Genomic DNA, 72089 nt, shown 5'->3' with positions numbered 1-72089 from the left:
GTTTAGGAACGTTTACATTTAGGGACCTTCATTGTGTATGTTCTTTGTGCCGCTGGAGGAGAGATTAGCTGGCCATGGCTTTTACATTTAGAGAGCATGCTTCCAGTTTTTATTTTTTCCTTGCTGATTGCGTAAGATGAGTTGGCTTTGAATTTTTTGTTGCTTTAAGCTTATTATAAATCTTAGAATATGTATGTGACGGTAGGTTAGTTTTTATTTTAACTTTTGTGCTTAATTGTGATGCTTATGTTTCGATAAAAAAAATTCATTTTTTTTTATATATTGCATACGGTTAATACCCTAACATGTTTTGAACGTTCTTTAAAAAAAAAAACTATTGGAAGTTTTGAAAATGTGTTTTTGCATGGATTTCTTAAACACAACAAAAATTATTTTCTTGCATTTCTGGAATTTACAATATGTTTGTAAAACTCCAAAAGGTATTGTCCAATATTTCAAAAAATACGAAAAAATTATTTTGGGGGTAATTCATCTATTATTCACCTTTAATGTTTGGATAAAGAAATCCCAAAGGGATGAATATCCAAAATATTGTTGGGAATAACTTGTTATTATTCACTGTTAATATTTGGATAAAGAAACCCTAAGTGGTAAATATTCAAAATAATTGTCTAAGAATAATAAGTCATCACACATCCTTGAAAGAAGCCTTGATTATAATTGAGGACATTTTAATTTTTTAACTCCAAGGCTTATGAGCCGTGAGAGTATAAAACACTAAGGCAAAAATAGGTTTTTAAAGCATCCTAAATTTCTAAATTTTTGTGAGTCGCAAACTCTTGAAATACTAAGAAAAAAAAAAGAGGCTTTTAAAACACATGAAATCTCCTTGGATTTCTATCTTAATGAATTTAGTTTTAATCAAACCTAGAAAAAACTGATGGGATTAAAAAACACCAACACCATAGCAGTTATAAAACAAACCAAATACCAAGTAGCTTACTTTAGCTAGGGCGTGCTAAGGGTGCTAATACTTCCCTTTACGCAACTAGTCCCTTGCTTTAAAATCTCTGAAAGACCAGTTATGTTTTCTAGTAACCATAATACTAGTTGGCGACTCTTCTATTCACAAAAACAAAAAAAACTCGAAATCAATCGAGAATCATTGCGCTCCGCTACGAGGGTGCGATAACATGTAAATTCTTCTGGTTCTTGTTATGTTCTTGGAAACCCTTTAGGGTCTATCACGGCAGTCTCTAACTCCAACTGCGATCGTTTAGGCAACATAAAGACTCTAGTTGTATCTTCGATGGCAAACCCGGATGCAAACAACCAGGATGAAGCTAAAAAGTTTCCAATTGCAGGTTTGGTTCTATTGCCTTCATTTGGGATCCTTTTGATTATCGTTATTGCTTTAGGATTCATTTATTGGAAAAGGAATAGACTATCTGGAACTGCTAGCCATGGTGATTCTTCTTTGTCCGACCTTGAGATAATTTCTATCCCTGGTTTGCCAGTGAGGTTTAACTATGAAGACCTTGTGGCTGCAACAGAAAATTTTAGCGCTCAAATCGGAAGTGGAGGCTTCGGAACTGTATATAAAGGTACTCTGCCTGACAAAACCATTGTGGCAGTCAAGAAGATTACCAATGTAGGTGTGCAATGAAAGAAGGAATTCCGCACCGAAATTGCGATTATTGGAAGTACTCATATGTCAATCTTGTTAAATTGAAAGGCTTTTGTACTACACAAGGGAGACGGAGGTTTCTGATATACGAGTACATGAACGAAGGCTCATTGGACAGAACACTATTTGGTAATGTACCTATTTTGGAGTGGCAAGAAAGGTTTGAAATCGCTCTCGGAACAGATAGGGGACTTGCTTGCTTGCGTAGTTCTCGTGAGCACAAGATTATACATTGTGATGTGAAGCCAGAGAAAATTCTCTTGCATGAAAATTTACAGTTTAAAATCTCAGATTTCAGACTTTCAAAGCTGCTAAACCCCGAACAGTTCAGTCTCTTCACAACAATGAGAGGGACACGAGGCTACCTTGCACCAGAATGGCTAACTGGCATAACGATCTCAGATAAAGCTGATGTGTATAGTTATGGAATGGTATCGCTAGAAACTGTAATGGGAAGGAAAAACATCGCAGTACTGTCGCAGTACTGCAGGAAATGACATGTCTTCAGCTTCTTCAGGCTGGGAACCTAGGCCTGCATATTCCCCCCTACTTCATGCATCAGAAAGGAAGGTACTTGGAGCTTGCAAACTCCAGGCTAGAAAGGCGTGTGACCAACGAGGAGGTTGAGCGAGTGAGTAAAGGTGCCCTTGGGCTTTATCCATTTAGGATCGGGTTTATGACCAAGTCAAGGCGAGTCATTATCTTAATTTATTTTTCTTCAACTTAGATTGATCTAGATCTCGGATCAATTGAATTTCAAGTTAACCCACCATGTCATTTTGGATTTTATAATTGGCTTAAAAGCCCCTTTTCACTTACTTATATTTTTATATTTATTTATATCTTTATTTCTCTATTAATAAAGTGTTGGGATGCGACTAGTTTAGTTGTTTTTTTCTTCAAAAATATATTTTGGCTATATATTAATGATAAGAAACTTATTAATTGAAGTGAAACATGAAATTTAATGATATTTTTAAAAAAGAACATTCTAACTATTTTCTAAAAATTAATGGAGTTTTAAGTATATTGGCAATTATAAATAGTTTAGAAACTAAGTATGTATTTAGTAATGTGATTTATAATGTTTTTAATTGAAAATGTATTAAAATAACTTCTTTTTTTTATAATCAAAGGACTACATGTATTGATTAGCATGTGTTGGATCTTTGACTAAAGAAGCTTAATTTTTAAAATACTTTCAAAACTAATATCTCTCTAATTTCATTGCAATAATTAGACTTGAATGAACATAATTCTTGAAATTTACGAGTTGATTTCAGAACAAGAAAGATTTTCAAACAAAAAATAACATCAACCAAGTTTGCAAATCCTTGACGGAAATGACATTAAAACTTTTTATAAGTCATCCTTGAAAAGTTGAAAAGCTTAGGAGCAATGCAGTGGACCTTGAGAGGGAAAACAAACAACATTCAGATAAGCTGAGGGCAAAGATACACATAATCAAATGATGTTTCAGTGAAACCCATCAAAGCTATGATTAACATATGTCAAATGCCTCTTGATGATATGAAGAAGAGCAAACACAACTATTTCAATTGAGGATAATGTTGCCTAAAAAGTCTATAATAGTTAAGAGTAACACTGCACTTGAGGGGTATCTTTATATCTAAAAGCTTGGCTTATCATTTGAAATATGGTTATAACTCTTGAAAGATGTTATCACGTTGGTGCATTTAGATAAATGTTAAAAGGATGCACACTACCTAGACTGTTCAGGGGAAAATATGCATTTCACCATATAGATGTAGGGTAATAAAAGATATGTCATTTATGATGATAATGTATTTCTTTCCATGTTCAAGTCTAGATGATTAACAAGCCTTGAAATAAAGGATAATCTTTAAAGATAGATTTGGATGAACCTAGCTATATCAACTAAAGAGATGTTGAAGATCATTAGCAAAGGATGACTGTAATGGTTTTCTTCAAGAATATAGGAAATGTTGTCATATTGGAGAAGCATGGCCCAATTAAGGGACAAATTTATGGCTATATAAGTACCTATAATGACTGCTAGAAATATGTAAGAGTTGTTTGATAAGATTAGATGAGTTGAAGGCCATTTATTGTGAAAAACATTCAGCATATAAACACAAGCCTTTACTACAAGTAATGAGATGCATGGCTAGATGATTTGACAATTTCATAAAGATTGATGATAACATATGCTTGAAGAATATGGTTCAACTAGGGGCAATGTCATGGTTGATTTATAATCTAAGATGAGATCGACACCAAAAAAAACATTTTGAGAATTATTAGCAGAATGCACACAGCTAATCAAGGGGTAGTTTTTAAAATAATCCAAAAAGTTAAATGATTTTTTAAACTCCTTTATAACAAAGCAAGCAACACCACACTTGGGAGGCTTATTTAGGCTTGATAAGCAATGAGAGTAGTAATCATGGCAAACAATCCAAGAGGAGCACTTATATTCAAGCAGAGGATTGGCATATGGTAAACTCAAATGAGTTGGTGAATCAAATGATCAAGAAGGCTTTAGATGGCAAGCCAAGGCACTCTATGACAACTGAGCATCAAATAGGGGGGGTGTATTTCAAACTAGGTAAAGATATATGTAAGTCATTTAACCATAATCATTGCATAAATGTTTTTGAAATTTTACAAGAAAATCCACAATAAAATCAATTGAAAAATAATCAATGATAGCAAAGGATCTCAATTTTAACCCTACAATCAAGAAGAGGATGAGAGAAATATTTCCATTAGGAACTTCTCAATTCTTTAGCATCAAACAATGTTGAAATGTTCAAACCTTGCAATCAAAAGTATCAGATGTCAACCCAGTAATAAAAAGTGCTTTGGATTCAATCAAGATGCCTTTAGACAGTTCTAGGGAATCATAAGATTGAGATTTCAGGTTAACTAAACTGAAAACATATGTCACTGAGATAACAAGACTCTGCCTAAAAAGAGTTGCATAGGAGAATAATTATAAGAATATGGTTCTTCTAAAAGACAACTTTTGATTTTGGTTAAAGGGGATCGCCAAATTGGGATCTTAAGTTAGCCGAGCTAAAGACAAAGATTTTAGTTTTGATTAAAGGGGACAACTAGATTGGGGTCTCAAGTTGACTAAGCTAAAAATAAAGATTTTGGTTATGGTTAAAGGGGATTATTATATTGGAATCTCAGGTTAACTAAGATAAAGATAAAGATTGTGGTTCTAATTAAAGGGTATTTAGTTTTGATTAAAGGGGACAACTAGATTGGGGTCTCAGGTTAACCGATCTAAAGATAAAAATTTTGGTTCTGGTTAAAAGGGATTGTTAGATTGGGATCTCAGGTTAACCAAGCTGAAGACAAAGATTGTGGTTCTAATTAAAAGGTATTGTCAAACTGGGATCTTAGGTTAACCGAGATGAAGACAAAGATTTTTGTTAAAAGGGATTGTTAAATTGAGATCTCAAGTTGACCGAGCTAAAGACAAAGAGTTTAGGTTCTAGTTAAAGGATCATCAGATTGGGATCTCAGGTTAACCGAGCTAAAGATAATTAGTTTGGGTTCTAGTTAAAGGGAATCACCATATTAAGATTTTAGATTAACCAAACTATAAAACCAAAGTTTTAGCTGAAGGGAATCGCTAAGATATAGGAGTTTAGGTGAATTGAATTGAAAATAAAAATCACCAAGATAACAAAATTCATTCCTGATTTGGGTAGCATTCTTCGTGGCTTAAATACTCATAAAAGGAGAAGGCTACAAAAGGTAGCTCAACACTCAAGATTTGAAAGTAATTTACACAAACTTGCTCTAGTAAACTGGGACGATGAACCGACAAGAGTGACCACGTCAGAAATTACAACCTTCAGCATTCAAAAAGATATTGTGAAGAAATGAGGGGTTTATATTTTGAAAGGCATGCATTGTATATGGTTTAATCTCAACTTTAAAATGATGTTGGTGCAAGATTCATCAATCAAGAGGAAATATGGTGAAATTTGTATGGGTAAACATAATTTGAGAAATGGCAAAGAAATCTCATCCATATGGTGTGGATAACTAAGTCTATAAGACAAGGCACTCATTTTAAGATTACCTTGAAAGGTATTTTTATTTTAGGAAGTTTGAAGGATGGTGATGAAGATCCTAGTTTGAATTTCAAAATGGGCAGGTCGCCTTTGAAAATAGACCAATTCAGGAAAGCATGGGCATTTGCTAAAGTTTTTTTCAGCATTTGAAAAGGAAAGGTCACCCATGAAAATAAACTAGTTGTTTTGAATTTCAAAATGGGCAGGTCGCTTGTGAAAAAGACTAATTTTAGGGAAGCATGGATGCTTACTGATGTTCTTTTTGTAATTTTAAAAGGGCAAGTTGTCCGTGAAAATAGACCAATTTTTGAATTTTAAAATGAACAGATCGCCTGTGGAAATAGACCAATTTCAGGGAAGCATGGACACTTGTGTCGCAGGGGTGCGAGTGCCGCAATATCGTTTGGCAACGACAAAGGCTTTTGTCGTGCCTCCTATGTAAGGTGTTACGTGTTAGGAAGGGTCTTTGAATTTAATCATAAAATTATGATTAATGTTTAGGAGTCGCCACCTAGTATTATGGTAACTAGAAACCTATGGTTTGCGAGAGTCTAAATAAAGGATTGATTGTGTAAGGAAAAGACGTGTCACCCCTAGTACACCCTATCTAAGGTAAGCTGCATTGTTGTTTGATTGGTTTTTCCAAGTCGGGTTTCTATTCATTGGTCTTTTCTAAGGTTCAAGGCAGATTTCTCTTCATGAGAGAGTCTCTACCTTATCGGGTTAAATCCTAACCGTTCTAAAGTCTGAATTTTAGCATCGTATTTTTACACCATGTATCTTTAATACTTGAAGGTGTACTTTATTGTATAATTTTACACCCCACAAATATTAAAGTCTACATTTGGATCTTAAAAAAAAAAAGATTGGAAAAAGGTTTTTGATATTTGGCCAAATTCTAATGGATAATCATAAACTGGTTATTGATATCTATTTTGCGGTTTAAAACGTGAAAAAGATGCAATTTTGTTTTATGAAGATATGCTTTGGAAATTTTTTTGAATTTGGCTGTATGTATGAAAACTTTTTTTTTTTTTTGCTTGTTTTAGAAAAGAGAAATTAATTTAAAATATTTTGAGATTTGTTTTGGAAATATTTCGAATTTGTTTTGAAATATTTAAGAGAAAATTGGGTATTTTAATACCAAATTTATATTTTACAGTGTAAATATACAACTTGATATTATACAAAATGGCTAAAAAAATATTTGAGAAAATCATAATTTTTTTAAAATGTTTTTTTAAAATTTTTTGGATTTTTTTTAAATGGGGGCCGGGCCGAGCCGGATCCAGCCCAAAGTAGGAAGCTATTTATTTTTTTCACTACATGAATAATGAATTCTGCATGCATTGACTGCAATAGTGAGCAATGGGGACGGTTGATGCAAGGTAAGAATGGAGAACCACCTGAGGTGGTGAGGGTCTGTGGTCGTGCTGGTGGAGAGGACGATGTCATCGCTGGCGATTGCAGGGGTAAAGGCCGGCATTAGTCACAACGGGAAGAAGAAACGTCTTGTAGAGGAGAGAAAGACGTTGACGGTGTCTATTATGCCGCTGATGAGGATTTGGGTTCTTAGGGAGGCTAGAACGCCGACTATTGGTGGAGCTGTTTATGGGAAGACCGGTGATGAGGGTGGTGGTGGCTGAAAGCCATGATGGAGAGAGAAATAAGAGAGAGGACTTGTTGTAGAAAAAAAAAACTAGGGAGGAGGCTAGTTTTTTCTAATTTTTGGACCCGATTTTCTCCTCCCTTAGGCAATGAAATCCACATTTATTTATAGGCGGTGGAAGAGAGCAATCTTGTCTACACTGGGAAAAAATTACAGCCCTTGATTCTGTTGGGAAGGATCCCAACGGACCCCAACCGTTGGCTCAAAGTAAGCATCTTAAGTTGTCAAATCTATAAGAAAAGGCTGACTTAGTGAGCCTATTTAGGCCGGCGCCGATGGGTTGTCATTCAGCCTAAATGGGCCATATTTTAGTAACACCATACTTTTAAATATTGTTAGGAATTCATGATGCTAACTTATGTTAAGAACAAATCAAGTTCCTTTCATAGCACAGGTGTAGGTTATACCATATGGTTGGCTATAAAAGTGCCAAGCATTTAGTGTACCAAGTGTTATACAACACAAATCTAGATTAACCATTTAACAAGCAAGGTATTAAGAATTAGTAAGATAAAAAGATAAGACATGTTAATAACAAACTTTCTTAAATATAAAGATTGAAGTCCATATTGAGTTTATATTATACTTATCCTAACACCATTAGTGAAACCTTTTCACCTTGATATAATGAACTTAGTTAAACATAATGAAGAAGATAAACATAAATAAACAACATAACTATAGTAAAGAAACTGAAAAGCATAAACATGAGATTAAGAAAAATATAACATGAAATAAAACTCAAACATTACAAAAATATAAAGAAAGAAATAAAAAGCATGATCTTGATCTGAATAACCAAGATGCCTAAATGCATGGCAAATGCCTTCTTTTATAGGCCAAAATTTATAACTATTGATTTGATGACTAATTGTTGAGTGGGTGGCCACATCTTGACTTGGTGACAATCTTTATCTTTTTGTCTAAATAAAATGTCATTGATAACATCCGAATTTGAACCACCTGCACTCATGAAAGTAATTGTCTCATCTTTCCAGAAAAAAAAAAATTAAGGTCACTTGGACTTCTAAAACTCAAGATATGGATTAAACGCTGACAATATTTAGGATGCAAGACAAATTCAGACTTCTCTGTTGTTGCTATAATTTGAACTTGAAAATGACTTTTTTAAATCTTGGACTCCACATGAAAGTTTTAGGCCTATGTCTTATCTTTCCATCCATATAAAGTAGACCTAAATCCGAGATCTACAGTTCCAAATATAACCCAAATACCGAACAGTGTTCTAGTTTGGACTGAACCAGCATCTCTTTTCTAAGTTTTGCCCTCTCTTTATCCTTTCAATTTTAGTATTTAAACTCATCAATCAATCCTTTCATTTATGTGATACGCCTTCATTTAAGATGAACATTTACCATAAATTAAAGGTATCTTATATTATTAGATATGTTATTATAAAACATGCTTTAGTTAAGGAGTTATTGATACTTCAAGAGCAAAATGATGATATAAATCCCTGATAAAAATACACTTTTAAGTACTAATCAATGGACTCGTCATATTGAGAAATGGTGAATCCTTTTGAAGGCTAGAAAGTGCACTCAAAGTCAAAACTAGAAGATTTTTCTTTTGAAAATTCAAAGATTTGAAGTGGTCGAATTGTCATGGGTGACTTACCTAGAGAAAATTGAAAATAATTTTTTGAGGTAGTCTCATTATAATAGGTGACCTACCCAGGTGAAAAACATAAAGAGTTTTCAAAGAGGTGAAAAATGCAGAAATTTTTCAAAGTAGTGAAAAATACAGAGATTTTTTAAAGTGGTCTTATTGTAATGGATGACAAGCCCAGATGAAAAACACGAAGATTTTTCAAAGAGGTGAAAAATACGATGATTTTTCAAAATGGTGAAAAATACAAAGATTTTTCAAAGTGGTCTTGCTATAATGGGCGACCTGCCTAGATGGAAGATTTTGGAGGTGGTGAGAAATACGAAAATTTCTAAAAAATAGTGTCATTGTAATGGATAACCAGCCCAAATGAAAGATTTTGAAGGTGGTGAGAAATGCAAAGATTTCTCAAAAATGGTTTCATTGTAATGGTCAACTAGCCCAACTGGAAGAAGAAAAGAGTTTTTAAAGAGGTCTGATTGTGATAGGTGACCTACCCAGGTGAAAATAATAAAATTTCTTGAAGGGACAACATGATAGGACTCGAAGGTGCATTATTCAAGAGATGATAGCTCAAATGAGCATTCGAAAAGAGATAGGACCCTAGGGGGAATGAAGGCTGAAAGGCATACTTAAAAGGAGATAAGGTTAAAAAACATACTACACGAGAGATGAGGGTTCAAAGGCGCACTCGAAAGGAGGTAAGGTTGGAAACCATACTACCTAAGAGGTGAGAGCTCAAAGGCACACTCGAAATGAGATAGGGTTGGAAAACACACTACCTAAGGGATGAGGGCTCAAAAGCGCACTCGAAAGGAGGTAGGGTTGGAAAATGCACTACCCAAGGGGTAAAGGCTTAGAGGTGCACATGAAAGGAGGGGTGAGGGCTTAAAGGCGCACTCAAAAGGGAGCAGGGTTGGAAAACATACTACTTGAGAGGTAAGGGCTCAAAGGCGCACTCGAAATGACAAAAAGGTAGGGTTGTAAAGTGCACTAGCTGAGATGGTGGTTGGCTCTAACGCGTACTAAAAGGTAGGCTGGACAACATAAAACCTAAGATGCTGAAGGGCTTGAAGGCGCACTTAAAGGAAAAAAAAAGTAGGGCTATAAAACGCATTAGCTGAGATGGTTGAGGGCTCAACAGCCCGCTGAAAAAGAGGTGATGGTAAGACACTGATATGTCAAGGATGAAAGTAATGCATCATAATCAATATGCATGTATACTTATTTGAGAAATATAAGTCCTTTTTTCTTTATGGAGTTTTCTTTTCTCAAAAGTTTGAGTCTTTAATAGTAAGCTTTGATGGATTTTTTCGCTCTTGCTTACTCAAGTCATATCTTATGATCTTGACCTCTAAGAAGGATCATCATACTTGTTTTCCCACAAACCTTTATCAGAAGGATTGCCAGCTCTACACTATATCTCATGTTTTCTTAAAAAAGGAATCCATATTTCAAATACCTTACAAGGTATGCAAAATCTAAGGAAACTAATGGGAAGTGAGTAAAACATTTATTCAAAAAACAAGATGTGTTCACAAATGAAGGCTATATGAATGTGTTATTTAACTTTAAGTAATGGTTTTGTTTTAGAGTTGGAAAGGACTTTTTATCTTCCAAGTTTTTTCAGAAATTTTAGTTTCAAGATTTATTTTTTGGATATTCCATTAAGTTTTCAGAAATTTTTAGATTATTTTATAAATTTGATTATGTTGGAAATGGTATTTCTTATGATAGTCTTTATTGCATTAATTTACAAAACAATGCCACTTATAATTCAATGCATGTTCACACTAGTATTACAAAATGTGTTATTAATGAGCATCCCTCTATGTTATGGCACTAGAGATTAGGGCATATATTCATAAAAAGAATTAGTAAATTAGTAAATGATAAGATACTTAGTACTCTTGATTTTACTGACTTTAGACTTATATGGATTGCATTAAAGGAAAACAAACCAACAAGTAAAAAAAAGAAGTCAATAAGAGTTCAAACATATTAGAAATCATTCATACTGATATATGTAGTCTATAAACATAGACTCACATAGTAATAAATACATTATCTTTTTTATATATAATTACTCAGGATACATATATATTTACTTGTTTAATAACAAAAAATGAAGCATGACATTCCTTTAAGATTGTTAAGACTAAAGTAGAAAAATAATATAAGAAACAAATTAAGATTGTAAGATCAAATAAAGGTATAGAATATTATGAAAGATACATACAGGATAGACAAACACCTAGTCTGTTTACAAAAGTTTTTCAAGAGAATGAGATAGTTGCCTAATACACCATGTCTGGCTTACTAGATTAGAATGGTGTAGAAAAAAAAATAAAACCAAATATTATTGAACATGGTACAAAGTATGCTTAACAACTTTAATCTACTTGAGTCCTTATAGACTAAAGCATTAAAGACAATAATGTACATATTAAATTGAGTTCCAACCAAGGCTGTTCTAGAAATGTCATTTAAGTCATTGAAAGGTTGGAAATATGGTTTGCGACATGTGTGTGTTTAGGGATGCCCATCTAAATATATATATATATATATATATATATATATATATATATATATATATATATTAATTTAGTATTTTTAAAAAAAAAAAAACTACTTGTAAAGAAGTTTGAAAACGAAAAGTTCATACATAGCCACGTGAACTCTGTTTCAATGATTATCTTTCATGGTCTGAATTCTGAAACAAAGGTTGCCGACAGTGCATTAATGTACAATTCAGACATTTTCAGAATAAAAAGAAGAAGATGTGGAACGTCCACGTTAGCTTAGAGTTTTTGTTTCTAGGAATGTGAGGCTAGAAATTTGCTTGTACTAAATCTGGAGATTTGTACCCTTTCTTCCTGGCTAAATTGACGTTGGATCTACCAACCTTAAAACGATACAATCGATGCCGATCAAAATAAAATAAAAAATGGAAAGATTTATTCATTGATCATTTGTGTGCGGTGGTGGTTCTGATTAGTGGCTGATTTAGTTCTTTCCTCCAATTTCATAACTCTTAATCTTTGCTAAAGACAAATGTGTGAATTCGATTTGGATTTCTCAACCAATCAGCATCCCACATGTGTTTTCTTGAGTTGATCATAATAATAAAGACTGATTTTGATATTAGCAAGGAATCCAATTGTCGTTTTCAGAACCATGATGCAGCATTTAATCAGAATCAGAATATAGAAAAAATAAAAGCATTTTTAGTAACACAAATAAATATGAAAATATAAAATAAATGTGATCGTACTGCCCTGTCTATAATAAATTACAGACACTTCATTTACATGCATGCTCGTAACTCAAGTCTCTCTCTATTTATTGAGGGCAGTTTATTTTGCTTTGAAGAGAAATTAAGAAACAAGAAGACAGCCTTCAGAATGGAGTTTGATAGAGTTCAAACCATCGCTTCTTTGTCATTTGACAAGGAGGCGATTCCTGAGGAGTTCATCATGCCAGAGAAAGAGCAGCCAGCAACAACCACATTTCGTGGTGTAGCCCCTGAGATTCCAGCCATTGATCTCAGTGAGCCTGATCAAGAGAAATTAGTGGGTTTGATTGCGGATGCTAGCAAGGAATGGGGCATATTCCAGGTTATAAACCATGGCATTCCAAGTGATCTTATTGCCGAACTACAGGGTGTTGGTAAGAGATTCTTCGAACTCCCTCAGGAAGAGAAAGAGGTGTGTGCTAGGCCTCGTGATTCAGAAAGCATTGAAGGCTATGGTTCCAAATTGCTGAATGATCCCCAAGAAAAAAAAACTTGGGTTGATCATCTCTTTCATAGGATATGGCCTCCTCCTTCCATCAATTACCAGTTCTGGCCCGAAAACCCTCCTTACAGGTCTGTTTTCTACCATTTAAATTGGGTAAAAAAATATAAAAAATGTGCTGCATAAGACACAATTACTCCCACATAAGGACTAAATCCAAGTTCTTGCGAGGGGGGACAGATAATTTTCAGTAGACAGCGCCCATGAAAACAACCACAAACTTTTGTAGAACCTAATTAGTTAGAAATTAACCTAGTTTGTTTCCACTTTGAGGGTCATTTAGGGCTACCCAACATATATATTGATATGTTAATTTAGGTTATTCGAATCGATTCAATATATTATTATCTTAATATTTATAAAAAAATTTCATATTAAATATTTATGTGAAGTTAAATTATATTTTTACTAGTTATTTAAATTTATTAAATCATATAAGGTCAATTTCTACATAATATTTTTTTAAAAAAAAATCTACTATAAAAGGCATTTGCAACACTTAGACAAAAACTTTTACGTTAATTTTTTTTATTTTGACCCACGGCGTAATGTTAATCACTGATTTAGTTCATAGGAATTCTCGCCACACTTGTTCCAATAGTTGTGGGGCTAGACTTGAAAATAGTCTGGATCATAATTCAATATTTTTTTTTATAAAAAATTATTTTGTTTTTATTTAAAAAAAATCTGTGTGATTTGAAATATATAAAAAAAATTAATTTGAAATAAATAAAAAAATAAAAAAAAAAATTAATTTTTTTCAAAAATTACTTCTGAAACGCAATGTAAAAACTACCTTACTAAATGATAATATTTTTCTGCGAGCAGAGAAGTTAACAAGGAGTATGCTAAGTATACGAGAAATGTGGTAGATAAGCTATTCACAACCCTCTCTTTAGGGTTAGGGCTCGAAGGGCATGTGTTGAAAGAAGCTGCTGGAGGTGAACAAATTGAATACATGCTCAAAATAAATTACTATCCGCCATGCCCACGTCCAGACCTAACACTTGGGGTAGAGGCTCATACTGATCTGTCTGCCATCACCATACTTGTACCTAATGAGGTCCCCGGATTGCAAATCTTCAAGGATGACCATTGGATTGAAGCTAAGTACATTCCTGATGCCTTGATCATTCACATTGGTGATCAAATTGAGGTCATTTTCCTACCCTTTATTTGATTTTTCACTCAATTTTTCTCTTAGTTCTTTTATTGCATTCTCTATTCTTGTTTGTTCTCATTGGACTCCTAGCTATCTTTTTTGTTTTTCTTTCTTTTCCATTTCTAACAACAAATCAAATAAATTTCAATCTTGGAAATATATGCGACAATGTTAAGTTTTTCTTTTCCTTTTTCTTTAGTTAATCATAAAGAAGAGATTTGAATTTTTTTTTTTTTTTTAAAGACATTTAGTGGAGGATGAGTTAATGAAGCCTTTATGAGGAGTCCATCCTTCATTTATGGCAAAAGAAGGGTGTGGGCACACAGCTCGTAGCATACCCAACATGGCTATATTTTGTGATACATCATTTTCTCCGAATACTTAGATATTTTTAGGTATAAAGTAATGTTTCTTGTGCATTTTTTAATTTTAGAATGAATAATTTACTTTTCATCATATAGAAATTTAGAATTAATATCAATTTTACAAACAAAAAAAAAACTAACATGCGGGTTCGAGGACTATCGGTCTCCTCATGAAATTAACTACAAAAAGTTTAGAACATTTTAATATATTTTTTTGCAACTACAAAATATTTATTTTAGAAACAACATGATCATTATTACTGGTTTCAATTTTGTGATGAATTAACTCTTCACAAAACATTTAGAAAAAATAATGATGCATGGGCACTATCATTTAAAAGGCTATCTGTATAATTTCTCTTGACTTATTGTGTTAATGGTTATTAAAATTTGTCAACTACATGTACACTTGGCAATTGGAATGCAGATCCTTAGCAATGGTAAGTACAAGGCTGTTTTGCATCGAACCACGGTGGCTAAAGATAGGGCAAGAATGTCATGGCCAGTTTTCCTGGAGCCACCAGGCGAGCTTGTGGTGGGTCCTCTTCCTCAATTCATTAACAAAGACAATCCTACAAAGTTCAAGACCAAAAAATTCAAGGATTACATGCACTGTAAACTCAATAAGCTTCCCCAGTAGTGAGGATTTGGGAGATGTCACTGCCCATAAGCCTTCCATGAATTTCATATGCATGTAACTTGGTATTTCTTTATGAGGTCTTGCTTTAGAGATGCCACTGGATTTAGCACTCAGAATAATGGTGTCCTCTCTGTGATGATAATATTATGGACCTGCTATATTTAATTTTATGGCCAAAACCCTGTTGGGAATCTTTTCTTCTTGTTTTCTCGAGTACAATTTTACTATCTTATTTTTTTTTATGAATAGGAAGGTAATATAGCTAGGTGATACCGATTCAATTTGGCTCACAAAAATTAAGTTTATTTTTGTAGTTCTGAGAAAGATAGATTGCGTATATATACTCCATATATGTCAATTTAAAAAAAAAAAAAAAAACGACAAAAAACTATTATTATTTTTTAATATTTGAACCTTGATGACAAAAAAAAAAAAAAAAGCACACAATTCCTTTAATTATAAAGCAATGGTGTATAAAAAACATTATCTCACTAATTATATACAAAACATTATATTTTTCTTAAATCCACACATGTTAAGAGACATTGACGAGACCTAGGGAAACCATATATAAATCAACAACAACCAAGATGGATAGCAGTAGAAATTCAAGAAGCTATAAATCAGCAACCAGAGGCGGTTTTCTTGAGGCAAATCGACAGGAAGAAAGAAGAAGTTTCCTACAAGGAAATGGAGAAAAAAAGTTTACATTTAAGAGACTTTACATGTGGCAGAAACAACGTTGAAGTCAGCAACTCAACATGGCTTAATTAGGTCTCTGAGTTTAGAAGTTCTGGGTTTTAGCAGCTATCTTAGATTGGAATATGATTATATATTTATTAGTTATTTTCCAATATTGTGGTCGGTCCCAAGCAGGCACTAAACCTTGGATGGAACCTAGTGTTTGTCTGTTAGAATGTGAAACAACCTATTTGATGTGGTTAACGTTGATAGATTTAATAGTTGATTACGGAAATAACAAAAATATGACTAATTTGTGATTACTTTAATCCTTCTATGTTAATTGAAATTTGAATTCATGACTAGTATTTTTATATTATATTATTATTCGGGTATCCTTTACATCGTTTTAAAAGGGTGAGACTAGTTATATTCATGGTTCATGACTGTCTCTCCCAATAAATGCGCTTCATAGAGATCAAACTTATGCTCTCAGCTTTACAAGGATATAGCAGTGACTTAACCGTTAGACCAACATTTTATTGGTATTCATGACTAACATCTGTTGTTTCTATTATGCAATTGAACCGTCAAAGCTTTTTGCTGGAAAATTATGTGGGATGCTTCTAAAATATATAATGATTGGACAAAAAGATAATAATAAATTTTAAATTCAACACAAGTCATGAGGAAGTAATGCATGTTTCTTTGTTTTATCAGAGCTAATGAAATGGGAAGAAGTAATATTTTGGTACTGGACTATCGATTTATTATAATTAGATTTTATTTGGCGATTTTTAGCATTGCCTAGTTATGATTTCCTTCATTCTGAAAATATATGTTATATATCATTGATGATATAAGTCAAGAAAAGAGAGAAAAACAGCTTTAGAAAGTTCTAAAAGGTGTTTGATAATTTCTTATTACTTGAATGAATGTTCCATACATCCTTGCTATTTATATAGACTTCTATCCTAGGCTAAGAAGAAGGATTCTGATTGCTGATAATTAAATAAATAAGATAATCTTAATCTAATCCTAAGATAGTTAACACAAATCAGAACACAGACTCGACTCAGGAACTTGAGCCTGGCTGGCTGAAGGGCTGGTTTTAGGGGTGCTTTTGCCATATAGAATGCCTCTTATTTCTGAACTTCTCTTCTCCTATTCCTTGTAATATTCTTCCATCTGGAAAACTCCCCCTTATTGCTTACTTATAGCTACTAGCTATTTCCTTGCTTTTTCCTTCGCCTTTTAACTCTATTCAAGGCATTTTTTAGCAGCCTAATATGATTCTCATCAGTCATGTATCGCACTTTTATGGGTGTTGTTTTTTTTTTAAAAAAAAAAGTTGATATAATTAATTAGAATGTAAGTGTGTTCTGTCATCACATTACACAGTAAAGAAAAGTCGAAGTACTAACCATCTAAATATAGAAACCTAAGCTTTAGAGCAGTTATGGACAATGGAGCACCTCTGAAGATCCTTCCTTTGAGTAACATATCACACCAATCAATTTCGTTTCTTTCCACCATCTAGTCGTCAACAAAAAGCTGAATCTTGATCCTTGCATAGGAACCAAATCATTTCCCTAAAGAGCACAAGCTCCAAAGGAGAACATAGTACCCACATATTATCTAAATGAGCAACAAAATAAGATATTCTATGCACTCCTTGTTTAGCGAGGTGGTCTGCCATGTGATTACATTTACAGTAAGAGTGAGTGTAGATGATTGAATCAAAACATAAAGCTAGCCTTTTGAAGCTACCGTGATTACTCTCACAATAAGAGAAGAATTTATGATGAAGTCAAGGCCTATTATAAGGGTTATTCATCCAGCTAATGACATTGGCAAAATCAGATTCAATAATAATATGTTTATGATGTAGGAAGCAATTAGAGGCTGATAATTTGATAGCTTTGACAACCGCTCTCAACTCAGCTACATTGGAGTCTAAGATCCCAACCAACAAAGAAAAAATACCTAGAAGTATTCCATGGTGATTCCGCAAAACACCACCTATTCCGGAGGGGCCAAGCTTTTCGATAGAGAATCCATCAACATTCCATTTAAAGCTATTAGTCATAGGGGGAGACCATATAACACCAGTCCTTAAAGTTTGAGTATTAGTCCATTGAATCAAACCTTCTATGGATCTTAGCAAATCTGAAGAGAAGAAGGGAAAATCAAGTTCTATAGCCTTTATCCATAAGCAAAGCCGAGTAATAGTAAGGAGGAACAGAGTATCATAGTTTAGGATCTTCTGTTTAAATATCACATCATTGCGGAGAAGCCAAATAGACCATGCCACTAGGAAGAACAACATCACCCATTCTTTTTTTTGAAATTTGTCATATACCAAAGAGTCCCACTAAGAGAAAAGGTTTGCCAAGTTCCTTGGGCAACACCAAGCTAAGCCCCACCATTTAATGATTTTGGACCAGAAGAGCCAATGCTTATAGCAATGGATAAGGAGATGGTAAACCGTTTCTTCCTCAAATAAGCAGATAGGGTAGTTAGCAGCTGAGGTATCCAAGATGCCTCTTCTAACCAACATGCCACGAGTGTTGATTTTGTTGATGATAGCTATCTAGCAAAAGACCTCTACTTTAGGGGGGATGATTCCTCTCTAAATCTCAGTAAAGAAGAAGATAGTGTTCAATGGGGGATTGGGATTTAAAAGCCTATAGAGAGATTTAACCGAGAATCTTTCTTTGTCCAATTACACCCTCAAAAGAATAGCATTCATTTTAGCAAGACTTCCAGTATTCCTTCCTCGCAAAACTCTAGTCCAAGAGAAAAACCAACATCACACATAACCGTCCCACATTCCTATCTTGTCAAGGTTGGCTTCTTTATTGTTGGATAATTGAAATAGTGCAGGAAACTGATCTGCCAAGCTGCCATTATATGTCCAGTCATCAAGCCAAAACTTAATCCTTTTCCCATTGCCAACTAGCATCATAGTTTGATTATTCACAATATCCCACAATCTAGTATCTTTAACACAATGATTAATAATCCGAGACTATGTGCTTCCAATACCTGAAATATGATCCTACGGAATAAGGTTGAAGTATTTAGTATTGTAAATGCTTTTAATCACATCCTTCCACATGCTCGACTCCTCTAAGTCATACCTCCATAGCCATTTGAACAATAGATCTTTGTTTTTATTCCTCATAGATCCAATCCCAAGACCACCAGCACTTTTTGGTAGAGAAATAGTTGACCAGCCAACATTGCATAGTTTCTTGCTTTCCTCTTTTCCTGACCACAAAAAGGATATGAACTTCTTTTCAATTTCTGTTGCTATAGCCACAGGTATAGGAAACAAAAAGAGAAAGTAAATAGGCAAGTTACTAAGAACAGATTTGATTAAGCACAACCTTCCACCTATCGATAAGAGCTTGCATTTCCATGAAGCTAGCCTAAAGTTGATATTATGAATGATAGGATTCCACATCAAAGACCTACACGAATTTGCACCAATGAGGAGGCCAAGATATTTGAAAAGGAGGTGCCATTTGTTTACAACGAAGAATCTGAGTAGTGTAGTCACATATGATCTTCTATACCCATACCAAAGATACTACTTTTAAAGAAGTTAACTTTCAAACTCGACATGAGCTCAAAGCACAAGAGTGTGCACTTAACATTTTGCATGTTTACTAAAGAGGCTGAGCTGAAAATAAGTGTGTCGTCCGCAAACTGTAGATGAGATAAAGCAAAACCATCATGCCCGATGCTCACTCCCTCAATCAGCCCTAAGTCACAACCTCATTGTAGCATACAACTCAACTCCTGCACTACAATGTTGAAGAGAAAAGAAGAAATAGGGTCTCCTTGACGTAGCCCTTTTTCCAACTTGAATTCCTTTATGGGGGAACCATTTACCAGCACATACATCTTTATTGTTGATATACATTGCATGATCCAGCCTCGCCATCTACTACCAAAACCCATACTAGCTATGACTTCATTAATATAGTCCCATAAAACTAAATCAAATGCTTTGTGGAAGTCTAGTTTGAAGAGATATCCTTTTCCCTTTCTCTTCTTTATGAAGTTAATTGCCTTATTGGCAATCAAAACACTGTCTAAAATTTTCCTTCCTTTAATGAAAGCATTTTGGTGATCACTAATGACTTCTGACATAACCTATTTCACTCTGGATGCTAGCAGCTTCGAAATGATCTTTTATAAGCTGCCCACCAAGCTAATAGGCTTAAAATCCTTCAACTTATTAACTCCTTTTAACTTTGGGATAAGGGTAAGAAAAGAGCTATTGATGCCTGGAGGAAGAAGGTTAGTTCGACAAACTTCATCCACCATTTGAACAATATCCTCGCCTATGCTGTTCCATGCTTTCTTGATGAAGAAGAAATTGATGCCATCGGGGCCTAGAGCTTTGTTTCCTTCATAATCCCAAACAGCAATTCTGATCTCATTTATAAAGTAGTCAAGGACGAGGGCTGAAGCTTTAGGAAATCCAGATTATTGTAGGAGGCTCTAGGTCTATCAATATAAGAGTATAGCTTGCTAAAAAAATTAAAGACAGCTATCTTCACATCAAAGGGTTTCATCAGAGTTGTTCCATCAACATCCAAGGAGAAAATCTAATTCTTTTTCTGTCTTGTTGTAGCAGACAAGTGGAAGAAATGGGTGTTTCTATCTCCTAGTTTACACCACTATCAGAGTTGTTCCATCAACATCCAAGGAGAAAATCTAATTCTTTTTCTGTCGTGTTGTAGCAGACAAGTGGAAGAAATGGGTGTTTATATCTCCTAGTTTACACCACTGAACTCTTGACTTTTGATGCCAAGCGAACTCTTGCATTCTATACAAAGTTCTAAGACAAAAGGAAATGGTGTTGCTTTGGGTTAATTTATCAACTGATAAGTCTCTGATCTTTTTTTGAAAATCTAGGATGTCTGCTTCAAGTTTTAGAGCTTTGATCTTACTGGAAGTGTTGCCTACGACATCTTTGCTCCATTGCTTGTATCTATCTTTCAATAACTTTAGAGTTGCGGCCATACTCCTTTTACCATAGTTTGTAACCGAGGTTATATTCTAGTAGCTCTGTACCATCTTTCTGAAATCAAAATTTAGCCACCAGTAATTCATAAACCGGAAAGGCTTTGGTCCCCAGTTCATAGAGTCTACCAGCATATGTAGTGGTCTGTGATCTAAGAACTTCTTTGGGAGTCTATACAGAGTAGATGATGGAAAAGGCTGAAGCCAATCGCTCGACACAAACATTCTATCAATACAACTCGCAACATTTCCTCTAGACCATGTAAACTTTTTCCCATTTAACAGAAGTTCAACAAGATCACAAATGTCAATACACTTCTTAAAGCTTATCATGGAGGATGAGATTCTAGAGCTACCTTTTCTATCTGATGGGGAGAGTGTTTCATTGAAGTCCCCTACAACACTGTTATGGGTGTTGTTTGTAAATGGCAGGGTTAAATTTGATACTCCATTTGTTTTTCTGATAAATTCTTGTGTGGCATGTTAGTGTAGCCTGATTTGGAGTTTTGTGCTTCAAAATTCCTAAGTTCATTGCCATGCTAGCAGCCATATTCATCCACTTGTTAATGTTTCATCGACTCCATTGTATATTTTTCAATTCAAACGGATAGATATACGGAGAAATAAATACAAAAAAAAAAAACATGTTTGATTAAAGAAACTAAGATAAAAAATATATATAAAATAAATATGTTTTTTAAAATAATTTTGAAATAAATTAATGTAGTTTTAAACAAAAATAAAATTAGATAATTATTTACATGCACTAAACTGAACAAGAAAAAAAAACATAAGTTTTAATTCAACAAGGAAACCCAAATCCTAATTTAACTAATAAATGCTAATATTCCTAAATAACATAATTTAGAATAATTTTAAAGCATTAAAATTTAATAAATAAATAAATATCAATTTTCAAAGTTGCCCTTCATTCCCATCATCTATCCTCTTACTCCATTTTCCTTTTAAATTGTGATCATCCATTTTAACCTCTTCTTCTTTTTTCCCCCTCTTTTCATAGAATATATGTCAAAGGGAAGTGTGGGTGGCTCAGATGATGATCACGAGATTCATGACAAATGAGGATGTCAATGAATTCCTTGACACTCAAGATTTTCTTTCATCAAATTCATTTAGAAGTGCTGAATCTGAGTTCTGTAAAATACCATATGATTCTGATACGATGATGTTAAAAGGCTTCCTGATATTGAAGATGGCATGGATTCCTGCATTAAATCTATTGGATGTAACTATCCTTGAAACTGCCTGACACGGTCAAAAAAGAGGAGGGGGTAGTCTTTGGTTGATGATTAAAGATAATATCGGGAAAGACCTTAGTAGAATACATCTTCTAGTTTATTTCAATGAGCCCATCTATTCTTTACAGAAATGTTTTAAGGATTTGAAATACTCGTGTTGAATTCTAGAAGAAACTAAGGAGATTTTGTAGTTATACGTAGCTGCAGTACTAGGGTGAACTACTATATATCAATCAAAATGTTGTTGCTGCAAAGTCTCTGTGCTTGATTGTGGAAGTGTGGTCCTAAAGCCTAATGGAGTCATGGAACTCTGTTTTGTTATTTCTATTCTGCACCATTTCCAGTGTTGATGGAAGTCTTTCTTCTCAGTGCCTAAATGTACAGATTTTTAGTTTTATTGGAAGAATCTTAAACCCATCACCCTCTCGCACTTTACTATTCTTTAAACAAATATTTGCTTAGTATCAAGATATGCATGTATCGATGGATGACATTGCAAGCCATTCGATCCACTTTTGGGCAAGACATATGAGATCGATTATCTGGAATAAAGCATTAGCTTTTTCTCTAAGAAGGTATCGTTTTCAATGCCAGAAGTGTAAAGAGGAGGAGATTGTTCTGTTCTCTCTTATTATTTCTGCATGGTTACAATAGGTATATATTACATAAGGAAGGAAACACAATCCTATATATCAGCTAATGAATGCTGAATATCTGCTAATGATTCTAAAGATCAAGTCTAAATATATATGCTAATAATTGTATAATAATCTATATATGGAATGTGAAGATATGTTGCTTATACTCCCTCTCAAGTTAGAGTATGGAGATCCATAATGCCCAATTTGCGTGATAATGCTTGGAAAGCTTCACGGCCTAAGGCTTTTGTGAAGATATCTGCCAACTAACTGTGACTAGGAATGTGCTTGGTAGAGATAAGGCCAACTTTTAACTTTTCACGAACAACATGATAATCAATTTCTATATGTTTGGTATGTTTATGGAAAACAAGATTCTGAGCAATGTGAAGAGCTACTTGGTTGTCACAATGTAGAAGCATAGGCTGGGAATGGTGGACACCAAGATCATGTAAAAGTGTTTTGAGCCATGTAAGTTCACAAGTAGTGGAAGAAAGGGCTCGATATTCAACTTCAGCAGACGAACGAGAGACCGTATGTTACTTCTTAGTGCATCAGGAAATAGGACTGGTGCCAAGCTGAATGAAAAAACCAGTGGTGGAGCGATGAATCTAAATAGGCCAAGACTTGAAGAGTGTTGATAGTAGGAAAATATAAACCTAGGCCTAGAGAGGCCTTGATGTAACAAAGAACACAAATAACAACATTATAATGGGATTGTCGAGGTTGGTGCATAAACTAGCTCAAAAGGTTGACGGGGAACACAATGTCAAGGCGAGAGATTGTAAGATATATCAAACGTCTAACAAGTTGGCAGAAAGACTGGGATCAAAAGGTAGATCACCATCAGTATTATTAAGCTTGAGATGTTGTTCCATTGGAGAGGGAGAAGGACGAGCACCAATGTGACCGCTATCAGCAAGTATTTCAAGAGTATATTTGTGTTGATTAAGGAAGATGCTAGTTGGAGAGCGATCAATTTCTAGGCCAAGGAAGTATTTTACTTGGTTGAGGTCTTTGAGCTTAAAACGTTGAGCAAGCATAGCTTTGAAATTGTTGATGGTAGTTAGATCATTTCCTACCAAAAGGATGTCATCAATATAAATAAGTATGATAGTGAAGGACTATCCCTGAAGACGAGTGAAGAGAGAGTGATCTGCATGTGATTGGGTGAAACCTACAGCAAGTAAAACAGAGGATAATTTAGAGAACCAATTATAAGAGGCTTGCTTGAGGCCATAGAGTGATTTCTGAAGATGACAAACACGAGTATCCATCTGTTTGTAATAGCCTGGTGGAGGAGTCATATAAACATCCTCATCAAGGTCGCTATGGGGGAAAGCATTGTGGACATCCAACTGAAAAGGATGTCAATAGCGAGCTACAACCACTACAAGAACACATCTAACAGTAACGAGTTTAGCAACAGGAGCAAAGTGTCATAATAATCCAAACCTTCTACCTGAGTATATCCCTTAGCCACTAAATGAGCTTTGTGTCGCTCTATGGATCCATCAACCCAAAATTTTATTTTGAACACCCACTTGCAGCCAATTGGTGTTTTGCCAAATGGAAAGGGTTGGAGGTTCCAAGTATAGTTTAGTACTACGACTTGTATTTCAGCTGCCATGGCATCACGCTAGTAAGGGTGACGAGGAGCTTTGGAATAGGAATGGGATTAGGGTGATGAGATAGAGCAAAAAGGAAGGCTAGATGCTTATTAGCGAAACGTTGATAAGAAAAGAAAGATGAGAGACAGTGAACCATACCTGAGGAAGGGCATGAAACCTGTGAAGTCGTGGAGGACTTGGTAAAGAAGGGCAGATATAGTCATCCAAGAAAGTAGGACGTGTTATAGCTCGTTTTAGTCATGGGGGAAGAAGTGGAATAGATGATGTTGAAGAGAGTTCGTGTGAGGAGGGAAGGGAAGAGGATGGAGTGGGCTATGCAGAAATATTGTAGGAGGGAATTTCAGGGATATGAAGAGGAAGAACCGGGGAAGGTGTTGGATCAAGGGCTATGAGATGATAAGGGAAAATATTTTCTTCAAACATAACATCACGAGAAATGAAGATTTTTTTTTGTGTTCAAGATCATAGACATGATAAGCCTTATGATGGATGGGGTAGCCTAAGAAAATACACTGTAGAGCACGAGGAGAGAATTTATTGTGATTTTGGTGAGTGGTTTGGGCATAGCATAAACACCCAAACACTCGTAAATGTGGATATGATGGTTGTTTTTTTTTTAAAAAAAAAAAAGTTCATAAGGTGACTTATGATTAAGGTGGGGTGAAGGAGTGCGGTTAATCAAATAAGTGGTTGTGAGAATGCATTCACCTCAAAAAGAAATGGGAAGATTGGCTTGAAAATGTAAACATTGGGCCACATTAAGAAGGTGGTGATGTTTACGTTCAGTAATGCCATTTTGTTGATGTGTATCCACACATGTGCGCTCGTGAAGAATGTCATGGTCATGAAAAAAATTTGGATTTTATTAGATTGAAACTCTTGTCCATTATCGGTGCACACATGCTTAATAGTGCAATTAAATTGATTTTTAACCATTCCACAAAAATTTATAAAGCAAGTAAAATTTTATGATTTCATATGCATAAGATAGACCCATGTAATACGTGAGTAATCATCCATGATTGTTAAAAAATAATGGGCACCTAAAGGTGAAGTTGTAGGATAACCAGCTTATATATCATAATAAATCTGATTAAAACAAAATATGCTCTTATTTGTATTCAAAAGAAAAGGTAAACGAGTGTGTTTTGCTCTAGCACAAACATCACAAGAAAAATGTGATTTTAGAATATTTAAGGTTGTTGGAATACTTGAAATAGAAGGTTGACCAAGTCGTTGATGCCAAAGAGTAGAGTCAGGAATGCGTTGAGAATGTAAAACTGAGGTAGAGAAAGGTTTGTAGTGGAAAAGTCAATCCCGTGCTACACCTGTTCCAATCAGCTTCCTTGTGGATAGGTCTTGAAAAACACAAAAGTCAGAAAAAAAAAAAAAATAGCAACATAGCTGAGAGTACTGGTGAGTTTGTTGATGGACAATAGATTAAATTTAAATGATGGTACATATAAAACATTAGGAATAGAGATTTCTGGAGAAATACGCAATGTGCTAGTATGAGTGATAGAGATAATGTCACCACTTGGAAGTGTAATAGGACATGGTTGATTAAGAAGTTGAGTATTATCAAGAGATGAAAAACTAGAAGTCATATTATCTAAAGCTCCTGAATTAATAATCCATTCACGGTTAGAAAGTTGGCAAAGTTGGTGTTTGCGAGCGATAAGAATTCCAAGAGTTGATTGTATTGATCACTTGTGAGGTCAGGGATAGTGATCTCAGAAGAGGTTGAAGAGCCAATAACAATATTTTCAGTCTTTGATGAACCAGCTGGAATTGAAGAACTAATGACATTATTTGCTGCCTTTGACGAACCAGATATTCTATCAAGTGTTCCACGAGATTGAGGTCTGTTGCTGGGATACCCATTAAGCTTATAACAGTGGGCTCTCTAGTGACCATCACGGTCACAATAATCACATTTTGGACGACACACCTTCGCCCCTTACTATCAAAAACATAAGAAAGGTGACGAGGAACCATCATAGCAGCAGATTGGAATACTAGAAATATGAAGAAGGTGTTGTTTCTCCTCTTGATGCAATATTGAATATATCTTGTTAATAAGAGATAAATTATCCATGACCAAAACTTGACTACAAATTGAACCATATGAGTCATACAACCCCATTAAAAACTGAAAAACACGTTCAGTATCTTGCATGTGATTCAATTCTATTAAGATGCCACAAGTGCATTGTGGTATGGGAGTGAGCATGGCTAGTTCATCCGAATGACCTTTAAGTGTTGTAAAGTATACAAAAATGGTCATAGAGCCTTAGGTGAGAGTAGCAATGTCACGCTTTAGTTTGAAGATTCTTAGATTGTTGCTTTAAGAGAAACAATCCTCAAGATCGAGCCACACATTAAGGAGGCAGGCATGATAAATTAAATTGTTAATAATGGATTTATCAATGGAATTGAGGATCCATGATAAGACCATGTCACTACAACATTCCCACAGTTGAGTTTCTGCTACAAAAGATGTTGGCTTGGAGAGAGTACTGTTAATAAAAACCAATTTGTTTTTGGCATTCAAGGCCATTTTCATGGCCCTCTTCGAGGTAAGATAATTGTCACCATGAAGAAGATTTTAGACTAGAATGGCATTTGGATGATCATCAGAATGAAGGAAATATGGTGAGGATATGTCTTGAATAGATGGAGATGTTAAAGAGGAAGCTGCTTGGGATGTGTTATTTGACATGGTTGCAAAAAACGTTAAAGAAATATGTTTAAATAAATATGTAGAGAACTTGCTCTGATACCATGTAAAGAGAAGGAGATTGTTCTGTTCTCTCTTATTATTTTTGCATGGTTACAATAGGTATTTATTACATGAGAAAGGAAACATGATCCTATAAATCAACTAATGAATGCTGAATATCTGCTAATGATTCCAAGGATCAGGCCTAAGTATACATGCTAATAATTGTACAATAATCTATATATGGAATTTGAAGATATGTTGCTAATAAGAAGCATCATAAGCAATTGTTATTCCTGTTTTATATATGTTTAGTATGACATGGTTTTTCATGATTGCTTATCAAGAAAAAATGTGTTGTAGTTGAGAGCGTATTTTTACATATCTATTGGAAATAGTCATTGTTCGAAAGTAGCAAAGGCCATTGCAGCTTGAACTAACTAGGTTAAGAATGCCACTTATAGTTCAATACATGTTCACATTAGCATTACAAGATGTGTTATTAATGAGGATCGCTCTATGTTATGGCACTAGAAATTAGGACATATTTTCATAAGAGAATTAAGAGATTAGTAAATGATAAAATACTTAGTACTCTTAATTTTACTGACTTTGAACTTGTATGGATTGCATTAAAAAAAAGCAAACCAACAAGTCAAAAGAAATTAGTCAGTAGGAGTTCAAACATATTAGAAATCATTCATACTGATATATGTTGTCTATAGACATAGACTAACATAATAAGAAATACATCATGTTTTTTATAGATAAATTACTCATGACACACATACACACACACACACTTGCTTAATAACAAAAATGCAGCACGACATGCCTTTAAGATTGTTAAGATTAAAGTAGAGAAATAATATAGGAAACAAATTAAGAGTGTGAGATCAAATAAAGGGTAGAGAATATTATGGAAGATACATAAAGGATGGATAAAACTTAGTCCGCTTATAAATTTTTTTTCAAGAGAATGAAATAGTTGCCTAATACACCATGTTTGGTTCACTAGATCAGAATGGTGCAAAAGGAAAAAAAAAAAACATTATTGAACATGGTACGAAGTATGCTTAACAACTTTAATCTACATAAGTCCTTGTAGATTTAAGGATTAAAGACAACAATGTATATATCAAATCGAGTTCCAACCAAGGTTGTTCCAAAAATATCATTTGAGTTATTAAAAGGTTGTTAATCGAGTTTGCGACATTGTGTGTTTTAGGGATGCCCATATGAAGTAGGAAATTTATAATCCACAACAAAAGAAGTGACACCCAAGGACCATTAATGTGTGTTTCATTACATATGTTGAAAGGTATAAAAGTATAGATTTTCAGGACATAAATCTGTTCAAATTCTGACGTTAGCAAAGACATTTTGTTCAGGCAAGAAGATAAGGATTGTCACCAAGTCAAGATGTGGCCACCCACTTAATAATTAGTCATTAAATCAATAGTTTGAAATTTTGGCCTATAAAAGGAGGCATTTGCCATGCATTTAGGCATCTTGGTTGTTCAGATCAAAATCTTGCTCTTGCTCTCTTTATTTGTATTTTGTAATGTTCAAGTTTTATTCCATGTTATATTTTTTCATTAATATCTTGTTTATGCCTTTCATTTCCTTTACTATACTTATATAATCATGTTCTCCTCTTGTTTATTTATGTTTCTCTTCTTCACAATGTTTAGCTGAGTTTATTATGTCAAGGTGAAAAGGTTTCACTAATAGTGTTAAAAGGTATAATATAAACTCAATATGGACTTCAATGTTTATATCCAAGAAAGTTTGTTATTAACATGTGTTATCTTTTTATCTTACTAATTCTTAATACCTTGCTTGTTAAATGGTTAATTTAAATTTGTGTTGTATAACACTTGGTACAACAAAAGCTTGGCACTTTCATAGCCAACCGTATGGTATAACCTACACCTGCGCTATGAAAGGAACTTGATTTGTTGTTAACATAAGTTAACATCATGAATTCCTGACAATATTTTAAAGTTTGGTGTTACTTAAATAAATCAGATGATTTATCCTTAATAGTTCATTATAAATTTTAACATTAATGGATCTTCTAACCTTGACATTTATTTTTATCATTATTAATTTTACATCTCAAAGTCCTCTTATTATTATTATTATTATTATTATTATTATTAATTTATCTAGTTAACCTCCCTGTGGCTCGACCCCAGTCTTGCCGGGTTATTTATTACTTCGACACTACTGCTCTTGGGAGAAGATATCAATCTTTTGGTCGTGTCACCACTCATCGTTCATCCAAGCTGCTTTAATCTGATTTACCAAGTCCAACCTAGCCTAAAAGTGAGCCATCAATGCTCCTGGTTCACCAATCTCAAAACTAGCATTCTTATTTAATAACTCGTGTAACTTATTGTTCTTATCTCTTGAATATGAGCCAAACTATAGATAAAGATTCTACTCAAGGCATCGACAAGAACATTCTATTTGCTAGAGTCATTCTAAATCATGCAATCATAATCACTTAATAGTTTTATCCACCTTCTTTGTCTCAAATTTAGATCCTTCTGCTGGATGATATACTAAAGACTCTTGTGATCTGAAAATATCTCACATGTCTCTTCATACAAGTAGTTCCTTTAAATATTCATAGCAAACACTACCCATAACCATCTTCAAACCATGTGGGGTAATTTTTCTCATGCTTCTTTAACCTTCTTAAGGCATAAGTAATCACATTTCTATTATGCATCAAAACACAATCCAATCCAACCTTTGATGCATCACAGTATATAGTAAAATCACTACACCCTAAATGTTCTATCAAAATAGAGGCCTTAATCAACCTTTACTTTAACTCCATGAAACTCTTCTCACATTCCTCTAACCATTAAAATTGACTTTTTTTGTCAACTTTAGTTAATAGAGCTATAATTAGTGAAAAAGTTCTCCACAAATGTCCTGTAGTATCCTTCTAAACCCAAGAAACCCCTAATCTCATATATTGTAGTCAATCTATGTTACTACTTAACTACTTCCACTTTATGTGGATCAACCTCTATCCTATTGTTAGACACCACGTGTCTTAATAATCTAACACTCTCCAACTAAAACTCATTCAAGAAGTTTCCATACAACTAATGATCTCTTAGAGTTTAAAGCACCAATCTTAAATGCTCTTCATGCTCCTCTTCACTCTTCAAATGCACCAAGATGTCATCAATGGTCTATCAATAAACAGACTAAAAACCATGTTCATCATGTCCATAAAGGTTGTTAGTTCATTCATTAACCCAAAAGGCTACACTAGGAAATTGTAGTGCCTAAAACAAGTCATAAAAACAATTTTAGGAATATCATTATTTCTAATCCTTAACTGGTGATACATGGATTGCAAATCGATCCTTAAGAAATATTGAACTCCTTGAAACTGATAAAAAAAAAAGGTCATCAATATAAGGGATTGGGTATCTATTATAAACCATTACCTTATTCAATTGCCTATAGTTTATACACATCATCATCGACCCATCATTTTTCCTTACAAACAAAACAAGTGCTCCCCACAGAAACACTCCAAGATGGATAAACCTCTTATCCAACAAATCTTGAATCTACTCCTTCAACTCCTTCAATTCTGTAGGCGTCATCTTATAAGATGTTATTGAAATTTGTTTTGTTCCTGGATTTAGACTAATACAAAATTATATCCTCTTATTAAGAGGCAGTCCATATAAGTCATCAAAAAACACAATGAACTCCTTAATTATTAGAACTTGTTCCATCTTCAAAACCATTATGATCACATCTTGCACAAAAGCCAAAAAGCCTTGTATACCTTTTCATACCATCTTTCTCATGACTGTCGAGAGAATACTCGCCGAGGATAATAACCTATCTCCATAGTATGTAAACTTCACCTCCTCATTAATCTTGAAAACCCATTGTCTTATTCAATAATCAACTAAGTGTAATGTCTTGATCACCAATCCATACCTAATATCACATCAAATCGTATTATCTTTATGATTACCAAATCACCCATTAGCTTTCTACCTTATACCTCTACCTCATAGTAAACATAAACATATTCCCCAAACATAACCTCATCCGAAGAGGTAGCCACACACAAAGGACTTTCTAATACAATAGGTTGTATACTAAACCTTAAAGCAAAATATGAGAACACGAAATAATAGGTCACTCCCGTATCAAACAAAATTCAAGCTTTGGAAAAAAAACATAAAAAGTGTACTTAAGACAACAATGTTGGATGCCTGGACATCCTATTAAATAAGGGCAAAAACATGCGTCTATCTCTGACTCTCTAGCGGAAAACCTCTACCACCTATTTCACGATCTCATTGGTTACACCCACTAACTCCATAACCACCTTGAAACACTAAATAGTTAGCTAATTAAGTCTAATAAGAGATGCAACCAATGCAGATGCACTTAACGTGGATATTCACCTATTTAAACAATCCCTCGGTAAATGATTAGTCTTTCCACAACCAAAACAAGCTCTTGTCTACTTGTAAGAAATTGATCCATAATGCCTAGACCCACCTAACTAACATAGAGGCTTCCTATTTAAACCCTACATTGTCAACTGAATAGTATCCTAACTTCGAGTATGACCACCTCCACTCATACCATATATGTTGTGCCCCTTATAATGAACCTTTATGAGAAACACCTTAACCATCTAAATTGACCATGATGGCCTCTTTATCCATTATTAGAACTTATATATGATCCTTGCTGGAAAAAAAAGATCTGACTTTTAACTTTAGGCCTCATAGTCAAAGCAAACAATACTCAATCTTTTAAATTTCATGCCTCAATAGCTTAGACATGATCCATTATAACCGAGTATGTCTTAAACTCGTGAGCCCTAATAGCTTTAAAGAGGTAACTATTACAACCTCAAACAAACCTTTTAATTTTCCTTTCCTCAGTATATACCATATAGCCAGCATATTTAAACAGCCATGTGAATTACACCTCATACTCTGTCATGGTCAAATCACCTTGAACCAACCTCTCAAACTCATATGCTCTAATATCCCTTACATTTTCAAAAAAAAAAAGCGCTTTAAAAACATCATAAAAAACTCTTTCCACGTCATTGGTGGAGAATTTACTATCATTTCACTCATTTTGGACTCATACTAGTTCACAAGCACCTCACCTTCCAACCTGAAGGATGTTAAAGGCACTGCACGATGATCCATGCATCTCATAGCCTCACACCTGCGCTAAGTTGCATCCAAAAACTTATATGGATCCTCAAAGTTATCAACTTCTTTAGAGGTGGGAAGTGCTAGCTTAAGAAAGTTTGACAAAGGCACATTCATTTCGTGCATAGTATGGGAAGTTGAAGACACATTCTTATTCTTCTCTTTTTGTTTCTCATATAAAAGATTAGCCAAGGTTTGTATGGCATGTCCAATCTTATCCAAAGCACTATAAGCATGAGGCACCTTTCATTTGGATTCCTCCTTTTAGTTCTGACCAACATCCAAACCATTACCTCCATTAGACTTAGTGTTATCCTGAATCTCTTCCCTCAAAGGCTAAAGCGATGGTGTTATAACCCTCCCCTTTCACCTCTCATTTCTAAGGTTAAAATCTAATCTAACCAAAATTAGAAGAACTAATTAAGTTTAAGGACTTAATTAAACTTCTAATTGGTTTATTTGATTTAACTAAGGACTTAATTGAAGCAAAATTAAGTCCAAAAGTGAGTTTAGGCCTAAAATTGAAAGAATTAATTAAGTTCAAGGACTTAATTAATTTTCTAATTGGGTTTTGAGGATTCAATCAAGTACTTAATTGTATAAAAATCAAGTTTGGAGGCTTAATTTGAATTAATTTGTAAAAATTAAAAGGTTAAGGACATAATTTAAACTTTGAAAGGCCAAATTAGTATACTCAGGGGTTCAATTGAAAGAAATTTAAAGTTTGAAGGGTAATTGAAGGCCAAATTAAAATAATTTAAGACAAAAAACCTTCTGCAAATAACGTAAAATATTAGGGACTATATTAAAAAAACTCAATGTTTAAAGCTTAATTGGGCACTATATTGAACAAAATGGAAACCAATAGGGGCCAAACTTGTAAGATCTGAATTGATTTTCAGCAAGGGCCTCGTTGTATAAAATTAGTCAATTTTGCTTCAATTAAGAATGCTTAAGCTTAAATTGAAACAACAAGGATCAAATTAAAGTTTTTTAGATTCCAATTAGAAAACTCTAATTTTTAGCGTTTAAGAAGACGACATGTCACTCATTTTTATTGAAAAAAATTAAGTGACATGTTGTCTATCCCTGCTTTATTTTCTACCCCAATTGAGAAGGCTAATTAGGATGTAATCTTCAGATGAATGAATATGACATCTTCGACCAACTTAAAGGCTTTAACCACCACTAATAGACTAAGAAATATCTCATCTACAAAGATGAGCCACCTATATCAAACATTTACACATTTGTTTCAATGAATCAAACATCTTTTTCCTGATTAGCCACTTTACATTAATAGATTAAAGCTGATTAAAGGCGATTAAAGGCCAATCTTCCAAGCCATGAATGTGGCATTCTAGATCTCTAACTTGAGTTTGGTTTGTATCTACGGGTAAATATGCATCCTCTTTACATGGTTTAGGTAAACCATGGGTACGATTGTCTCTTAATTTTCATGATGATCTCGTCAAAGTAGCACACTTAGTGATTCATGATTGAAAAAGAAAAAATCCCTTAATTACTTTATGGTTGCCTTCTCTTGATCAAATTGAACCTATAAGATGACAAAATGAACCATAACCCTTTTTTCCATAGAGGTTAGGAAAGGATGAGAGGAATCTTCCCCAAACCATCCTTTATTTATACAAAATCATCCTAGTTTTGGCAACAACTTTTAGAGGGATTTTGGTTATAAAAAAAAAAACAGTTGTTCTTTAAGAAGAGGGGGATAGAAAAAAGAAATAGAGAGAAAACAATAAAGCAAACACCTAAAGAATTGATAAAGAAATCATATAAGGGATTAAGAGAGAAGATAGAGAAATAGTGCACCAAATTGAAAGAAAAGAAAAGAATAGTATCTAGACTAGTTAGAAGTAGAAAGGAGTTGAAAACCAAAGAGAAAGAAACCAAAGACTCAAACAAGAAAGTAATATCTTCATCACAAGGTATAACTTTAAGCTTTGATGTAGGGTTACAGCTCATTGAGACACCCCATTTATTTATTTATTTTTATTATTATTATGTATGTTAAATGTTGGTATTAGAGGTTCATTATGCATTTCTTTTTTAGCTACTTATTAATTTTGATGCTTTTGTTTATCCTTTTTAGTTAGGATATATTTTATTGTATGTGTCTTTTGTTTGAAGTTTAGATTGAATGATTAATTATGTTCATTAAAGTGTTAAATGTTAGTATAAAATAATGTTTTACATGTTTTGATGTTAAAATGATCTTTTTTGAAGTTATGACAATGTGTTTTAAGTTTTGAAGTTGCTATGGTTTAAGTTATTTTGAGGTAGCTTGTTGGGTTTGTTTAGTTTGTATGCATGTTGTTTAAGCATCAAGACATTGAATTTATCCAATAAAACAATGTTTTTACCAAAGAAATATTATTTTTTTCTCATTGTTTTACATGACTTTTCTTACTAATTTTTCTATTATGTTTTGTTTCTTAATTATTTTGATTATTCAAATAGGTTGTATTAAGAATGCTTAAGCTATATGTTACAAAGTTTAGTTGTTGTTATAGGTTTTATTGCATTTTTCTGGGTTTAAGTTTCTGTTGTTAGGTTTCTGGGTTTATATGATTTCTGGGCTAGTGTTCTTGCCTTGAACTTTGCTTTAGGTCCTTGATTTTGGTATCATTTTGGTCGATTGATGGTTCTTACATGTGTGTGCATACTTGTTGGTCGTTAATCTAAGGTTTTCATAGCTTACAAACATCTTTTTTTTTTATGGATGTTGATCTTTGTTTTTGGCTTTTAATTTTTTTTGCATAAAACCAAATAACTGCAGCTTTTATTGGATTATTGTGATGATCTAGACCTCATATCTTGTGCGTGATTCTATGCTTTCAATTTATGCAATCTAGTCTAAAATCAAGTTTATATTTTTGGTTTTCTTCTTGGTGTTCTTCATATTCATCACATAAGATTCAAGCATTTTTCTTCTTTTGATCTTTTTTCTTTCTTTCTTTCTTTATTTTAGGTTTTGTTTTTTGGGCTTGGGTTTAGGGTCAGGAAGCCCAACCCACGTGTATAGGTTGAGTCCATCAATTTAATGTCATGTTTGGCTGGATAAAATTTTAGCAAAGGAAAAAACATTTTTTTTGTGCTTAAGGTGTGTTTTTCAAAAATAGCCTTAAAACTTTTTTTAAACCTAAGCTTTTTAGATAAGGGTGTATTTCCAAACATACCTTACCGATTTTTCCTGAATGTTTATTTTCTCATTTCGTATATTTTTGCCAAATAAACTCCGAATAATTTCCAACAACAACAAGGAGTTTCATCATCAATTTATTTATCAACCTTATTTTTATGTCCAACATTCAAACTATTTCTTCAATTTACATTTCCACCCATTTCCATTTTCATAATTTTTCATACTAATCATTTTATCAATATAAACTCTCATTACTTAGTTCCTTCAAACTTCCCACACATCAATCCAAAATATAGTATTTTCGATAAGTAATATCACATACTCTTGCACAATTCTTCAATATTCACAATATTCTTTTCTTTTTATAATTCATATTTTTTCAAAAATCAAGCCTTAAGTCAATGTATTAACGTCATATAACCTCTAGAAAAATCCTTATAACTAGATTCTAATATTACTCCTTCCATACTAATTACTATAAACACATTAATACATCATTAGTCATTTAAGCTCAACATATTTTATATATATATATATATATATATCACATTTGTGCATTTACATAATCAATCAAATTTCTCAATGCTAATTTTACAATTTCACTTAACTCCTATCTCTCTTAAATATGTTTATCATGGTTGGCCCTAAAATCTAGGGTTTCCATGTTTTTTTTTCTTATAGTTTTCTTAATTTCTTTCATTCATTTAAAAGTTAGTTCATTTAAATTTAAGTATTTGACATCAAAGTATCAATTTCTTCTGATTTCTATAGTATAACTTATATTTTTATAATAAAATCCTATAATGCATTCACCTTTTCAATTAATTTCTTTTATTTTCATGATAATTTCACACTGTACATGAAACTAACATGTGATTTCAAAAAATATACTCAAATCTTCCTTCCCCCTAATTCCTCAATTTTTGTTGGCTTTAAGGTACTTCATTAGCCTTGGATTTCTTTTTAATTACCATTACTAATTTGCTTCATTCTCATTTATTCCATGTTCATTACCTATTATATACATTGCTTTCCATTCCCCCTAAATTTTCCTTACAAACCCTAATTTAAATTTGAGAATTTCATATAAAACCCATTTATCTTCACTTAAACTTGTATAAATAGTTTAAAACTCCTTACTCGATAATTATATGAGCTTTGAATGCTAGTCAGTCAAATATTTCCCACTGTTTCTTCTTTCCCCCTCAACTTGTTGTGGTCTCTCTCTAATCCCCCCTTTGTCTCTTGATTTCCTCTTAATTCTCTATGTTTGATGTGTTTAAACACTCAGTCTCTCATCTAACTTGTTTAATTCATTATTTTCCTTGAGATTTTTTGGTGAAAAAAAAGAAAAAAAAAAAGAATAACTCTCCTCCCTCTTTCTTTCCAATAGAACCGACCATTATAAAGAGAGGAAAAGGTTGAAATTCCTAGCTTATTTAACTTATTTATGAAAATACTATTAATAAGTCTATATATTATTTTTTGTCCAACTATCAACATTTTTGTATGACTTTTTCAAACTCTGATTGCCCTAAAAATTTACTCTAAAATAGAACAATGTGTTAAGAAAATTTCAACTTGATCCAATGCTCAGATTGAAAGTTATGCTTGATAACAAAAAATTGGTTGATAAGTGATTTTACACCAAAAATCTGATTTTTCTTGTGCCATCCTTGCATGGATCATATCAATTGTTCCACTAAATTCTCATGACCATTTTCTTATTTCAAAATATATTTATTTTATCTTTTCATCATTTAGTTCATTTATTTTATGTTGAAGGTGAAATTAAAATAAATTAATTTTTAAAAAATATTAAAAGTTAACTTGTGTTAACTTTTAAAGTCGGTCTTTAGTTATGAACTCAAAACTAATCTCAAAGAAGGCAAAACATAAGAGATAACAAAGGAAAACTCTAATTTTTTTTTTAAAAAAAATATCAACTTAAAAAAAAAAAAAAAAACCAAGCAAACCTTAACCTGGTCTCATATAAAAAAATTGCAACTCGTGAAATGAAAGCAAGAAAAAAAGTCCAAAGGCCAATTCCTAATAATTCAAATAAGAATGTGATAACTCCATAGATAGCAAAATGAAAAGAAAAAAAAAATTAAAGCTCAAATTCTAGCACATAAAACATTAAATAATGAAAATTAAGAAAAAGACATAATTAAAAAAAGGTTGAAAAAGCCAATCTGAACGCATCCAGGTCATGATACAAAATCTTTTACCAAATCGTGATACTAAGGTAACCATGTTTAAAAGCAAACTAAATAAAAATCATGAAGCTCAATCATTGAATAATACAATGTTGAAGGAAGAAAACAAAAATAGAAATTTAATTACAAAAAACTTTGAAAAAAAATCTGAGTAAACCTCGATTAATTTGCTAACCTCACTATTATGGACATAAGATCAAGATAATCGCATAAAAAGGAAAGGGAAAAAAAGCACGAAGACCAATTTTCAACACATTAAATGTTAAATGATGAAATTTAAATAAATTAATTTTTTTAAAAAATCAACCCGCATTAACTTTTAACACTAGTGACTCTATTCATGAACCCGAAACTAACCTTGTAGATGGTAAATTGTAAAAAAATAATAATAAAGCAGAACTCTAAAAAAAAAAGTAAAAAAAAATTTAGCTTTAAAAAAGAAAAAAAAAACCGAAGTAAACACAAGTAAACCTCTTAAACCTGATATAATTTCTAAAACTTGCAACTCATGAGATCCTGGACCTGAGTTCAATCATGAATTTTAATTTTCAACCAATTTAATTTTAAATAATGAAATTGTGAAAAAAATATCAATTTTTAAAACTTGCAAAGAAAAAAAAAAGCCATTTAAAAGTATGAGGAAGTATTTGATAGGAAAAAAAAAACTATAAAGAATGAACTTATAAAAAAAATCTAAAAAATGATCTCAAAAAAAATAAATAGCAATAAAAAAATAAGGATTGAATTTAAAAGATTAAAAAGTAGAAGAGGGTGAAATTGAAAAATATTTGTAATTTTATAGATTATTCAAAATAAAAATATAGCAATAAAAAAGACATGGACCAAATGTAAAGGAAAAAGAAATTGAAGGGGTTGGTTTAAAATTTTTTAATGCAAGATTTAAAGAGGAGAGCGAGAAGAGAAGAAGAAGAAGAAGAAGAAATGACCCTAGACATCAAAGCTAAAGGTGTGTTTGGCACACATGTTATCCCATTGTGCTGGGGGCGTAAAGACCTTCCAAATATTGTCTTTGTAAGGTGATGTTCAATGACCGGACGAACTCGCTTGAGTCACCAAAAGGGTGTGGGGGTTGTCCAAGACATGTGCGCCATCATGTTTTTTAAAATAATATTTAATATATAGTCAATTATAATAATGCCCTTAAATAACATTCAAAACAATAATAAAACCAATATAAAAAAACAAGAAAAACCATTAGAAAAGAGTTAAGTTGATTTTTTTTAGCACATCAAAATAATTTCACAATTTCAAAATAAAAATAATTAAATAAAACATCTTAATTGAAAGGCATTAAAAATTTTTATGATAAGGGTAAATTAGTGATTTTATTATTCAAAAACAATAAAATTACCAACCTAACACTACATAAATGATTAAAGACAAATTTATATAACATTGAAAAGTCCACCTTGAACTCAATACCTCATTTAAAAGTTTTTTTTGATCCATGAGCAATTTTACTAAATCACAATTCAAATAAATAGTGATTTGTTCCTAAGGTTTAATTAAACCTTCTTTTCCTTTAGTTTTTTGAATTAATGATTAATTAATTATTTTGATTTAATTTAATCGATTAGGAAAGAGTATAATTTCAGAAAAAAGAAAAAAAAAACTATTTTCGATTATGTTTTATACTACAAGGACCAATTAGTTATATCTTATAAACTATAGGGATCAATTAAGTTATCTCTTATAAACTATAAGGATAAAGTTATAATAACTCTGTAAAGCGGTAATAAAACTCAACTTTTAGTCCTTGACTTCATCTCTGATTCGTTACTTCCATCCTCCTCCTACTACACAAGAAACCTGACCGAGTCACAGCTCAACACACTGAGGCGTAATCGATTCCGATCTCCGCTTCTCGATCTCTCAGGTACGACTCTCTTGACCTAATCACCACTCATTCGTTTACTTTTTAGGGTTTAATTGGATTCTAATATGTGTTTTTTTTACTGTTTAGGGTTTAATTCGATCCTGATTAGCGATGGTGTTGCGGTTTAATGTAGGGGGGAAAGTAGTGGAGAGAGTAGATTTAATAAGGAAGAGGAAATGGCCATGGCGCTTAGATATTTTTCCATTTGCGATTTTGTATGCGATTTGGATGGTTACGGTTGTGCCGAGCATTGACATTGTTGATGCTTTTATTGTTCTTGGTGGACTCGTTGCTATTCATGTTCTTGTTTTGCTTTTCACTGCCTGGTCTGTTGATTTCAAGTGCTTTGTTCAGTACAGTAAGGTAATGTAACTGTTTGTGTGTGCTTGGTTTTGTTTTGATTTTCTTGTGGATTTTGGATTTTTTTTGGGGGTGGTTAGGGTTTATTTTTTGTGATTTGGGAGTTTTGTGTGTAGGTTAATGATATCCGAGCTGCGGATACTTGTAAAGTTACGCCGGCCAAGTTTTCCGGTTCCAAAGAAGTTGTGCCGTTGTATATTCGTCAACAAGTAAGTTTTTGTGTTGGTTTGCTTTGTTTTAGTGAAAATGAGTTTTTTTAATAAGTGGATTGGATGGAATTTGGATTTTCTCAGAGCTGGTAGGGATGAAAGGTTGATGTAGGCTCCAAATGGATGCATTGCGTGCTTTTTTTTTTTTTTATCTGTTCTTTTTATATTTGGAGGAGTGAAAAATACTATTGGCTATAAAATGATAGAAGAATTGTATGCTTATGCTGGTAATGTTGAAATTCATGGCGCAGTGTTGATGTTTTTATTGATGGCATGTTTTGGTTTTTCTGAAATTAGGTGTTAGAGGGTTTCTCTACATTGACTGGTCTTAGTTTCTTAAGTTGAAACAACACAGGGCGAAGACTTAGCTCACTTGTTGTCAAATACCATTCATTTCAAACCCAATTATGATAACTCAAACATCTTCATTTTGCAAATATACCTGTTTGTAATACATGATGTGACTTTTCAAAGGTATCGTGTGAACTTGATATAATGTGTATAAGTTAAACGATGGGCTTTGCAATTTGCCGTTTAGACCTTTGATTTGACTACCAAAGATTACATTCTCAACACTAGAAGTCCCACTGATGCTAATGAAAAAGAGATTGATTTTATTGGATACCTAAGATAAATTAAACAGGTATAGCTTTTCATCTATCACCTACACAATACCCCTTGTTTCTTTTCTGAAAATTTCTTTTACTTGCATAGTCGGCAACATCCTCATCACCAGGGGATGGGGAAGAGATTTACTTTGATTTCAGAAAGCAGTGGTTCATCTATTCAAAGGAGAATGAGACATTTTGCAAGCTTCCTTACCCTACCAAGGAAACATTTGGCCACTATCTTAAAAGTACTGGCCATGGTTCTGAGGCTAAAGTAGCTGCTGCAACTGAGAAATGGGGACGGAATGTGTGAGTATTTCTATCTTTGTGCTTAATATATGTCCAATATTTGTGGTCCTTTAGTTCTGTTTCTTCAATGTTTAAAATTAAGGTACCAGAGATTGTCAATTTTATTATAGGCTAAGGTCTCCCAAGTGTTCTTTCTTCTCAATGTCAATTTGTCCTTTCCTTATTGGCTGTTGGTGCATTTCCTGCTTCCATTGTCTATGGACCAGTTCAATGCGCTCTGATCTGGCTATGCTGTTAGATATGCATTTTCAATAACCTTGCAGTATGGATTGTCATAAAGGGACACTAGGACTGATTTTTGGTTATGCTCAATTGCTCTTTTAGGATAGTAAAATCAAATTACCTTTTTGGATTTTTATCATATGGAAGGACAAATATTGCATACTATCAACTTATGATATATATTCTTTTTCATGTTCTTAGGAAAAACTACTTCATCAAATGCGGTTAATTTAATCCCTCGTACACTCGATATAACACGTATTTTGTCCTAGTGGTTTTTGGAATATGCAATTTGGCCGTTGGACTTTTGTTATCAGCATATCATTTTGGTGTCCCTGAAATGATACAACAATGCTTCCTGAAGCCTGAACTTCTTAAGAAATTTTTACCTGTGTTTTTATTTTCTTCCACTGCTTGATGGGGATTGTTTATGGTTATTTAGATTTGAATATCCACAGCCCACATTCCAAAAATTATTGAAAGAGCAGTGCATGGAGCCCTTTTTTGTATTTCAGGTTCTGTCTTTAAACCACATCCTCTCTTTCCTTATCTCTAGTTCAGAATTCTATATTTCACCTTGTGTTATTTTTTTTTTTGTCTAAATTCAGTTTTATATATGCTTTATATCTTTTCATTCTGGCATTCTTCTTTGGTTTTGCAATACATCTGTATAGGTGTTCTGTGTGGGGCTTTGGTGCTTGGATGAATATTGGTATTACAGCTTGTTTACCCTCTTTATGCTGTTTATGTTCGAGTCAACTATGGCAAAGAGTAGGTTGAAGACTCTAAGCGAGCTAAGACGTGTTAGAGTGGATACCCAGACCATAATGGTGCATCGCTGTGGGAAGTATGTATTTTTTATGCAATTTTGGGGCTTTTGTAAATTATGAGTGTGTAGATATGTATAATTATGCCATCAACATGATTTTAGATGGGTGAAGCTCTCCGGGACTGATCTTTTACCTGGTGATGTTGTCTCCATTGGACGCTCTTCTGGTCAGCATGGAGAAGATAAATCTGTACCAGCAGACATGCTTCTTTTAGCTGGAAGTGCCATTCTGAATGAAGCCATTCTCACTGGCGAGTCTACTCCGCAATGGAAGGTAGTTCGTTTTCCTGTTTTCTGATTACTGTTATTTTATAAACTTTTGAAACTGTGATTATCTGACATTGGTTTTGACATTTGAGTGAAAAGCTATTAAATTTGAGTAAGTCTAACCTGGATATTGGATTTACATTTGGTTGTTGTGTTTTGACTAGCAGGCTATTTAATTGCTATAAGCCAATTTTTTTTTTTAAATAATCTGTGATAGGTCATTTATGTGACTTATGCTCATTTATATTTTTGCTTACCATTGAGGATGTTTGCGTTATCAATGTTCCAATATGAAGCCTAAATGCTTTCTTGTTAAATTGATTTCCTCAATTGAGTAATACTTTGTTTTCATCCTTAGCCTGAATGCTTTCTTATGTTCATATCAAACAAAACGGAAAAAAGTGGCTTTGTTTGTTTGTTAGTTATTCTTTCATTGGCTGCTGGTTTGTATATTTGGAAGTTGTTTGAATCACTCTCTCTAGAACTTGTGAAAACAGAAGAAAATTTTTCTCAGGTTTCAATCACGGGTAGAGGGATGGAGGAGAAGTTATCAGCCAAACGCGATAAGAACCATGTTTTATTTGGTGGGACTAAAATTTTGCAGCATACTCCAGATAAGGTCAGTCATGTGAATATGTAACATTGCCTTTTAAATTCCTGAGCACTTTTTTTTTTTGTATCAGAGACAGTGTCTTTGCTGTTTCAATTGATTCCTTTAATTCTTCCTGGAGTTAGAACTTTCCCCTAAGGGCTCCTGATGGCGGTTGTCTAGCTGTTGTTCTTCGAACTGGGTTTGAAACAAGTCAAGGGAAACTAATGAGGACCATTTTGTTTTCCACAGAAAGGGTACTTAAAATTTCATTCATAGTTGACTGAGGATTACTGAAACTTTTATGAAACATTCTATTTCTAATTCCTAATTTGGATTCTTCTTTTGATTATACTTGTTGAAGGTTACTGCCAATAGTTGGGAAAGTGGGTTGTTCATCCTATTTTTAGTTGTGTTTGCAGTAATTGCTGCTGGTTATGTACTTAAAAAGGTAAAGTACTACTTTTTGAGGTGATTTTTGGAATATTGTATAAGTTGGCCTATGCTAATATGATTTTCTTAATGCAGGGACTAGAGGATCCCACGAGGAGCAAGTACAAGCTTTTCCTGAGTTGTTCACTTATCATAACATCTGTAATTCCTCCTGAGCTGCCAATGGAATTATCAATAGCAGTTAATACATCTCTTATTGCATTGGCACGGCGTGGAATTTTTTGTACCGAACCTTTTCGCATCCCGTTTGCAGGAAAGGTAAGTTAATGTAGCCAATTAGTCATCCTTTCTCTCTCTCACTACTAGTCCTTTAATTGCTACTTTTCTTATTAAATCAGAGATGGTGTTTACCTTTCTGACATTAGTTGGTTGCCTTGGCTGTTTTAGTTGGGTTGCCATTCCTTCACTTTTGAGAGATGATAAAGGTTATAGATTAGTGTAATTTATCAAGAAACGCCAGCCTTATCAAGAACTGAACTTGTGCTTCTTTTCTCATTGACTTGTACATTAGCTTTTTATGACGTACATTTATTTCTTGATTGTACGGTTACACTCTCACATATGTGGTGATTTGGGGCACAGTGTGTGCTAGGACTTGTGTATCATTAGGTCACCTTATATTAAGCACTGTCATCATTTTTGTCCTGCAGGTTGATATATGTTGTTTCGATAAAACTGGAACACTTACATCAGATGACATGGTATGCTTCTTACATAACCTGATGTTGTGTGTTGGTTTTTGATATTGAATTTCCTTATATCTTGTTGCTGGTTTCAGGAGTTCCGTGGAGTTGTTGGGTTGACAGAGAGTGCAGATTTAGAATCTGATATGACTAAAGTGCCTGTCCGAACAGCAGAAATTTTGGCCTCTTGTCATGCCTTGGTGTTTGTGGATAACAAACTGGTATGCTTATGTAATTTTTGGCATGCTGTTCCTAGAATCCCTGAATTTTGGTTGTGAGCCATTTTCTATTATTGTACCTGTTCACCTTTACATTTGTTTTCCTTGGATGAAAGAAATATAGTTGGAATGCATATGATTAGAGTATGTCGAATGAACTTGTTGTATAGTTGAAGCACAAGAAAATGTAATATTGAACTGTAAAGGCCTGTATTGCCATAACAAGTCTGGTCATCTATTCCCACCTTCTATGTCAGCTGAATAAAAAAAAAAAAAATTGTCTCTGTTGATGCATGGAGGGAAAAATGGAGTTTAGTACAATTCACTAGTAGTATGGTTACCTGTTTCTGTGGCAGTTTTCTAGCAAAACAATAGGTATTTGTATTTCTGAGTTTTTTTAATTGTGTTATTTTATGATGACTTAGATAAATGTTATTTTAATACTCCTTAGACTGGACTGTTTATTAAGTTTCATTTACTTGTAATCAAAGGTTGTAGTGTCTCTGCAGTGTACTGTATCCTGTCATTTCATAAATAATAAACTCAGTCTTCTACTATTTTGTCCTCAAGAACTCTAAGCTTGCATGAATTAACACCCTTAAAGAACTGCCTTTTCTTTTTTTCTCTAGGAGATCCAAGTTTCAATGAAGCTTGAAGTATCCCTCTCCCTTACTACAGTTGTGATTGTTGTGACTAGTAACCATCACTCTGAATCAACTTTGGAGATGCCTTCTGGCTTCTCACCTTTTTGAGAACCAATAAGATGGCAAGGAGGGAGTTGTGCCAGACTTTTTTCCCCACACTTCTCATACTGAATCTGCACTGTAAATGAATGGAAATCATAAAAGTAAAACAGGGAATGGTCAGCCATCCATGATAGTCTTGTCCCCTTTAAGAAGTATTAGGTGTATTACTTTATTGGGTTTCTATCCCATTATCATCTTATGGTTGTCTTTACTGATGTCTAGGTCTTCCCCTCAGAATAAAGTGTTTGCAGAAATGTCATTTTTGATAGAACAACACATGAAACAAGTTTTCTTGGAATTAGTTTCATCAAGGCCTTGGGAAATTAACAGCTATATTTTACTGAAATGTCTTATTGTATGCTATTCATTGTTCTTGGTGCATCATTAAGATTCCACCTTATCATATTTTCCAGATAGCACAAGCAAACTATTTATTGATGAAGGCAGTTGGCTGACACGGGCTAAAATCCTTTCCATATGTTTGCTGTCCCTTGAGAATGCTCTAACATTTCCATAATTGCTTGTAGGTTGGTGATCCTCTTGAGAAGGCTGCACTTGCAGGAATAGACTGGAGTTATAAATCTGATGAAAAGGCGATGCCCAAAAAGTAAGTTGTGGAAATTGCGCCCTGGATTGATTTGATTTGTATGTCTACAATGTCATTTTTCTCCTGCTTAATCTCTGCCTAGAATATATTTTGATTGAAATCTTGATGTGGTCATGATCTGTTTTAAAAGACTATTCTATTACTATTAAAAGAAAATGAATTGAAGGGAAACCAGGCATGCGTTATAGATTTAATTTGCAGTGTAGAATAGATTGAAGGGAGAGATATTTCATAAACAGAGCCAAGTCCAAGGAGAATGACGAAAGAGAGGAATTCAATCACAGGCAATAAAGAGTGCAATATTGATCGAGTTCATTTTCATGGATTGGCTCTTGTTTAAAGCATTTAAATGTGCTAATTATTGTGCAAAATATTGGAGAAAGTCATTCAACTATTAAGTCATTAAATGACACAAGGATTATATCAAGCTAGTTTTCAACTTTCATCTACATTGAAGCATGGGAAAAATTATCATGTCTTTTAGGAATCCTCAGATAGGTAGTCTGTAAGAACTAGCTGGTAGATAATCAGACTGTGAAGGCAAATGGTTCCATGGAAAGATTTTTTCACAGCAAACTCCGCATCCTAGTTCATTGTGTTGGTGTGACAGTCTACCAGTCACTCTAAATTGTCTACAAGAAACGAGTTTCCTTCTGTTTGATATTTTGTATTCTTTATTTTTCGGAGTACATGGAGTTTGTGGTTTCCTGCATGTAGTTTTCTTTTGACAAGTGATAGATGTATTGAAATGCCCAGATGGAGGTGAGGTGAACCATGTAGGCATTAAGCAAGACATTTATTAATGAGAAAGACAGAAAATGGAAGAATGAAAGTTATGGATGAAAGGAAATAAGAGAACCAGATCAAATCCCACTTTGAGTTTTTCATAGTCTGGGTTTATTTCATTAGGCAGTTTCAGTGCAATTATTTGTCATTCTTATGAGTTGCAGAGGAGGTGGCAATGCTGTGCAGATTGTTCAGAGACATCACTTTGCATCCCATTTGAAACGAATGGCAGTTGTTGTTCGCACACAGGAGGAATTCTTGGCATTTGTGAAGGTCAGTTGCTTATGCTTTTCATACAAGTTACTGGACTTGAACAAATTTGGCAAGCAATTCACAGATTTAAGATATTGACCTTCTCATTTGCTGAGGACTCTGTAAACGGTTGTTTGTTTTTAAATATTTCAATCACTAGATGGGCCGCTATCAGATGTTTTGCAAAGGAGTGTATTGGAAGCTGATCTAAATGTGGTTCTGAGCCTCAATTGCCACATTATGACAATATTTTGCTAATTCTTTGACCCACACAACATTATCATTTGTTACTTGATTAGTGACCATTTTCTAATTTCATTGCCTGGCAAAATACAATAATATGAAAAAAGATTTGCTGATTTAATTGCAGTCTATCTTTTACTGTCCTTGGAGATATATCATCATGATTTTTGTTTTGGATGTTTCAGGGTGCACCTGAAACTATTCAGGATAGACTCGTTGACTTGCCACCATCATACGTTGATACATATAAAAAGTACACACGTCAAGGGTCTCGAGTTCTGGCCCTTGCTTTCAAGTACCTTCCGGACATGACAGTAAGTTTCTAATATCTTTTACTTTCTTCTTGCCTTTGTATTTACTTAAATAGTGTGCATATTCTATTTTGATTTTCACTGTTATATGCACTTGATACTTTTTCTGATCCACTGGGAAAAAAGGTTGTTGAACCCTATCTTCAATTTTATTGTTTGTCATTCATAATGCTAGATGCGGACCATACATTGAGTCTTAACTTGTAAATACAATTATAGGATTAAACTGATAAATATTCCATGTCAAAGTATCACGACCATTTCCACCCAGCTTCATCTTTTTGCCAGGTCATCTTGAAACACATTTCTGGAGATGTTAGGAATGCACAAGTGACTTATTTGTTGTCTTCTTTGTTGTTCAGTCTTCTCTGTTTTGCATCATTTTTAATTCTCTATAATGCCAATCATGAAATTCTTGCTTTTGTTTTTGCCCCTTGTCAATTCAAGCAGCAAACTATGCAAGTTAGTTAAAATGAATATATTATTTTACATTTTTTTTGTGGAGCAATAATTACTATAGTAATTTGTAGTTTAGTGTGAAATGCAAATCACTCATTTATTCTCGTGATGAGGCAGGGGATTTACCTTGTCTGAATTTTCTCATTGTATAGATTTGTTCAGTGCATATATGAACTTGCAGAATGACACTAAAGGATCCTCACAGTCAACCCCAAGTAGTTTGGGATCGAGTTCCTGTTGTATAAATTTGTTCGATGTGTATACCATGCATGCTGAAGTTGCTATATCTTTTTGTTCCGATGAAGGTTAGCGAAGCTAGAAGCTTGGACAGAGATGTAGTGGAGACTGGTCTTGCATTTGCTGGCTTTGCAGTAAGCAATAAATCCTTCAACATGATGCAACACCCCCCCCCCCCCAAAAAAAAAAAAAAAAAAGAAAGAAAAAAAGAAACCCTTCTAGGTTCTAATAATTTGCTTGTCAGTGATTACTTTCTGTATTCTTGTCATTATTAAAGTTTCATGATTGTAATCACAGGTATTCAACTGCCCTATAAGAGAGGATTCTGCTAGTGTATTGTCTGAATTAAAGAATTCATCTCATGACTTGGTAAGTGGTAACTTCTCAGTAATTTTAGTTGGCATATGTATGTATGCCACATTTCAACATATTAGATCGCCTGCTGATAAATTAAAAAAAAAATATGTTTATTGGTTTTCTTTGTTATGGATTTCAATAACTCCAGTTTTGTTTTGTTTTTTTTTCATTGGAATCAAGAAGTGCTCCTTGTGCCTTTTAAGGGTTTAGAACTGCTTGATAAATGAAATATGAGTTTTTTGCCAGCTTTGTGTATTCCTCATTTGATTGAAAATAGCACTCATGATGTTCACTGTTTTTAGGTGATGATCACTGGTGACCAAGCTTTGACAGCTTGCCATGTTGCTAGCCAAGTGCATATCATATCAAAGCCAGCATTAATTCTTGGTCCATCAAGGAGTGGAGAAGGATATGAGTGGATATCTCCAGATGAAATGGAGAAAATCAGTTACGGGTAAAGTTACCACCTCAATAAATTGAAAAAAAGAAAGGGAGGCTATTTTGATACTTTATGCCAAATATTTATGGCATTCATGCTCTTTTTATCAATTGTAATTTTGATTCTTTAGTCTGAGAAAAACAAAATGCATCTAATTTCAGTGACAAAGGGGCTGAAGAATTGTCAGTGACTCATGATCTCTGTATTGGAGGTGACTGTATTGACATGTTGCAACAGAGTTCTGCTGTCCTACAAGTCATTCCTTATGTCAAGGTTCTGAATCATACTGCTTGTTGGGGATTGATTTTCCATGATGGTTTCATCTTGATGATGCATGCCCATTATTATGGTTTCAGGTTTTTGCAAGAGTTGCTCCTGAGCAAAAAGAACTCATCTTGACCACTTTCAAAACTGTAGGGAGGGTCACGCTGATGTGTGGGGATGGAACCAATGATGTTGGAGCTTTGAAGCAGGTATATACATGATTTACACATGCACTTTCATTTCTTGAGCAAATATTTGCTCCAATTGTTATGGTACTGCATTTAGCATGCCCTTACTGTTTCTGTATGCATGGATAAGTAGTTCGTAGCTGGTAATTAATTGATCTCTGTTTTTTAATTTCAACAGCAATACATGCACACAACTGTTCCACAAATTTTTTTATTGTGTGCATGTGTGTGTGGTTGAAGACCTTTTTAGTTCAGACTAATCATATTATTGGACGGTAACCTGGAACACTTGACTTAGAATTGACTTGTTGCCAACTAGTGGACTTCAGTTGTTGGTTCAACCAGGAGCCAAGTATTTTAATTTCTTTTTTTTTTTTCTGGACCAATCAAACTTTATTATTTCAGCTTGGGTAGGATAGATCTTTAGCGATGCCCATACAATTTTAAAGGTAAAACTTGAGGTTTGACATCAGTCTTACAAGGACATAACAACAAAAACAGTATAAATACATGATACATTTTTTTCAGGCCCATGTAGGAGTAGCACTGTTGAATGCAGTGCCTCCAACAAAAAGTGGAAACTCTTCATCAGAAACACCTAAAGATGGAAATCTGAAGCCTTCAAAGTCAAAAAAATCAAAGCCTGAAGTTAGTAATCTAAATGGAGAAAGTTCTTCTAAAGGCAAAGCTGTCACAAAATCAGATTCCAGCAGTCAAACAGCTGGTAACCGCCACCAGACAGCAGCAGAAATGCAACGACAGAGGTTGAAGAAGCTGATGGAAGAGATGAATGAAGAAGGTGATGGTCGTTCAGCCCCCATTGTCAAGCTTGGAGATGCCTCAATGGCTTCTCCCTTCACAGCAAAGCATGCATCGGTTGCCCCCACCACAGACATAATTCGACAGGGTCGCAGTACTCTTGTGACTACCCTCCAGATGTTTAAAATACTTGGTCTTAACTGCCTTGCTACAGCATATGTGTTGAGCGTCATGTATCTGGATGGTGTCAAGCTTGGTGATGTGCAGGCCACAATCAGTGGTGTCTTTACAGCTGCTTTTTTCCTTTTCATTTCCCAAGCACGCCCCCTTCCCACACTTTCAGCTGAAAGGCCCCACCCTCATGTTTTCTGCTTCTACGTTTTCCTTTCTCTCATGGGACAGTTTGCAATCCACCTGTTTTTTCTGATGTCGTCTGTGAAAAGTGCTGAGAAATATATGCCTGATGAATGCATTGAACCCGACTCCGATTTTCATCCGAATCTGGTGAACACTGTTTCATACATGGTGAGCATGATGCTCCAGCTAGCCACATTTGCTGTGAACTATATCGGTCATCCTTTCAACCAGAGCATCACAGAAAGCAAACCATTCTTGTACGCCATCTTGGCTGCTGCAGGTTTCTTCACGGTGATCACTTCTGATCTTTTCAGGAACTTGAATGACTGGTTGAAATTGGTGCCCTTGCCACCAGAACTGAGGAACAAGCTTTTGATTTGGGCTTTGCTCATGTTCCTGAGCTGCTATACATGGGAGAAATTGTTGAGATGGGCTTTCCCTGGTAGGATTCCATCTTGGAAGAAACGACAACGTTTGGCTGCAGCCAATTTAGAGAAGAAGAAACGTGTCTGAACCATTACACAAGTCTTTGAAATTTGGAGAATAGTGCTGATAAGGAAAGCAGCAGCAAATCTAGAGGCATCAATTAAACGGTATGGATTCATCATCATTGCCTTGATATGTAACATTTGCATCCCATTAATTTTGATCACATTGTGGGAATTTTGTCTACCCAATTATACTACCAAGGAGAAAGAGATGAACTTTTTTTTTTTACCTTGGATCATTGAAGGTGAGAGAAGAAGAATGTCTCCAACCTTATTTTTACAAAGTTGTAGGTGGAAAATCTCGTACGCTACAACTCCAAACTATTTTTCCTTTTTTACTAGTTGATCCACATAAGAGAGAGGCTGCTTTTTTTTTTTTTTTTTTTCCTATCATTATGCTTTTGGGGTTTGTACTACCCCAGACATGTTTGCTATAGTAATGATATTTTGTGTTCAATGAGATGCACAAGGGTGTTCTCTCTTTGTTCCCTGATGCTGATAATGAGTGCTTTTAAGCAGGCAGGGCTGTGAACTAGAGAGTCAAGTTGTATTCAAGATTAGTTCGTGAAAACTAAATCGAGTTCAAGCCAAGTTTGAATAACATATTGAGTTTGCTACTTTTACAATGAGCTTGATCTTGTTCATAAATAAAATAAAATCAAATAAACATCAGTATAATCGTAATATAATTACTTTTTGAAAATTGATTCTTTAATCTCAATGTTATATGTTAACCTTAATTTGACTCTTATAGTCATTTAATATGTTCATTTCAGGTGTATTTTATAGATAATTTGCTTTCACTGTTATAATAAAGCTTTGGATTTTGCTAATATTGTTTTTAAAAATATATTTAATGTCTATGAATATCTCGACCAATTGCGCTTGTTAAACTTGGGAAAATAAAAAAGATTCTGAGCCATGATCTTAATTATAGGTAATATGGATTATATTGAACAATAATGTGATTGGGATTTGAATTCATCCGTTATGTGTGGATGAGAGGATGTGTGGTCAATGATTTTGGACGATCCAAATCTTAATCTTATGTATAAAATTATATCTACCAGATAATTAGATATGTTAAATTGCACCATTAATTTAGTGTACATATCTAATTTATATACTGCGTTGCTTGTTAATAAATTTTTTTTTTTAAATTAATTAATTTAGATATTTTAAATTATTTTTATGTGCTGATTATCAAAAATAATTTTAAAAAAATAAAAAATATATTATTTTAATATATTTTAACATAAAAAATACTTTAAAAAACAATCATAATTCAACTTTTAAAAACATTTTTTTTTGATGGATATTAAGCTTTAACAATGAGAAGATGCCAGGCAGGTAAATTAAATTTAAAACCCACAAATTTCTCCAACCTAAAAAAAAGAAGAGTAACCCCCAAGCAAACCATAAATTTTTTTTTTTTTCTGAAAATCCGTACTAGTTTAAAACCATTGGGAAGGACAGCACAGGACACCCCTGCCACTGCTGACTCTGCTCCTCCTGCAGCTGCCAAATTTAAATTTCAATCTCAACAACTAGAAGATGACCCAAAAAGGAAAAAAAAAAAAAAAAGCACGCTAGTACAACTGTAAATATATATATATATAAACAATTTGAAATATTTTGAGTAAACTATTATTTACTCCCTGTTTTTATCTAAATAACTTGTCAATCCTTTCTGTTTTAAAAATCTCATATTAGATCCCCTTATGTTTATATCTACCAATAATGGAGTCATCTATCATATTATCTAAACTGATATTAATAATATTTTTAATTAAATCAAAAAATTAGACATTAACTCGATGATATTTAATTAATTAGGACAAACTCGGTTAAAATTTAAAAAGGTTAATACCAAGAATTGTTTTTTTAAAAAAAACATAATATTATTTTTAAAAAAAATAATAAACCTAAACTAATCTAGTGTTTTGCAAGTTAATGTTATGATTTAATGACCAAGCTCTTTCCAAGTCAATTCCTACATTACAATTTATAGTTTGACAACTATGCATTTATACGTCACAATTTATTTTAATATACCTTCCTTTCAGGAAAAAAAATAAATTCAATTTCTCATAACAAAAAGAGAACTAGAGAGCCCGAAGGTACTGATTTATGATTTTTATAACAAACATAATTAAAATATAGAAATCATGAGATGTAAAGGAGAAAATATATAAATTTAATTTTTTTTACTAGAGAATTGTTTGGATTGTAGTGTATAATATTTTAAAAAGTATATTAAAATAATTTTTTTCCAAGCTTTTTTTATATAAAATTAGCAATTGAGTTTTCGTATATTTTTGTTTTGTGTTTTTTTATTATTAATTTACATATTTAAATATAAACCCTATTTATTTTTTCATGAAAAACCGAAAAGAAATCAGTTCTAGTTAGGCTACGTACAGCGTCGGCCCTAGACAAATAAGATACATTCCACTCTCTCTCCTCTTAGAAATCTCTCAAAACCCATCAATCAGACACCAAATCCTCAACTAACACCAAGGTAAGCAAACCCTAACTGTCTTCTTCTTTGATCCTTTTTTTTTTTCCTGCAAAAAAATCTGTGTTTTTTTTTTTTCTTTTTTCTTGTTCGTTTCGGGATTTCTTTTAACAATGTCTTGATGAATGTTTAAGGAAGAAACCCTTTAATTTTTAGGTAAAACCTTAAACCCTGATTTTGTTTTCTTTAGTGGTTTCTGGAAATTTTTATTTTATTATCTGCGTGCTTTGTGTTTTGGTTTTCTGCGGCTTTTTGTGTTGTGGTTGGTCTTTGAAACGGGGTGATGCAGGATAAGGGCATGTCGTTTTTGAGACCTTGGCTGTTTGGTTACCGAGGGAAAGAAGGAAGTAGAGGGGAATGGGCGTGTGGATCATGGGTTCTTTTTTGCCCTAACAAATAAATAAGTAAAAAAAATAATTAACGTTTTATTTTTTGTTTTTTAGTTTTTTTTGAAGGGGGTTTTTGTTGGAGGTGTGGGATCATAAAGTATGTGAACGATGTTGAAAATGCCGAAGGCTAGTTGTTTCTGAAAGATATTTCATTGAGAGCTTCTACAACCTTAACGTGATGTGTTGAATGGTTTCGTTGTTGAACTTCATCGCTTTTAGGATGAAACCCTTTTATGTTTTCGATTTTGTGTTCACTGTTGTTTTGGGATGCATTTAATCGAGTTCAAAAAGGGGTAAGCTTGAGAGAAATTGGTTGGGATATGTCACTATTGTGTTTTGTAAACCTATCTTGCAATTCAATGCAACTTTGTTATTGAAGAATGTGGATGATGGCAGATACATTTTAATACCATTAAACACTGAAAAGTTATGGATGCAATTACTGGTGTGTTTATTCTTTCCCCCCCCATTAATTTCTCTGTACCTCAATTCATTCTTACATAGTGTAACATGTTTCCATGTTTTGATTGTTGCTTTTGTCTTTTTGGTTGGTGTACTTTTTTATTTTTTCATGCATATGATTGCCCCTTCAATGGGTACCATGCTGAGAAAATTTGCTAGGTTTCAGCATTGATGTACCTTGATTCTGCATGAGATATTATAGGAAGTAGTATAATTGTATTGGCATTGAAAGTTTTTGATAGTGGTCTCGTGTATTTGCTTGTGATTCTCTGTGAAAACTTCTTTTTTTTTTTTTTAATCTTAAAAGGGTTTTGCTTGTCTGTTTCGCATTCACCGAGAGGAGGGCAGAGGGTAAAAGTACCTGTACTCCATGTTTGTTTGTGTTTTGTAGGTTAGTTTCAAGGGACGCTTTTTACCATCAAACACTTGCTTTTTGGCTATGGGATCATGTGCTTTTTGATGTCGCAGTCAGACAAAGGTAGTGGAAAAGAACCCAACACCTTTTGCCGTAAATGCATTTATATGTTGTAAAGAACATGGAGTCAGTTTTGTTTTTGAGGCATTCATTGTGGTTCATCTTTACAGGCTCTTCAGAATTGCATGAAAGTTGTGGCAGGGGAGATGAAAGTACGAAGAAAGGGGCGTGTTTGTTGGAGATAAAACGCACTGGAATGATACAATGGGGGGTCAGCAGGCATATTGAGTTCGTTGACAGTCCTGGGGAAAATAACCCTCAATTTCCACCTGCTGTTGTCGAGCATGGACAGAAGAACCCTCAACCTCGATCTGCCATTGTTAAGCATGGACAGAAGAACACTCAACTTCCATCTGCCGTTGTAAAGCATGGGAAGAATAACCCTCAATTTCCATCTGCCATTGTCAAAGAAGATTTGAAAGTAGGTGAAGATGGTATTGGGTCTTTTGTGTTGCCAGAAGCTAAGAAAAGGAAGTGTCATGCCCTCAGCGAACACAGAGAAGGACAAGCTGTGAGACGTGCAAAGGCAAAGAAAACTAGTCTTGTTTATAAGAGTAAGCAAATCAAGCGTGAAAATTCCATTTCAATAAAAAAGGAGAATGTCAAGGATAGATGGTCAGTAGACAGGTACAGGGTAAATCGTTACTCTTTTTCTTCCTTTCTGCTGGGTTGATATGTCGCATGATGATTCATAAAATGAATGATGTATCTGTTTTGAAGGTATAATCTGGCAGAGAAAAGTATGCTGGATGTCATGAAGGCTGAAGGGGCAGTGTTCGAGAATCCCATTTCCCGGTCAGCACTGAGAACCGTAGCTCGTAAACACATTGGTGACACTGGACTCTTAGACCACCTACTGAAGCACATTGATGGTAAAGTGGCACCAGGTGGCACTGAGCGGTTTCGTCGGTGTTACAACACCCAAGGGATAATGGAGTATTGGCTGGAGAGTGCTGACCTGGTTAAAATCAAGCAGGAGGCTGGGGTGCCAGATCCAAACTATGTTCCCCCATCTTGGTATAGGCCTGGTAGTGTTTCACAAGACTCTGTTTCTGCTAAAGAACTGACTTTGCTTAGAGATGAAGTAGCAAAAATGAAGAGGTAAATAAATAGTACTAGAATAAAAGTCTTGTTTACATTGAGCTTAGGTTTGTGTTCCTTGAATAATTAAGTCTGCCTCTTATAGGGATATGGAGGAGCTGGTATCCAAGAATCAAGAGCAGCACCAAGCTAACCAAATTGGGGTGAATGTTGAATCACTCTCTGCAGTAGAAAAATAATATGATTACAATTAAGATTGCTTTATATGGCTCCATTTTAAGTTTCTGTCTTTTCAACAGGATATTTACAAGGAATTTGTGGAATGGAGAGGTAAGATAGACCAGCGTCTAATGGGGATTTCAAGTTCTTTGGGTGGTTTGCAGGTATCAGAAGAACACCTTATCTTATGTTTATTTTTTCAACTTCTTACGTACTATTTGCACATGTCACTGTACATAAATCAATTGCCCCTGACTTTTCCTTTTGGACAGAGCATGTATAAGGATGTGATGACATGGAAGTCCAAGACTGAACAACAACTCAAGGAAATCTCAAATTCACTGAGCAGCATGCAGGCATCAAAGCAATGCACTGCCCTCAATCCAATTTCTGAAAGATGGGAGGACTGGCTGGAGAGCACCAACTTGGATAATATTCAAGGGGAAGACTTTGCACCTTGGTTAGAGAACACAGATTTGGTTAATTTTAAGCAGAATGCCTCACCGCAGGAACAAGAACCCTACAACGCTATTCAACCTTGGTTGAAACACTCTGATAACCCCTCTCAGGAGCCTGTTTGTGCTGGAGAGCTGGAGCTGCTTAAGGAAGAAATGGCCAAAATGAAGAGGTGATAATTTTTATTTTGACACAATTTTGGGTCGAGGTCTAGAAGACTTTATTGGTTGACCAATATCTATCACAACACCTCTCCTCACATAGCAAAAAAGATCTTTATTAATGATCCGAGGTTTGTTGTGCCCTTTTATGGTATAAACAGAGATGTGCAGGAGTTGGTACCCAAGAGGATGGAGGAAGATCAAGCTAATATGACCCCAGATTCATCTGCCACGGCCAATTCCAAGTCAGAACTTGACAATTCATTTTCATTCTTTCAGGTGACATTTGATAGCATCTGGTCAAAATATCTTGCTCGCTTTACCTTCTATCATGGTTTGTGAGCTCAATTAAACACGTATTTTAAATATTGCCATTACAGGAGATGTTCAAAGAGTTGGGAAATTGGAGAGTGAAGATGGAACAACAGATGCTGGAGATTTCCAATGCTGTTAATACTTTACAGGCATCAAAGCAATGCATCACCTGAAGCTTTAACATGAAGATAGAAAAGATAGCATGTTAGTGATCAATCCTTCCATTTTGATGGAAACCACTTACCCTTAGAGTAGTAGGATTAGATACTGTACAGATTTAACAAGCTAAAACAAGAGCTCCTGCTGTGTCCGAATCATCCAAACCAATAGCACCGGCATCTGACCTTTTGGCCATCGAATGAAAACTTACACGAACCTTTAACATATGGAGATGCTAACTGTAGGGATCGCTCTTTACTGTTTTTGGGTTATAGATGAAGTTGGACACCTTGAAGCAGATCCTTTTCGCTGTCTAGCAGTTATATAAGTATATTTTGTTTAGGGGATGGGATTGTAATGAGTTTCTGAATATTGCACTCCTTCGTCGATACTTGAGTTAATTTACTTGCAGTCCTCTATTGTGTTGGCCAAGCTATAATATAAATGGTTATTGCAATATGCTGGAAAAGGCTAGCATGTTGCCTTTTCTGGCATTTTTTTTTTCCCTTGAAACAGGATTTCAAGTTGTCCTTGTTTCTTGTTCATCAGGACGGGGTTTATCCCTTTGTGAACCTGTTTTGCGAATCTATGCTGTGGCCAAACAGCTCATGCTTCCGTGTATGCATCTGATATCGGCAATACTTTGTGGCAGTAAACTGCTTAATTTTAAAAAGAGTGGTTAATGTTTTCAAATAATTTTTTATTTAAAAATATTAAAATAATATATATTTTTATTTTTAAAAAATAACATTCATGCTAGACCTTCATTCTAAGGTACATGATCTCTTATAAGTTGATTTTTTTTTTTTTATTTAAATGTATTATATATAAACATTTAACATGATAGTTCAATTATTATTTAATTTTGTTATCGTTATTAAATAATATTATAAATTGTCATGGGAATGTTAACAAATTTGTTTCAATCATTTTGTATATGAAATGAATAAAAAAATATCACATGCGAATTGAATTCAATTAAAATTTGTATATTTATATTTTATATTTTTTTTAATAAATTTTGGCATGATTTGATAGCATTTATTAATTTATTTTTCTTTTAATTACATACAAAAACCTGAAATGTGACCTTGAAGTTTGAAAACAAAAAATCTTTCGAGAAAGAGCTTCTAATAAATGTCTGAGTTGGATTAGAAAGATTAAAAACTTGGAATGTGACTTGAAGTTTGAAATTGGTTAATTTGAAAGCTCTCAGGATTTTTTGTGAAAGAGCTTATAAATATACGAGTCCTTTTGCCTAGAGCTGACCATACTAAATTTTGTAGTATTTTGTTCAATAAAATGCCTTCTTTTCTCATCAATATTTCCACTCTATCAACTTTACCTTCTTTTTTTTTTTTAAAAAAAAAAAAAATCGAAAAAGAACATGATGAAAATGATTAAATTATAAATATATTTAGAAACCACAAGAACAATTTAATTAATATTTCTAAACTACAAGGAGTAAGTTATAATTAACCCCATCTATAAACAGTTTCTGTTGCAGTGCAAGCCTGTCGAAGGCCCCTCACCCCTATGTAAATAATCTCACTACTTTACACTATATTCAATCCACTTGTTTAAAAAATGTCTCCAGCTTATGCATTGCTCGTAGTCTTCTTTCTTGCTCTCTCCCTCGTGAGTTGTTCTGGTTTCTAGCATAGTAAGAAAAATATGATGAAATAAATGTTTTAAAAAATAATACAACTTAGAGAGTTGCATATAACATGTCTAATTTGCGGGCCACAAATGTCATTTATGACTCTCAAATTGCAAAATTTGCACACAAGATTCAATAAAGAGAGAGAGGAGAGATAAAGAAAGAAAAAAAAGAAAAAGACCTTAGAGTGTGGAAAGATCTTGACGAGATGAATTCAATAACATAAAAAAAAGGTCACCAACAATAATTAGAGTGGGCCATACGAGCGGCCTAAAAGCAAGTGAGTCCTCCTGATACCTTTGGATGACTTGTGTGGCCCACTCTGTTCATGGTTTGTGATATTTTTTTGGTGTAGTTAGATTCTTATTGTCAAGATCTATTTAATGGTATCAATGGTGTTGTTATCATTGTTTGTTTTCTCCTTCTCCTCTTCTCATCCTTGTAATTCAAGGGGAAATGTCTTATCTATAGAGTCGTCACCTAATATTGTGATTACTAAAACACCTTAACTTGTCAATAAAGATTCTATGGTACAAGACTAATTACGCTAAATGAAAGATACTATCATCCTTAAAGTATTTAACCTAAGGTAGGCTGTATTGCTATTTTTGTCTTAATTGATAAGGGTTTGTTTTGCTATGTCATAAATGGTTAGCCTATAATATTTAAGACTCTAGCATCAATGAATATTCAATTAAAAATACTTTCAACTCTAGCGTTGATAAGTACTGCACATAGAAAAATTAATGTAAAAGCTAGAGAACAAACTTATATAAAGAAAAAATTATCAAAATTTAAATTTTAATAATAAATATATAAATAATACAAATACAAAAAAATTAATTATAAAAGACATAAATGGGTGGTTTAAATTGTGAAAAAGAATAGAAATTAGGACAAAGTGTAATTAAGAAGAAATGGGACCAAAAAAACCCATTTCTTCTGCCTTGCAAAACTGGTAGCATACATGCAAAAAGGAGGGGAGATTTTTAGATTTTTCCAAAAAATTTGAGAGAGAAAACACCAAGATTTAACAAATTTTACAAGTCTTAGACAAGTTTGTAGGAGAAAAACATCATTTAACAAGAGAGATTACAAGAAACAAGTGTGGAAGTTATGAGGAAAAGAGTGGTGAGTGGCCGGTTACATGCAAGGAGAAGGGAGCCAAGATTTTTAAATCAATTGAGAAGTAAAGCTCTGACTTCTTTCATGTAAGAAGTTTTAAACTCAACTTTTACGAATTAAGCTTCAATTTTGTTGAAATTCCACAATTTTCTTGAATTGGGAATTAGGGTTCTTAAACATAAATTGAGAAAAATAAAAAATTACCTAAAATTAGACCAATTAGAGTGCTCGAAATTACTTTGGATGTGAAATATTGTAAGGATAACAAAAATAAAATCCATGGAAAAAGGGTCTAAGGCGGCCGACCATTAGGAGGGTGAATGAGAGGGGTAGAAATTATGATTTTATTTGTTAGATTGTTCTTAATGTGTTGCTATAATTTAAATGATGATTAGAAAAGAGAATTTTCATTTAAAAAGTAAAAGGAACTCTTAGTCCCTTTGAGGCTGAGTTCGGCTAGGATGAAAATTAGTAAGGGAAAAGGGAGTTTGGAGATTTCATATGAAAAATTATGAGTGAATTAGGCCCATCAGAAAGCTTACTAACAATAGGAATAAGATAACTTAATGATATGAGGATTTTGTAAATTAGTTTTCATAGGTTATGAGGAGTGGAAAGGAGTTTATGGGCCATATGTATGGCCTATGACGTGTTTTGGGGTTGGTTACGAAAGGTAGGAAATCATAGATGTAAAACATGTGCAGATTTCTTGAGGTGGTTGACGGACATTGTACAAAAAAAAAAAAAAAAAAGGGTAAAAGTAGTGTAAACGGCCTCGAGAGGTCATATTTATGAAGGTTGCCATACCTATGGCATGGGATTAGCTATTTAGAGAGAAAGGAGGGAAAAATGGATAGTTGGAGATGAAATTAATCCACTGACATTAAACTAGGCATATTTGTCTCCTTGATTCCTGAGAGGTTTGGGCTTAAATACGATAAAATTTGGGGAGGGTTCCTTCATAGAAGTTGTAGTATGGGATGCTAGCTTTCCAACGAGTTCAATCTCGCTTAATTTTGAGCTCTATATCTCCAGATATAGATAAATATCAGAGGAGAGGTTGAGCTGCCATCTTTGCTGGCAAATTCAACAAATTGATAAAACATGGAAATTTAGCCATGTTAAGGGTAAAATCCAGTCCTTCCCTTCAGAAATTTTATAGTGTCATGTCTTGACATTCGGCAGGAAATAAATGAGAACATAAATGTAAGGAAAACAATTGAATTTTGTGATGTTCATTATGATTTGATAATGAACTGTAATCTTAAGAGATGTAATGAGAACATAAATGTAAGGAAAACAATTGTAAAATTAATTCAAAGGCTAAACTCTGCAATGTCAATGATATCTTTATTTTTGCCAAACAATGTTAGTAAGTTTATTACACATACAATCCTTTTTTTAGAAAGCATCATTTAAGAGTTGATTAGTTATTTGTAGTGAAAACCAAACTCGGGGCTCAAGTTGAGGTTGTTTAGGATGAAAATGATGAATTAACTGTGGGAGATGATGTTTTTTTAACTTGGTGAGTTAGTTGATTCTTATCAAGTTTCCCTATCTAATATCTCTTAGAAGAAAATTCAAATTTCTGCATCGTCGAGAATATTTTTGTTGATGTTGACGCTGGGGGGTTGAATGATGTTTTGAGATCCAGTGGAAACTCATAAGTCGATGAAGATGATAGCAATGAAATCAACATAAAAGATTGTGATGGAGATGAGGATGGGTCAATTGACGAAAAAGAAGACAATTCTGATTAGTTTGCAACACATGAATATGTAATGCTATAAACTATAGTGTAATATTTAAGGATGAAATTCACTTAAATGTAATAACAATTATGTTAATTTATTATTGAATGATAATTGAATATTTATTTTATTATTATGATGTGAACTAGTGTTATTGTGTTATGTGTGTAACTATGAATTTAAGTACTTACATGATGGATAGATAGGAAATATAAATACAATTTAACATCAGACACTGTTTTACATCAATGAAAATACCGATAAACTATACATTACATACTGGTATACCGACATAATGTGTTCGTCTGAATATTCTAGTGACTATATAAACTATTCCTCTTTTCTCTAGCACTATTCACGGTGTTCATTACATATGGATATATCAACAAAATGTTTCTGTTGGTATATTCTAGTGAGTATGAGAACTATTCACTTCTTAATGCACATTAATTAATGTTCTTTTGACTATTCATTTTTTTTCCAATGATATAATGAAAAGTTGTCAGTAACATTTAAATAGCTTTCTAAAAATATTAATATTTAATTTTTTGTTTGTGATTCTGGTGGCAAAACTAAATTAAAAGACTAAAATTAGAACAGACAGGGCTTTATCTTCTTCTTCTCTCTTCTCCTCTTATAGAGTCATCTCTCTCTCTCTCTCTCTCTCTCTCTCACACAACACACACACATTTTCTCCTCTATTCTCTCTCTTATTCTCAACCGAAATCAAACATTTTTTTCTCTTCTCATCCTTACTATGTTGTCTTTCTTCATTTTTCTTCTTTTTATTGGGTTTATTAACAATCTCTTTTCTTTTCTTTATTATTTTTTTTAATTATCAGTCGAAGTTAAGCATGCCATTAAGGTAAGAATTTTCCATTCCTTTTTCTTCCATTTTTGTGTTTTTTTTTTTCATTATTTTTTTTTTTGTCATTATTTTTGCTCAAATTTATATTCTTAATAATTTTATGAATTAATAAATGTGTTGAATTTTATTTGTTATTGAAATATTTTTTATTATTTTTTGAATTTTAGTTTTTTTTTTCATTTTTGTTGTTCAATTTCAATTAAATGTGTAGGATTAATTTTAATTATTAATTTTGAATTTTTTTAAATTTAGAATGATTTTTTTGTAAATTTAGGATTAAAAATAATGAAAAAAAAAATCTTAATTTTAGAATGATTAAAAATATTATCACCCGTAGAAAATGAAAATTTTCTATGAAATTGAATTATGCTAAATTGTTATAAGTAATTGAATAAAACAAACTGGTTTGTGGTATTTATGTTGTGTATTTGCAGGTTTAAAATTTTGGTGTAGTCTCTTGTGTAGGAGAGGTATTGCTAAATGTTTTTTAAAAATAGGAATTGTTTAATGTTTTTATCCATTAATTTGTGTAGATGCCTTAGAGAAAGTTTGTTGTATGTCACGAGGATAAGATCGCTGCTAGTTCTTCTAACAGCGATGCTGACGACCATAAGTCTTTAGGTGCCTACCAAAAACAAACACTTGAGGCATAAACATTGACTTACGATGTGGGCTCGTCAAGTGCAATGCCGCAATGTTGAAGGGGGTCCCTTCACAGTGGAATCCATTTACCCATAAGCACGAGGCCTAATGAGATAATGACTTTTCAATGTAAGTTTGTTTTGCTTTTACAATAACATGTTTAATAATTTTTTTTGAAAATAATTTCAATTTAACTAATACAATTTTAGGTTTATAAACATTAAGGCTACAAGAACAATAACATTGACCTTTAAATTGTTTAATGAAATTTCATTGCTCAGGTTTCCAAACATCCTGAATGGAAACTATAAGTCGATGAATGATTTTCAAGGTTTAATGTTATTATAAACTTAAATATATTTTTTATTTTAATTTGGTTAGTTTATTGAAGTTATTGAAAATTTTCTTTTATAAATTTTTTTACTTCAAGTGAAGAATATAACATTTAAAGGAAAACTCTAACATGTATCATTCTCAACAGCTCCAATTAATGTTCAATCTTAATAGAGTATTGACTAGGAACATTTAGGAACAATGCTTTTGATACAATAAAATCTCATAATTATAATAACTTAATAATTTTCTTTGCAAAATATTTTTGGTCTCAATATCTTTATCTTCACTTTTGATTCATTAATCAAATATTAGATCCATTAATTAAATATTTGATGAATATTAAAGATAAATAAAATTTTTATTAAAATATATATATATATATATATATATATATATATATATATATACACACGAACGAAATCAATACTGCATATAACTAACCAATAAACTACATGACATACAGATTCACATGTTGGTCCTATTTCTCTTGCCCCTGATTTTAGCCAATGCTCTTCTAGTTTCTTTTTCTTTTTGTTTCAATCCATTTGAGTAATGGCCTGAAAAAACTCCAGTTTGTTTGACTATTTTTTTTTTAATAAAAAACAATTATACACATCACTCGGTATGGTAGATGTTTCTATTTCTTAATTCTGACACAATAATTAATTATAATTTAATTTAGAGATACTTAGAGTTTGTTAAATATATTAAAACAATGTGTTTATTTATTGACAATAAAGACATATTTTTTCGCATAAGGATTATAATCATATCCTAATATTTTATATTTGTGATAATCTTTTATTAAAAAAAAAATTATATAATTAATTGAAAAAATTTATATGAGATTTATAATAAAAATACTTAGAGTTTGTGACATTAATTAAATATAAAAATATAAAAAACTTAGTTTTAATATTTCACATTGCTAAGCTCAGTGAGAACCAGGCTGCATGGCTTGAAATAGATGTTACCATAGAAGAGGTTTACTTGGCATCTTCAAGTAGTGAAGGCTCCAAAACCCCAAGACCTTGACGGTTTCAACTTCAATTTCTATAAGAAGTTTTGAGAGTTAATGAAACATGATTTATTCACAGTGGTTTTTGAATTCTTCAGGAGAGGTAAACTTCCTAAAGGTATTAACACCAGCTATATTGCTTTAATTCCAAAAGTTGTTAGCAGCTCCTCTTTTAATGATTATAGACCTATTAGCTTATTAAATGGATTATATAAGATTATTGCTAAGATTCTTGCCACCAGGCTAAAAGAAGTTATGCAATGTGTGGTTAGCCCCTCCCAATCAGCTTTCATTGCTGGCAAGAACATCCTAGACTCGGTTTTTATTGCCAATGAAATGCTGGATTCTACGAAATCTCGGAGTTGTCAAGATTTCCTTCTTAAACTTGATTTTAGAAAAGCTTTTGACACTATATCCTCATCTTATCTTAATGATGTTATGGGCTACATGAACTTTGGTGCTTGATGGAGAAAATGAATTATGGCATGTGTCTCAACTACAAGACTTTCAGTCTTAATCAATGGTTCCCTCATTTATAAGTTCGTAGCTTCTTGTGGTCTTCGATAGGGGGCCCCCTATCCCCTGTTTGGTTGTTGAAGGTATCTTTGTTTTCATCAGCTCGAGCTTGAAAATTGGTGCACTGTATGGGATGGACTCTTTAGGTGTAAAAGTTATTCATCATCTGTAATTTGCAGATGACACACTTTTCTTCCTACCAAATGATCTTCAATGTCAGCTAAATGTCAAGAGAATGTTAGGATGGTTCAGTTTGTGCTCGGGTCTCAATGTCAACTTCCATAAGAGCAGTCTGGTGGATGTGAATGTTGATGGGATATATGCTAAAGGGATTTCTGGTGTTCTCAGGTGTAGATGTGATACTCTTTCAATCAAATACTCAAGGCTCCTTCTAGGTGCTATCCCAAATAGGATCTCTGCATGGAAACATGTTCTCTCACAGATTCGAGGGAGACTCAGCTCTTAGAAAGGGCGGCTATTATCAATGGAGGGGAGAGCAATTTTGATCAAAAGTGTAATCTATGCCATACCTCTCTATTACATGTCCATCTTTTGCATCTCAAAGGCAGTGGCCCATAAGATCATAGCTATGCAGTCTCGGTTTTTATAGGGTGGGAGTATTGATAACAGGAAAATTCACATATTAGCATGGGAAACAGTGGCAAAAGAAAAAGATAGGGCGATCTTGGAGTTGGGACTATATCAGCAAAAAACAAAGCTCTCCGCTTCAAATGGATTTGGAAATTGGAAAGCAATGACAAAGCTAGTTAGGTAGATTTCATTAAGAAAAAATACAGTCCAAAGTTCATAAATGGGGTGCCCCAATTTAGGAAAAAAACTCTCAGGGATTTGGCGAGGTATTTGCTCTACCATTACTAGTAAGAATCTTGATAGCACTTGTATTCGTGCTGGTAAATTTAAAATGGGTACTGGTAACCATATAAAATTTTGGTTAGATACTTGGTTGACTGGCTTCTGTTTAGCTAACTCTTATCCTGCTCTCTTCCATATGTCCTCCTCCAAAACAAGGATTGATAGTCAGATGAGATACTAGATAAAGGATACTAGATATTGGAATTTAAAATGGATAAGACCCCTTAATACTAGTGAGAATCTGTTGTTTCAAAGGTTATTGTCTATTTTAATCTTGCAGTTATTCATTGATCAAAAGAAGACAAGTTGATTTGGGAATGGGGGAAGGATGGAGGCTATACTGCAAACTCTTGTATGCTTGCCTTTGAAAGGACCAGGTTTGCTGGAATTAAAACTTATGTTATAGATGTTTGGAAATCAATTTGCCCTCCAACAACAGAAATGACTTTATACCTTAAATGAAGGCCTTTGCACAAGAACCTTCCTGGTGAAGAGACACATCCTGAGCCCTCAAGATGACTATTGCCCTTTCTATGAGTATCATTTTGAAATTGTCTCCCATATCCTCATGCATTGCCTAATGGTTTGGAAACTATGGAATAAAATTGTAGCTTGGAGAGGTTTGAGCTGGGTAATGTCATATGCCCTTGACGACCTTCAATGTCAATGGCTAGGTCTTCTGCATGAATATCATTGTAAGTTTGAAAGATTTGTTTGGGGGGGGCTTTATGTTTAGCAATGTCTGGACTACATGGAATGCTAGGAACATTTTGATATTTGAGGAAAAGCAGTCAATTTGAGAAGATATCATATGTCATTTGTTCTACTTTGATGCAGGTTGGATCATAAATTTGAATTCTTCATTTTGGTATACAGGTGTTGATCTGTATAGGAATCATGAATGCATTTCGGCTTGGTCTGCTTAAATTCTAATTATGTTTGGTTTTTGTGTTGTTGCTCCATTAGTAGGGCTATTTGTTTCCTTATTTTTCTTTTTTTGTACTTAGGCTAATACCTAGGCTACAACTTATGTAGCTAAAGCTCTGCTCTTTCTGTTCGAGTTTTCTCTATTTATTCTATATATATTCTTGATTTCATCAAAAAAAAAAAATTCCTAAATAATGCTTGTATATAAAAGAAGAAGAAACAATTGTTCATGTCTTTTATTTATTTTGAAAACACAGAAAATTTGAAAAGAAAATTATAGTTTACCTCTAAAATGTGTTTTTCAAAATGGATATAAATTTCAAAAATTAAAAATTTTGTTTTAGTTTTTTTTTTTTTTTTTTTTTTTTTCCGAAAACAAGGAGTAATAATTGTATTCTCGACATTTTATTATATTATCTACCAATCATTATTTTACACTATCTTCAATCAACTTGTTCAAAAAATATCTCCAGCTTATTCTCGTGCAATGATACTGGTCTTCTTTCCTACTCTCTCCCTCGACATTAACTTATACACAGTTGTCTACAAGCCACAGGACAATGGCGGCTAACATTGTCCCTTCACCCAAAAAGGTGTCCACCTTCCTCCAGGTCAGTGATTGCTAGAATAATATTTGCTAGAAAAAGAAAAATATTAATTGTGAATTCAAAACATGATGTGCACTTTAACTAAAATAGATGGACAATTATATATATGTGGTGATAAATGTATAAAAAAATTAATAACACTACCCAAATATTAAGTTATGAAGCTTAAAACAGGCACAAATTATGTTATTCGATCCAATGTTTAAGTTGGAAGTCCAGTCTTGTTTTCAATGAATAAATGAAAATAAATGCTAAAATGAAATTAAAGGGATAAAATGTAAGATTTACTATTATGCCATCTAAAATGTACTTCTTTTCTTTTTACTATTATGTAAGATTTACGTTGGTAGCAAAAGAAATTAGTGAAAATCTGGGATCTCAAAGCTCTCTATGCTGTGCAAATGAGTTGAAATTAAAATAACGTAAAAAATTGTACAATTATTGGCATATGGCTGGCTAAACAACCAAGAAAAAGTGGTCTCCATAGGCAGCTGTGGCATATTCTTCCCGTAAATACCCACATGCTCAAAAGGTACAATTATAACAAGATAATCACTAGTATTTCTTTAGCATCCTCGTTGACGGCTAAAGAAAATTTTAGCAAGAATGAATACAAAAGGTTTCATGAGATCGTACACGTGGAGAATCATATCATCATGTGTGTGCATGCATTGTAAGGGTTTTGGTTTTTTTTTTTTTTTATTTTTTATTATTGTTGGCTTAGGATATTTTTCAGACATGTTGTGTGCTGATTATTATACAATATGGCTTAGAATCAAATGGTGGTTTTTTGCTACCATAGTGGTTATCTCCTATGCTCTCACCTTGGACAAAATTCTTAAAATTTACCATAGATTTATGATTTTTTTCTCTTCTCATAGTCTCCTAGGCTTCTCATTACCATGAATTGACGAGTTAATTTTGCAATCTTTTATTTTTCAGAAATAAATCTTTTCATCCCCTTCTAATCTTTTTTTATGTGACTTTTTTTGCTATGATTTTCCAACAACACATCACAATTAACCACCAGGTATCATTGAGTTTTGATACCAATTCACGTTGATGTAAACAAGACTAAAAAGATGACAAACACAAACAACATTGAATTTTGTGGAATTGGGTCACAAGACAAAAACTATAATTTTAAACTTTCTTATCCAATATTTTTCGAATGGTCTATTGAATTAAATACAAGCTAAACAACACTATTTATATTAGTTTTAGGCTTAAATTTAATAAGAAAAATAAAATTCCTAAACTAAATAAGAAAATATCATAAAGAAAAAATATATTAAAAAACTAAATAGAAATTAAACCAGGATCGGTTCTTTGTCACTTTCTGGCTAGTGATACTCTTATTTGGGTTCCAACAAAGGATCGAGACATGACTACATGATAGTAGGTCAAAGTTTTGTATTGTTGTAGGTGTTTCTAATTTGCTTCTCCCATCAAATTCTTCCTCTTTTTCACAATTTTTTTCTACCCTATTTGGGGAAAAACTCCTATCCTCTAGAAAGTAAAAAATATTGAAAGACATTCTTTACAAGAAAAGTACTATCATACTTGGATAAATTCACAGTATTTTCAATTTTATATTCAAACTTTACAAGAAATGGGATGAGAATATAGTCTTAATAAATTTTGGAAATTAAGTGAAATATTCATGAAAAGAAAAAACAAACTCATTTAATTTGTCATAGGGAAGGTTCCAAAACCTTTGTAAGCGGAACAAATCTATTTTTTTATCCTCTTAGAACAATCTTGAACATCCACCATTGTTGAATGATTTGCTCAATAATGCTTGAGTTAGCTCATTTGGCACGTGAAGAATGGAGCAAGTATTAATATAAAAATGATGTATGAATGTAGTAGAGCAGCTGGGTAGGTTCTTTTCTCAATAATTTCCATGTAAGACAAAGAACAAATGGTTGAAGGTTGTACCACCCTACAGATTAACATGAAAGCCAATAATGTCATTGTTACCATGCAAACCAGCGGTGGGGTGAGGGGAAGAGGAAACCAGGGACGCCTAAAACAACGATGCCATTTAGGCAATAACACACTATTTCATTTAAGATTTTTTTCTCAACTTTCAATTTAGTCCTTGTACTTCTAGTTATTTCAATTTAAGTCAAATTCATACTGAATCGTGGTTTTCTCTTCGAATTGACCCCTAATCGAAACCAAATCAGTCCTTGCACACTAGATCCAATTTTTATTCAATCCTTGGGCTTTCGATGTATACAATTTCTATCAATTTGACCTTGAAAATTACTTTTTTTAATTTCACCCTAATTGAACTCAAGTCAGTCCCTCAATATCAACACCTTTTACACTTTCATCCTTAGCTCTTCAATTGATGCAATTTCAGTCAAATTGAGCCTATAAAATCAATTTTTCTCTTCAATTAAGTCTGTAATTGAATGAATTATAAACCCAAACATTTTCATACCCTTCATCTAGGTTATTGACTTGCAAAACTATCTAATTTTGCCCTCAATTGATTTAATTGAACCTCAAAATAAATATTGATTATTGAAAAAAGAACATGTATTTAGATATTTCCCTTCAACTAAAAAAAATTATATTTTTTTATTTGACATGAATAGCTGACGGTTGAGCACCAGTTTCTTCACTAATAATATGATTTCCATCTTTATAAAGAAATTCTAAAATATAGGAGTCTAAATACCCTATTTAGCAAGCAAGAAAGAGTACGGTGAAGCCTACAAGACAGGATCATTCTATGTCTAGAATGCATTCATGACCATAAACACCACCTTTAACACATTGAAAGCCAACTAAAGCTAACACATTGAATGTCAAGTTAAGCTAGGCTTGGCAATATAATCTTTAGGCAAACAAATGGAGATACACATTCCCTAACCTTCGTTTTATTTTTCTCCTTCTATATATTTTCTTCCTCTCCATACATCTATTGACTCAAGTATTAGAGAATTATCTATTCCTCCTAAAAATTATTTTGTTAGTCAAGCTCAATAATCAAGCCAGCCCAGTCCAAGAAGCTGGATGCAAGTTCATTTTTTGTGTGAGTTTTTCTCACAACTTTTTTAATGGCGTTGGAGAATTGAATAAAAAACTAGTTCATCTACAACAAAAAATATTTATTTATCGTCATGAGGTCTATGATGAGTCATTCTTTCACTTTAAAAAAAAAAATCATAATTGCAATACTATGTCTTCTATATCACATGTTGTTAGCATATTTGATTCATGGTTATGTCATACTAATTCTAAATTTGTTGTAGTCATACTATTCCACCATGCTTAAAGCTCATTACCAGCCGTTCCAAACATTACTATTAAGTTGTCTGTGTTTTGACAAACACCTGCTTGTTGAATTGTTGTATTTTTTAGGATTAGAGATTTTGTTTTTTCTTCTTCTACTGTTTATTAAGAATTATGCATATTGGTTTCTATCTTACTCCCTTTTCTTATACTTCCAGACATATATGTGTATGTTTGTGGATGAGGCAATGAGATAGACAAGATTTAACGTGGACCTTCAAAGGGAAAAAACTCTATGTATGGTCTCACGTGTTAAGCCCTAATATTTTATATTTGTGATAATCTTTTATTAGAAAAAACTTATATAATTAATTGAAAAATGTTTATATCAGATTTATAATAAAAATACTTAGAGTTTGTGACATTAATTAAATATAAATATATATAAAAATTAGTTTTAATAATTGTATTCTCGACATTTTATTACATTATCTACCGATCATTATTGTACACTATCTTCAATCCACTTGTTCAAAAAATATCTCCAGCTTATTCTCATGCAATGACACTGGTCTTCTTTGCTACTCTCTCCCTCGACATTAACTTATACACAGTTGTCTACAAGCCACAGGACAATGGCGGCTAACATTGTCCCTTCACCCAAAATGGTGTCCACCTTCCTCCAGGTCAGTGATTGCTAGAATAATATTTGCTAGAAAAAGAAAAATATTAATTGTGAATTCAAAACATGATGTGCACTTTAACTAAAATAGATGGACAATTATATATATGTGGTGATAAATGTATAAAAAAATTATTAACATTACCCAAATATTAAGTTATGAAATTAAAGGGATAAAAAAAAAAAAAAACACTATTTATATGGGAGGAGGCTGCAATGAAGTAACCAAACCTTTCAACTTTTTTTTTTCTTTTAAAAAAATATTAATTTAATTATTAAAGTAATATACAAACGTTGCCCTGATCCCTTCCCCCTCCCTATAAATAACGTCACTCAGCTCTCTACTTTACTATCCTCGAGTCGATCAATCATCAATCTACTTATTTCAAAAATGTCTCCTGCCATTTCTGGTGCACCATTCCTGATCTTCTTTCTAACTCTCTCCCTCCACATTTCCTTCTCCACTGCTGTCCGTTTACCAACCAAAGTGCCCAGCTTCCTCCAGGGCGATACTTCTCCACCCACTGAGAAGTATTGGTTCTCACGGTTGCCCAACACTCCATTGCCAAAAGCCCTTCGAGATACTCTACAACCTGGTTATTATCCTTCAGTGATCAGAGATTTCGCTAATGGCGAAAAAATCAGCGTTGATGCTCGTGAAAAATATGGAAAAAACTACAATGGAGCAGAGAGCGTTGATGCTCGTGAAAAATATGGGAAAAACTACAATGGAGCAGATAGCGTTGATGCTCGTCAAAAATATGGAAAAAACTACAATGGAGCAGAGAGCGTTGATGCTCGTCAAAAATATGGGAAAAACTACAATGGAGCAGATAGCGTTGATGCTCGTCAAAAATATGGGAAAAACTACAATGGAGCAGATAACCATAAAAAAGCCGCGAAATCTGCTCTCCCCGACACAACGATAT

The 72089-nt window shown here is 33.4% G+C and overlaps 4 protein-coding genes and 1 pseudogene across 5 annotated transcripts in view; all 5 read left to right on the top strand.

The window, feature by feature from the left end:
* Positions 1 to 1165: 1165 nt before the first annotated feature.
* LOC118050826 (G-type lectin S-receptor-like serine/threonine-protein kinase At5g35370) lies at positions 1166 to 7370 on the top strand (annotated as a pseudogene).
* A 4960-nt stretch (positions 7371 to 12330) lies between these two features.
* On the top strand, positions 12331 to 15179 carry LOC118050782 (flavonol synthase/flavanone 3-hydroxylase). The gene is made up of 3 exons (XM_035061243.2): positions 12331 to 12890; positions 13645 to 13975; positions 14774 to 15179. Exons 1-3 carry the CDS (start codon positions 12334 to 12336, stop codon positions 14984 to 14986), a joined length of 1101 nt encoding a protein of 366 aa, XP_034917134.2. The 5' UTR covers positions 12331 to 12333; the 3' UTR covers positions 14987 to 15179.
* A 24151-nt stretch (positions 15180 to 39330) lies between these two features.
* Positions 39331 to 51172, top strand: LOC118050781 (probable manganese-transporting ATPase PDR2). Of its 2 annotated transcripts, XM_035061242.2 has the most exons (22): positions 39331 to 39470; positions 39558 to 39833; positions 39947 to 40039; positions 40754 to 40956; positions 41621 to 41693; positions 41853 to 42025; positions 42110 to 42281; positions 42789 to 42893; positions 43010 to 43120; positions 43228 to 43314; positions 43392 to 43574; positions 43967 to 44017; positions 44095 to 44220; positions 45491 to 45570; positions 46521 to 46629; positions 47037 to 47165; positions 47927 to 47992; positions 48156 to 48227; positions 48518 to 48669; positions 48816 to 48927; positions 49011 to 49127; positions 49635 to 51172. In XM_035061242.2, exons 2-22 carry the CDS (start codon positions 39582 to 39584, stop codon positions 50733 to 50735), a joined length of 3567 nt encoding a protein of 1188 aa, XP_034917133.1. In that variant the 5' UTR covers positions 39331 to 39470; positions 39558 to 39581; the 3' UTR covers positions 50736 to 51172. The 2 variants fall into 2 exon arrangements, with proteins under 2 accessions (XP_034917133.1, XP_073264612.1); XM_073408511.1 differs by lacking the exons at positions 39331 to 39470; positions 39558 to 39833; positions 39947 to 40039; positions 41621 to 41693 and having other exon boundaries at positions 40803 to 40956.
* A 1926-nt stretch (positions 51173 to 53098) lies between these two features.
* Positions 53099 to 57350, top strand: LOC118050780 (uncharacterized). Its single transcript, XM_035061238.2, has 9 exons — positions 53099 to 53231; positions 54471 to 54557; positions 54665 to 55181; positions 55275 to 55655; positions 55741 to 55798; positions 55895 to 55978; positions 56087 to 56442; positions 56593 to 56710; positions 56812 to 57350. The coding sequence occupies exons 2-9, from the start codon at positions 54527 to 54529 to the stop codon at positions 56917 to 56919; spliced, it is 1653 nt and encodes a 550-aa protein (XP_034917129.1). The 5' UTR covers positions 53099 to 53231; positions 54471 to 54526; the 3' UTR covers positions 56920 to 57350.
* A 14145-nt stretch (positions 57351 to 71495) lies between these two features.
* The window catches only part of LOC118050779 (BURP domain-containing protein 6-like), a 1451-nt gene continuing 857 nt past the window's right edge, over positions 71496 to 72089 (top strand). Inside the window, exon 1 of the mRNA XM_035061237.2 lies at positions 71496 to 72089. This exon is cut by the window's right edge and continues 857 nt beyond it. Within this exon, the coding sequence (XP_034917128.1) occupies positions 71552 to 72089 (538 nt within the window). The 5' untranslated portion in view covers positions 71496 to 71551.

This window comes from Populus alba, chromosome 4 (genome assembly GCF_005239225.2).
Source record: "Populus alba chromosome 4, ASM523922v2, whole genome shotgun sequence".
Classification (NCBI taxonomy): Eukaryota; Viridiplantae; Streptophyta; class Magnoliopsida; order Malpighiales; family Salicaceae; genus Populus; species Populus alba.
This window is presented reverse-complemented; position numbering and strand designations above follow the sequence as displayed.

Excerpts from the sequence above, each read along its gene's own strand:
- LOC118050782 (XM_035061243.2), top strand. The coding sequence starts at position 12,334 with ATGCATGCTCGTAACTCAAGTCTCTCTCTATTTATTGAGGGCAGTTTA. Across the intron at positions 12,891-13,644 it reads CCCGAAAACCCTCCTTACAG|CAGAGAAGTTAACAAGGAGT; the intron begins GTCTGTTTTCTA and ends TTTTTCTGCGAG. Across the intron at positions 13,976-14,773 it reads ACATTGGTGATCAAATTGAG|ATCCTTAGCAATGGTAAGTA; the intron begins GTCATTTTCCTA and ends ATTGGAATGCAG.
- LOC118050781 (XM_035061242.2), top strand. The coding sequence starts at position 39,582 with ATGGTGTTGCGGTTTAATGTAGGGGGGAAAGTAGTGGAGAGAGTAGAT. Across the intron at positions 40,957-41,620 it reads GAGAAATGGGGACGGAATGT|ATTTGAATATCCACAGCCCA; the intron begins GTGAGTATTTCT and ends ATGGTTATTTAG. Across the intron at positions 43,121-43,227 it reads TTTTGTTTTCCACAGAAAGG|GTTACTGCCAATAGTTGGGA; the intron begins GTACTTAAAATT and ends TACTTGTTGAAG.
- LOC118050780 (XM_035061238.2), top strand. The coding sequence starts at position 54,527 with ATGTGCTTTTTGATGTCGCAGTCAGACAAAG. Across the intron at positions 54,558-54,664 it reads GATGTCGCAGTCAGACAAAG|GCTCTTCAGAATTGCATGAA; the intron begins GTAGTGGAAAAG and ends TCATCTTTACAG. Across the intron at positions 56,711-56,811 it reads ATTCATTTTCATTCTTTCAG|GAGATGTTCAAAGAGTTGGG; the intron begins GTGACATTTGAT and ends TTGCCATTACAG.